Raw genomic sequence first — 72,089 nt, forward strand, 5'->3', positions numbered from 1 at the left:
AGGGGTCCAATTTTCAGAAAGGACTGTTGTATTCCTTTGAAAATCAGGTCCTTTTAAAGTATCTCAGGTTGAACATCAAGTACTGAGGCTCCTCAAATCATTAGTCTCTTTTGAAAATCTTGGTCTGTGATAAGTTGAAATTTGATTTCTAATATGCAAAGATGTTCATTAATATTTTGTTACTATTTTCCCAGCAGTAGAAATGCTTCAATAAATGGATAACTTAGTAACAGTTTGTCAATTTGATAAAAGAAAAAAAAATTTCACACACACACACACACACACACAAGGAAAAAAGTTTAAGCTAAGCTTTCCAGATACACTGGAAATGACACAGACTGTACTACCAACAGCATGTTGGCAAGCTAATACAGTGATCCATTATGAAAATAAGCACGATGTTGGCATATTCAGATCCTCAAAGAAATTTAAATGCAAAGCTCCCACTGAAATCCATGGGGGATAGACACCTAAATACATTTTAGGATGTGGCCCACGGTAGCGTAGCCAGGTTTTGTAAGTAAGGAGAACACAAGGATGGTGATGAGTCACCGGCAGCCATTTTTCACTGAAAAATAGGCTTAAAAACGCATCATGTTTAGACCTAAAGGCCACGGGGACGGCGCCACCTCTGCCTCTTGCTATTGCTGGACCATAAAGTGTCCATCAAAGAAATAGGTTCAGCGGGAGACAACAGTTAGAGCTCATCATATTCAAGAAGCAGAGAATTAGAAATTACATCACGGTCAGAGCCATTTCAATTATCACCAGTGAGATCTGCCTGCCAAGAGGCTTAACAGAGACAGATAAACTGGTTCCAAAAACATGTGAAACTACCGCACCCAAACTTTTTGCCCATTCCTAGAACTGATCTCAAATTACATGTTTTCAAAGGCTCTGAAATGTTTGTTTTTTATTTATATTTGGATAGTGCTTAGAGGCACCAACCGAGATCCGGGCCTCCATTGTGCACTGTACAAACAGTCTTTTCCCTGAAGAGCTTACACTCGAAGTAGTCAGGGGCCCAATTTTTCAAACGTACTGAGCTCTCAGGAATTCCCCTTTATGTTTATGGGAATTGATGGTCCTCCGCGTTTCTGGAAACCAGGCTGCTGATTTCAGTGGTTCAAGATGGATCTAAGAGCCTAACTTTAGGCAACCAGTGTGAGCTCCTAACTCTCTCTCCATCCCGTTTATATTGCCTCTTATGTTAAAGGGAGCCTAAGAGTCCTGCATCCAGCCAGGCAAGGATTCCCTAGGCACAGACATGGCAGAAGACAGCCATACGGCTGCCTCCTGAGGACCCCCTTACAGGTCCCAGCACTGGGACATTCTTGGGGGTCTGGCAGCACTGCACACACAGATAGGCCCCTGGAGCCATCTAAGTTTTATGCTGAGGGCCTTTCCAGCCCCCACAACAGCCCAGGGTTGTGAAGGTGTAAGGATGGCTTATGCCAGGTTAGCCCCTCCTTTCCCTGGGCTGCTAGTTCTGCAATCTGCCTCTTAGAGCTGCAGCAGAGTATCTCACGCCTTCCTGATTTGTGTCTAGACTGGACTTGGGATATTAGTGCAAACCGTTATTTGAAAGTGAATTTCAGTTCACATGTAGCTGTGATCCTTTTCTGTATGTTGTACATGAATATTGGAGTTTTCATGTTCTACTAGCACAAATACTTGTAAAAATGGGTTTTTTCACTAGCATGCTGTGAAGTATTAGCCAGTGAAATTTCAAATTGTGCAACTAACAAAAACCCATGTAAATGTCAATTTGCAAGTTTTCAGATTTTACACTCAGATATGGAATTCAGCAGCTGTACTGTTCTTGGTTAGTTACATAAGCTATCCAATCAGGAAACAGAAGCAGTACTATGTGATGAACATAACTAACCAATACATCGTATATTTCAAATTTGGATTCTTTGCAATTCTCAAATGAGCTCCAGACCAAGACTATTTCAGTGAAGAAATTCACAAATAATTTGAATTCACCAATACATCTGAGAATTTGGCACACATTTCTGGACATTTCATCAACAGAAAAAGAGGTAAATTTGTTAAATGATTAGTTTCAAATTATTCTCCCGGCTCCAGTCTTGGCCTGAAGTTATTTTACTGCAGCTATTTATACTGTACGCATTGCTACTTACAATTCACTTTGCTGGATATCATCATGTAAGTGAAACCAATTTGTTCAAATTACCTAGAAAACCAGCATCCAATCAAACATCCAAAATCCATGAACTGCTGACATCTCACTTGCCCTTCTAGTAAACAGTCACATCATGGAGGGTCGCTTAACTGAATTGGCTACTTGCTTTCTACCTCCCCTGTGGGCATTTTCACTTCCTCCTCAGAAAAGCTAAACAAGCTGCTTAGACTGAAATTTAATAATGAAAGGAGAAAACCTACCACAGAGAATACATGTCCTTGTTATGGTTTTCTTAGTACTGAGCAGTAACCAAATGCCTATAGTTTTAATGCTGACTGTAAGGGCTGGTCGACACTAGGAACTGACACTGGTATAGACACTTGTCTCAGGGGTGTGAAAAATCTACACTCCTGAGAGACGTTACTATACCAGCGTAGACAGTGCTAGGTTGATGGAAGAATTCTTCTGTCGACCGAGCTCCTGCCACTCAGGGTGACCCCCTTCCAGCAGGGTAGGTAGTGTCTATACTGAGGGCATGTCTACATATACAGCATTACAGCTGCAGCACATCTGGTGAAGGCACTCTAGGCCATTGGGAGAGAGCTCTGCCTTCCATCCTCATTATAAAACCACCTCTGCGAGCGGCGGGAGCCATGTCGATGGGAAAAGTTCTCCTGCAGACATAGTGCTGTCCACACTGGCGCTTCTGTCAGTGTAACTTACGTTGCTCAGGTGCAGGGCCGGCTCCAGACCCCAGCGCGCGCTTGGGGCGGCGTCCCGCGGGAGGGCGGCAGGCGGCTCCGGTGGACCTCCCACAGGCACGCCTGCGGGAGGTCCACCGGAGCCGCAGGACCAGCGGACCCTCCGCAGGCACGTCTGCGGGAGGTCCACCAGAGCCACGGGACCGGCGGACCTTCCACAGGCATGCCTGTGGGAGATCCACCGGAGCCGCCTGCCGCCCTCCCGCGGGACGCCGCCCCAAGCGCGCGCTTGGCGTGCTGGGGTCTGGAGCCGGCCCTGCACTTGAGCGACGTAAGTTACACTGACAGAAGCACCAGTGTGTGCTGCCCTGCTTGGGGTGGCGCAAATCCTAGAGCCGCCCCTGCTCAGGTGGGTGGTTTATTCACAGCCCTAGTGACATAAATTATGCTGCCATAAGCTGTAGTGTAGACATAGCCTGAATCATGATAGCAGTCCGGGTGCAGCACCACAACTGTAGCCTTCTAAGTGTAGACACCCCCTAAGTGTTAGCGCATACACACTTTAGATTTAAGGGTCTGATTTTCACTTACACTCAGGCCTGGTCTACACTAAGGGTGGGGGTTGAATTAGGGTACGCAAATTCAGCTACGTGAATAGCGTAGCTGAATTCGAAGTACCCTAATTCGAACAACTCACCCGTCCACACGCGGCGGGGTCGAACTCCGCGGCTCCCCCGTCGACTCCGCCAACTCCTTCTGCCGAGGTGGAGTACCGGAGTCGACCGCGGCGCTTCCGGAGTTCGAACTATTGCGTCTAGATCAGACGCGATAGTTCGAACTCCAAAAAGTCGAACTCTCCGCGTCGAACCGGCAGGTAAGTGTAGACGTACCCTCAGGCTCCTTTACACTCAGAGGAGTGTAATGGGGTCTTCAAGGATCATACATTGCCAGAGTGGTGTATACAGGCCTTAGTATAAGTGAGAATCAGGCCCTATTATCAATCACTTCAAACAATTCTCAAAAACTTGAAAGACAGTTAAAAAAAAAGAAAAGAAAAAAAGTGTGCCAATTTCTGCTTGTGACAGCTGGAAAGTAACTGATCAAGTTAGTAAACAAAACTGAGACAGAGCATTACAGACTTCTTGTTGAGTTGAAAAACAAGAGCAGAATGAGAACAATCAAGACTTTGAAATATCGAAACATGCTTTTGTACAACATGTATAACTCCAAGATATCTGTGTAAATGCCAAGGTCTGGCCTCCATACTTCCTATTCGATAGAGATCCCCCCCTTCAGTTATCAGTATGCTTCCTTGTTTGTACTTGTCAAGGGTTGCAGAAACATACAAATGTTGTGTTAAGTAAATATGGTGTCTCTTTGCCAACAGGAATATCCTGTTTAGGGGAGCTTTCTTTTACAAGGTGCCAACTATATAAACACTCTGTTGCCATATCAGGAGATTCTACAGATAATCAAAAGCTATTTCTAGCAAGACCATATTTTAATACCAAAAGGGATTCCTGGTTTTTAAACACATTTAGGGGGGCAAATTTTCTAAACCTACTTCTGATTTTTGTATTCACCCTATTAATGGCAGGGACAAATGATTTCTTATCTGTGAAGCACTGACAATATTCCATTTTCCAAAGGCAAACAGCATTTGTGTGCCACAAAAACGGGACACCTTGCAAGTGCAAATGAATGCAATGTCAAAATGAGCGGCTGCATTGAGAGCTCTGAGAATCCAGACTTCTCTTTATAGACATGGGTTGGTTTTACAGGAAAGCTGTTCAACTCATTCCCTAGAAAAAGCCATCTGGCCCTTACACACAGTCCCTATGTGAACGTGCTAACTGTCTAAATAGGCAAGTCAGGCACAGAGTGGGAGAAAGGCAGTATTATTGTGCCCAGTTTACAGATAGGGAACTGAGAGAGATTATGATTTGGATTCAGCAAGGTGCTTACACACATTTAACTGGTGAAGAACATTACCAGTCCCACTGAAATCAATGGATGAAATCCTGACCCCACTGAAGTCAATGGCAAAACTCCCATGGGCCCATAGGTGGCAGGTGAGTAGGGCTAGAAAGGCCTCAGCCCCTATCAATCTATCAGCCCTGCTTACCAATTGCCCTCTCCCCTGTGCCTGTCCATGGCTGCCACGTGTGGCTGTGGTAATGAGAGCCGATGGGCTGGACAGAGAGTTGGGCCCAGGCCAAGCCCATAGGGCAGTTGCCATGGCTGCCCAGGATGAGTGCTGGTCTGGTTGGGGTCATGCTGCAGGCTCTGGGCCCAGCCCTGCGGCTGAAAAAAGGAGCCACAGCTGCTCAGGGCGAGGCCAGGCGGGCTCGCCTCCCCTCTGCACCAGGCTGGGCTAGAGCCAGGCCCAGCCCTGTGGGACAGGAGCTGCTTGCTGCCCACCTGCCTTCTCCTTGAGGCTGTCTCCTGACCTATGCAGTCTTTGGCCTCTCTGCTCAGAATGCCATTTAGTGCCTTTGAAACGCCCCTTCATTGCTGGGGTTGGGCTGTAGAGCTTTGGAATAAACCTGCAAATATTTGTATAAGGCCTGGACATTTGCCCAGTAGGAAGGGAACTGAGACCACCGCACTCATCACACAAGCCTCCATAGGACAGTGGCAGGGGCTCTAACAATGCCATAGAGCGATTTGGCAGCCACCCGATAAGGCCATTATGTCATGGGGCACTCATTGCTCCACCCTGTAGCCCTGTCCCTGTACTCTGACCCCACCATCCTTTTGGAGTGTTGGTGGGAAGGGCCCTCTGCCCTCTACCTCGCGTGAGGCTGAGACAGTGGCCTGGAGCCCCTTGTCCTCCCAGGAGCGGTAGTAGGGGCTCCACTCCCCTCAAGAGCAGAAAGGGCCCCCTTTCTCCTGCAGCGATGCAACAGTAGGGGACCCCAGTACTTACACTAGTCAGTCCAGGGCAGGTTCGCTCTCCAACACCCCAAACAATATTTTCACCCGCCACCTGTGCATGGGCCAGGATTTCACCCACTGTGACTATGCATGTACTTTGCTGAAGAGGAGTAAAAATCACCAACAAGTTCACTCTCAGCAAGCAGGAGGCTCTGAGGCTTCTTCCTCCTTGTCTCTCTGGAGTTTGCTGTGCCTTACAACCATTGATTTAAACTAAACTTAAAATAATAATCAAGCTATCCTTGGTTAAGCAGAAAGGTCTCCTGAAAGGGAGTCTCCCGCTGCCCAAAGCTCCTGCCTGGCCAGTTATTTTGTGTGCTTAAGAAAGCAAATTGTTGGCCCTTCATGTGCAGAGAGATATGCAGGGAGTACATTGCATGCGGCTGTTAGTCCTCATGGGGGCACTACAAAACAATTCATCACCGGCTCGGCAAGCAGCACTTCGCCTGCTTAGCTCTTTAGTATAAACACATGGCTTAAGTCCCCTTTCCATTGCTCTCTTGGCCTGAGACCTTAAAGTGCAGGTTACACCCACTTTTTAAGTTCCCTTGCACTGCCTCAGGCCTGGTCTGCAACTAAAACTTAGGTCGACCTCGCTACATCGCTCAAGGCTGTGGAAAATTTTGCGCTACTCAGCAAGGTGGATAAACGACATCAATGGGGGAAAAAAACCCTTCTGTTGATGTAGCGAGTATCTACAGCACAGTGCTACAGTGCCAGAGCTGCCATGCTGCAGCCGCTGTAGTGTAGGCATATGCTTAGTGCAAAGAAGAGGCAGGTTCAGTATCTTTCAGATTGTGCTAATCAGTTGGGTCCATCCATCCTTTTCAGGATTCTGCCATTAGAGGAATTGTCAACGTGATTGTGAATAGATTTCCATGAGGGCGAATATGTTAGATCATGCATGGATGGTAAGCAATTTAAGGTGCTACCAAAGAGCATTCAAACACCCTGCTGACAAATATTCCTTCTAAACACAGGCAGATGTGAACACACAGGGCTCGCTAATCTGTTAATGTTTATTAAAGAGATTTGATGCAGTTCTATTTAAAATGGACCAGCAAATGGTACCTAACAATACCTTTCTGCACATTCAACCAGCAATATTGGATATTATTGTCCTTATGTAAATACTGGTGTAAAGCAGAGGGGCAAACTCCGACCAAACCAGCATTCCCAGCAAGCAGTTACTATTGGGGTAGTTCATGCTTATAACTCAACATGCTGCTTTTCACACCCAGCGGGACGGCAGAATGTTTGTTAGTTTAGCCCAGTGATACTCAGGAGCCATATTAGTGATCAACATTCCCCAAAGGAGCCACAGTCCTGGGAATTCAGTTTCATTTACTACAGTGCTAGATATTCACATTTAAACAGTATGACGGGGAACTAGAATTCTCAGAGCAAAATGACTGACCAAGTATTATCAATTATAACTGGTTAATAACATAGTAACAGCATCCTGATTGGTTAACAACTTAGATTGGTTAATAATTAAATCACACAGTGTTTTAATATCACGTGCCGCAAAGAGACGCAGGAGACACACTTGGGGTTTGCAAGCCTCAGGCTGAACATCACTGGTATGTTGAATCTTATACGAAGCCAAATTCTCCTCTCAGGGCCTTCAGAAAACAGTGGGAGTGGTGTGCTTGTCAGCCCCGATTCAGCAAGATATCGAAATACATGAGCAGTCCCTCTGGCTTCATGAAGCTTTGCATGAGCAAGTCTTTGGTCACACAGATGCATGCCAAAAAAATGGAAAAAAGGGTCATGATTTTCCAATGTGATTAATGATTTTGGCTGCTTCAGTATTTGGGTGCCCAGCTTAAGACACTTTAAAAGGGGCCTGATTTTCAGAGGACGGGCAGGTGCTCATTACTTTCTGAAAATCAAGTCCTTATAAGGCAAGTCAAGCTGGGTGCCCACACATCCTGAAAAGCCGTAGCATTGCTAGCTGCATGCACTGATATGGCCGTAGTTCTTCTTTCTCCAGTGTAAATAATGGACCACCACTGAAAAATAAGAGATCTGATTCGCCTCAGCACATAGGAGCATAAAACACTTTAGTATTGGTTTAAATTCACCCTGGGTGCTACACAGCAAGACACTATGAAGCGGTGCATAGTTCCTTGGAAAGCCATCTGCACTAGGGTGAATTTCACCCAAGAGTCTGTCTCTCATTCATAAAATTGAGATCTGTACAAACACAGGCCACAAGGTGTTGCCATACGCCACTGGTCCACCTAATTCAGTGGCTTGTCTCTGAGAGTGACCGGCTGCAGGACTGGCCCCCTTCACTGATGCAAACCAAACTGGAGTAGGCCGCAAAAAAGCACCATGGACCAATCTTAAAGTGAAGTTGGGTGGAATTTTCAAAAATACACCAGTGATTTAGGAGCACAAGTCCTATTGCCTTTTGGAGTGGAATTGTGCTTCTAAAAATCCCATCCATCATCTTTTCTTTTTTTCACAGAACAGCTTCACACCACGCAGACATTCATTATAAGCCTGATCCTGCATGATGGCTGTCAATGGGAGTTTTGCAATGGATTTCAGTGAGAGCAGGATCTAGCATAAGAAGCTTGCAAAATTGTATATTGAACATGGACCGAAACACCTGGGGCTTCGCCTTCTACTTCACCATACATGGAGTTTCACAAGGTCAATGGAGGTAAAAATCAGCGAGGGCTGAGCAATAAGAAGACGTAACAAATAGCCCACTTCATTTCAAAGAGCTTCACAAAGGAGATGGGGAGCATTTTACAGATGGGGTGAGGTGACTCACCCAGGGTCATGCAGCTGGCCCACAGAATGCCACTGAGCTCACAGCACTTCAGCAGGATCAGTTAAATCACATTTAAGGGCCCTTGTTAACCGCTTAGGGCTCAATCCCACTGCCCTGAAAACAGAGGGGCAAAAGTCAGGATTTCACCAGGAGAGTTTTGCTTTTGAATTGAATGGGAGCAGGAGCAGGAGCAGGCGCCTACGTTGGGTTTAAGTGATGAGTCAGTGTACAACTCTTTGCAATGGGGGGCGGGGACATGTGGTTCGAACCAACCACGTGCAAACATAGAGCCCACCCCAAGGTTCTGCTCATGTTTCTGGGCTTCGGGGGGAGTTTTGCCTGACTAAGCAGTTCAAGATTACATGGTCCCTGGTGGCTTTAAAGTCTATGAGATTAGAACTGTAAATAGCTACAGCACATATGGTGTCACACAGCCCACCAGAATACAGAATTATCCATTTAAAAATAGCCATGGATCTACCCTAGGGTCCTTGCACTTCCCTGTTTCACTGTTTGTGAACTTTTCAGTGTGTGCAAGTAGCAGCATGCAGAAGTAGGGAGAGCAATGCAGGCTCCTACAACCACTGAAGTCAATTGCAAAACTCCCATTGACCTCAGTAGCAGCAGAACAGGGCCACCAATCATGGGGGGAGCAGGAGGGGGGAGCATGTGGGTTGGAAATACTAACTAGACTAAAAATATTTTCTTTCTCAACTTAATGTGAAAGGAATTGTGGTGTCATGATACAGCTCAAGAAGAGATACCAGTAAATAGTTAATTGCAGGGTGCAAATTCCTTCCAAAAGGAGTGCTTGATTTTTTTTCCCTGCCAAGAACTTATGTATTTTACATAGATTTAATTACATGATATGAGAAAGGAGAGGAGAATTGCCCAGACACTATGGTGATGAGTGCCATAGAAATGCCTGTATATAAATAAATACACAGAGCAAAACCAGACGTTTTACATGGCGTATGAAAAGCAGCAATAATTGCAGCCTGGAGTTTTCGTCAGTGTCTGTCATCTTAGAGACACACAAAAGCTCAGCACAGCCTTGTCTGCACTGGGATTTTAACCACTGGTGGAGTGCAGTGTTGTCAACCTCGCATTCACAAATCATACATCAGCACACACCCCCCCCCCACACCGCCAGGTAATGAGATTGGCTTAAAAATAATATATTTTCACATAGGCGCTGACTTTTTAATGTGCCAGGGGTGCGCTCCCCACCCCTCTGCCCCAGGCCTGCCCCACTCCACCCCTTCCCCAACCCCCGCACCCTGCCTCTTCCCACCTCCGCTCTGCCCACTCCCCCCCTGAGCATGCCTCGCCCTTGTTCCTCCCTCTTCTCCCCCAGTGCCTCCTGCATGCTGTGGAACAGCTGATCCACGGCAGACGGGAGACGCTGGGAGGGCCGGGGATGTGCTGATCGGCGGGGCCGCCGGCCGACAGGAGGCACTGGGGGGAGGGGGAGGTGCTGATAGGGAGGCTGCCAGTGGGTTCTCAGCACCCATTGTTTTTTTCCATGGGTGCTCCAGGGCTGCAGCACCCATGGAGTCGGCACCTATGCATTTTCATCCTTTTTATCTGCCTTTATTTGCCATTAGGTGCACTTGCTAAATGTTTTCAAGCTTCTTGTTATGATCATGGAGGCTAAAAAAGTATTGTTATAGTACATGAAAGCTGCAAATTGGCAGCAAATGATGTGACTCCAGGAGCTGGGGATTTAAGAAAACACTAACTGTCATGAGACTCCTCATAAAATTGTGAGTTGGTTGACCCTGCAAAGTGGTAGTGCAGATGTGATTTACACCACTGCATCGTATCACTGTTTCACATTGTGCTGCACCTCTGTAAACTACACCTAATTAGGGATTTGCACAGTGCAGCTATACCAGAGGCTGAAACCCCAGTACAGTCAGGGACAGATTAGGGCATTCTTATTAGTGCAAACCAGTGTGGCTTACCCCAGGATAAACGTCTTGATTAGTCTAGACACAGTGAATGGGTGTAAGAGGGGGTATTTCTGTGTAATTTATCCTGGCATACTGATGTAGTTACACCTGTGCACATTTCCTTAACGTAGGCAAGTTCTTAGTTATGGTAAATACTTTGGGATGAATCTTACCTCTCCATACTGCAAGGAACAGCACTAAACAAATACGTGTTTAGTGTATGACTTCAAGTCAGCCAACGGCCGTGTATAGTCAGCATATTGCAGAGAAAAAGGCTGGAATGGAAACAAAGAAGCAAATACATTGAAAGATTCTATAACAGGGGTCGGCAGCCTTTCAGAAGTGCTGCGCTGAGTCTTCATCTATTCACTCTGATTTAAGGTTTCGCGTGCCAGTCATACATTTTAACATTTTTAGAAGGTCTCGTTCTAAAAGTCTACAATATATAACTAAACTATTGTTGTATGTAAAGTAAATAAGGTTTCTAAAATGTTTAAGAATTTTCATTTAAAATTAAATTAAAATGTAGAGCCCCCCGACCGGTGGCCAGGACCCGGGCAGTGTGAGTGCCACTGAAAATCAGCTTGCGTGTCGCCTTCGGCACCTGTGCCATAGGTTGCCTACCCCTGGTCTATAATCTCATTTCACTCAGACCTACTTATTTTTTTATTTATTTATTAAGAGGGATTAAAATCAGAACAACTGTAACTGTGTTAATTTCTCTCTACCATTTTTAATCAACTTCGACTGTGTACAGTCTTTGCTAAAGATGTCTTCTCAGCTTTTTCAATCCCTGTCTTTGAAAAAGTTCATGTTAAAGTCAATAGAATGCACCCACGGTCACTGATATCTCACTAAAGCTGAATGTGCTCTTTCAAATTACTTTTACAAGTAACTGTGTTGGATAATTGTTATTAATAGTCCTGTCCTGGAAAAGGAAGATGTCAGCCCTCATGTAACATCACTGCGTTCACCCTTGTAGACTTGACTTTTTAATGCCATTTGTTTCATTCACAAAGCCAAACAATGCACAAAACAGTAAATCATTAAAGTCCCTTTCTTGTTTTAGAGCAAATTTCTCTATCAAGTTATATAATTCACACCTCTGACAAACAGATTTTTTTTCACCTGTTTATGCTGCTATTCTTCTCAAGGAGTTGCATCCTTGGACAGTCACTATTTATTTTTAGTAACTAACTATAGCAGAAAATTAAATGTAAACTCTGGCATCTTGTGTTTAGTAAAGGGTAAAATGCTGGGGAAAGCCGGTCACAGAAAATGTCAGCTGTTCCCAGTGTTCTGAATAATTCTCCCTGACCTCTATCTTATCATACTCCGGTCACCTGCCCCTGCTCCTGCCTCCACCCTCAGGCACACACAGCTTCCAAATTTGAATCCTGAAGATTCAGAACTTAGTTTTTTCAAAACTCAACCTATTTTAGTGATGGTTTGGATTTGCTCCACATGGTTCATTTGCTCAGTCCCAAAACAGCATAACCTCTGAACCCATTTCAGAAAGGGGATTTACCTGGGACTACCATAATATAGTTTTCTAATTAAGTAATCAAATAGGCAGTTAAATATTCCTTAATCACGCCTTTAAAAGTTTATTTGGTCAAGTAGAATTAATTTTAGTGTCCACTGCAAATTCACATTGGTTTATCTCTTGCTCTTCAAAAACTGCAAGACATCAGGAAGAAAAGTGTTTTAGGAGAGTGATCAAAAGGAATAGGTGGTTTGGAAAGACTGGTTTTAAACTGGTAAATGCTCCTATTATCAATTTCCATTTCCACCTAAAAATAAATTAAAGCAAAAGCCCATCCTTAATTAAAATTTAGAGAAGGACTTTTTCTTTTGTAAAAATGTCTATTACTTGAGCAATTAAAAGGATCCGTGTGTGTGTGCACGCACGGGTGCGGAAATTAATGGTTCTAGTCAAGAATTCAGTATTCTACAGTGCCTGATGTACCTAAGTAAAGAGATATTAGGATTATGCAATATGATTTTCAAACACTTTTATCTATGAATTCTTTATTAATCACAATATGTACAGTCATAGTATTTTAAATAAATAGCAATTAGTATCAATTTCTTACAAAATAGCTTGGTAATCTAAAAATTCAAGATAAAGCATTTTAAAATGTCTTCTAAAAATTCATATTATGCCAAATCCTGCTGGCCTTATTCATGAAAGCAGGTCAGCCACATCAGGGGACAGCCACATCAGTAAAAACAACATACATATGTAAAAACTTTTGAGATTTGGACTCTATCTATCCAAAGCAACTTAAAAAAATCAGAGTTGAATCCTTCTAATCCTAGGTTTAAAACAGAAAAAAAAATAAAAATCATGGTCTAGAGAAGATTGATTGGGAACTTCTATTCCCTCATAACACAATAAACACAGTTTCAATGAAACTGAAAGGTGACAAATTCAAAATCTGATTTTTTTTATAAACATAGCACAAAATTAGCTTGTAGAACTCATTGCCACAAGATATCTCTGGAGCCAGGAGTTTAGCAGGGTTTCAAAGGAGATCAAATATTTATTGGACAAAAAGGACTATCCAGAGTTACAATAGTAAACATTATAAAATAAACAAGAGTTTTGGAAGGGATATACATCCTCAGACTTGAGAGCCTAAGTGAACCTTATTATTATTGGGGAGTTGGGAGGAAACTTTCCCTAGGGGGAGATTACCTGATAACTCCCTATTACTGCCTGGTTAGCTGTGCCAATAAAGTCAACTGGAGTCTTGCACCTTCCTCTGAAGCATCTCATACTTGCCACTATCAAAGGCACAATACTGGACTACATGGACTGCTGGGCTGATCTGTATTCCTATGTTCCTAAACAAAAGAGTTAAAAGGACGTCTAATTGTCTGAACCATAACAACCAATTAGACAGTTTCTTTGAATACAAAGCTTCTTTAGTAGGTTTTATATTACCTACATGGGAGCTTTGTCAAAGCAAATGTTAGTAAAAACTGTTTACCAAAGGAAAGGTAGTTAAATATCTTGTGCAGATGACAGCATTGTTATAGCAATCAATAAGGAAATACATGTGTGGAAAGGCAGCTGTAAATACCCGGGCAAGAACAATGACTGAGGATAACATTTTTGCTATCTAGGTGAGCAAACTTTTTCACATTCCACTTTTAAAAAATATATTTCTTAGCAGGTTCTTCCAGCTATTCTTTACTGAGCAGTGGAAACCTGCTATTAAAATATACAAATGAAGGAATTTAGATGGGCTGCTTAAGCTCAGTTCACTCCAGTGCAGGAAAATATGGGATTTTTTTTTTGGTAACTTTTGGTAGCCAGCAAGATTACTGACTCAATACGTTTGGAGAGTAAGTATGGCATAAAACCTTGACAGTTTAGAAACAAAACTCTGTTAGACTTCCTTAATCAACGCAAACATTCAGCACAGTAGTTTAGCAATTTATTAACATACAATATCAATTATACCAGACTATGAATATAAAGGTGATGAACTATATAAGCCTTGATGAGGTCATGGTTTTTTATATGATGCAAATTGAGAACCAGACATCAAACAAGAGAGATCTGCTAATCCCCTCACAAAGACCCAGACTGCATATCAGACTCCCATGTCAGGGTGGCTTTGACTAACAAAGTCTACAATATGGGGCTTATTGGTATTTCTACAAGCTCCAACACTGGAGGTAAAATCCTAGACCCATTTACGTCAACAGCAAAAGTCACTTTGATGTTAGGATTTTACCCTGGGTAGCTGTGGGTCTGATCTGAAGGCCAGGGAAGTCAATGGGAGTAATTTCAATGAGCTATAGTATTGTATTAGGACCTACTCATGGTAACACTGCGGACAATGGCAAAACTCCTGTTGACTGCCATTAAGTGATACATAATTAATTTCAAGTAGATAACATGTTTTGGTGGTACAGAGTTATAGATCAGACCATCTACCCCATCAGTAGCAAATTGTTGCAAGGGAGGTTTGCTTTGAAGAACTGCCTGATACCTGTTGCTATAATTGTTTAAAGATATTTAATCAGCCAATAAGGAGAAGCTGCATCATTTTTGTTGAGTAAGGCTGAAACCTTAATAGCACAGAACTTGAATTACAAGATTGAGCAAGCCATGGCTTGTACCACATAAACAAGCCTACTGTACCCAAAACAAAATTATGCAAAAATATTTCGAGTTGCAGATAGATAGCTGTGTTGATAAGGCATTTATAATCCCTTTCTGAATCTGATACAAGTTCCTAGGTGGAATGAGCTTGGCATTTTCACTTTAATTGATTAGTAACCATTCATATTGCCAAACTTCACTGCAGAGATTCACTTAAAAATTCCAGTCTCCACCATGGAGAAAGTCAGAGGAGGGTGCTAGGACAATTTGTACAGTGGAGGTGCTGAGAACCATTGAACCAAACTGTAAACACTGTAGATGATGGAAACTACTCCAAGCCAGGGGGTGCAGCAGCAGCACCCCTACTTGCAGCACCTATGAGTCAGAGTTTCAGAAATGAGGGCAGCATCACCTTAGGAAATCTAACTCATGTGCGAGACACCTGCTGTGGTCAGCTGCTAGTATCATTAGCCTTCTGGATCACTTACAACACACACACTCCAAACACAGAGGAGATGCTAGTAAAACAAGACTTTCTTTTTCTTTTGCAACAGCAAGCATGGTTCATACATAGGGTTTCTGTTATGAGGGTTCATATGCAAGCCTCTAAGGGTGAAATGCAGCCTAGAAGACGTTTATCTGAAGTATAGTGAGAACAAAAGCAGTGGAAACACCACCACGGGCATGCGTGCCCCAGAGAGTACCTCCGCAGCTGGTCTCTAGGGCTGTGCCTATAATAAACTTCACAGCTATAATTTGCCACCAGAGCTAATGACAATGGAAACTCAAGTCACCCCAGGGCACTGCAGAGGGGGAAATGTTCCCAGATGCAGCCAATCCACGCAGGTTCCCTGAGTTAAGGGTCAGGCTTCTGTCATTTGGTTTTATGGGAGTTTCACATACCCGAGGCTGTGCTCATTGTCTCAGAATGATGCTCGTAGTGCTTAGACTTTCCAGTCTTCTGTAGCAGAACATTCCAGCATGACAAGTTATGATTTTATAATGCACTCAAGGTCCCCAGTTATGCAAAAACAACTGCATTTATGCATAACAAGAAGGAGCAGCAAGGCACCTAACGAATACATTTGAGTTATTTGACTATTTTAGCCTCTTTATTTGCAATGCCTGATAAATGCATAAAAACCAAGTCCATGTTCTTGATCCATTGCGGCCAATGGAAGTTTTGTCCCTGACCCCAATGGAAGCAGGAGGGGCCCAAGGTCTAGGATACATTTATAGAAATACATGGTAACCATATTCAACGGAGCATTACATCACTAGGGGTGATTATCTACACTTCCTGTGACCTCACCTTCTTAAAGCGAAGGGGAAGAGATTCCCTGATCTACAGCAGCTTAATTGAAATCAATGTGCATCTCAGAGTTGACTTCAGTAGAAACAGGATTTGGTCCCCAGGGGAGTAGTAAATCCACTAAAAGAGAAACTCTTATTAAAGTAAAAATGTCTGATAGGGAAGAGATGGAAGCATTTGCATGAGATGACAAGTAATGAAATAATTGGAAGTAGACAAGTTTCCACTGTAAACTCCACAACAGACAGAAATAAAGGATTAATGAGCAATAATCCCATCTATTGCCTCGAGTATATTTGTATACAAATGACACTTCTGAAAACTTGGCACCTTCACGATAGACATGTGTCATCTTGGAAAGAGCTCATCTTCACACACCAAGCCCGCTTACAGGGGATGTTTAGGGCTATGGTGGATAAGGATTGAGAGGGGCTGTAGTTTGTATTTCACTCTGCACAGCCTTTTTGAACGTGGGGGCTTTCTCTAGGCATCTGCAAGAGTGGCCTTGAGTGAATGGGAGCTATTGGGTACTCAGCTCCCTTTGGAAATGAGGCCATTTTTAAGATGTCTTCTTTTAAGGTGCCTATACACATAAGTATCCTAAGCTGTAAACATTAGCATACGTACATCACTTTACTACCCCTTGCAGCTGAGGTAAACTGAATATGATTTTTCAAGCTACTGTATAACAAAATTGTTTGGTGTTTTTTGCTTGCCTTTTATAAGAGGCATTTATTATGGTCTATATTGTGCCTCAGGATGCCTTTGTATTGTCACAGCTAAACGCACCTCAAGGAGGCAAGACATAATGGAACAGGTGGCTGAGCTTGCTATTTTTAGCTATACCTGTCTATCAAAGTACAACTGGTAGAATTGCTTGTTTCAGTCTTTCCCAGGAGCCCTCCTAAAGAGTAAGGCATGGGCTTTACCCTTGCCGGTGAAGAATTGTGAGCTGGCCTGGCTCCATACGTATACGCAGTATCAGTTGGGATCTGTTTAAAAGTATTTTTAAAAATACTTCACTAAGCTGCTTCCATCTCTATTAGCTTTTGAATGAAAGTCAGAATATAAAAGAGAGGCAGCCTGTGGTAGGAAACAATTTTGGATGGAGGAGAGAGAGAATGAAGCCCTGTTTTCAGAACATTGTTTGAGCAACTATAAAGTTCAGGCCTGTGAAAGCATCAAAGAAAAAATAAATAAAGTGCACTTTAATAACCATGTGTCTCCAAATGTTCAGGCATCTTTATTTTTTATAAAGTGCTTACACATTGTTATGACAGTGCTCTTGAAGCTCAAAACAGGTATAAGATTTATCCAATGACCGTGTTTTTCTAGAGCTAAATTTTAATGGACTGAATGAGGATATACTTGATTCAGAAGATGAACAGGGTCGCTGATTCACAGTCAAAGTATCTGTACATACATGTTATCTACAGAGTAGCAAATATGCTTCGGCTACATTGGGAAGTGCATAGCACAAACCCAGGAAAGCTTGGCAGGGTCACACAATGGGTCAAACAGTTTCCCACTTTTGACATTTGATAATCCCTCCATAGCAGCATCAATATTTGAGGCAATGCAACATAAAGGTCAAAAACAATTACTACTTTAAGTATTTTAAACGTTAAAAATCCTGCTGATCAAAAAGTGACTCCTAACTTTATCAAATAGACAAAGCTAAATTTATTTGCAAATCAAAAAGGATACAATTTCCCTCTCTCTCCCACCCCCGCTTCATTCCCCGTTACCTGTATGCCAAACAAGTCAAGGCACCTTTCAACTGAACAAGAATGCATATAATCAGTAAGGCATGGACTTCATCACAAAGAAAGAACACATCAAAATGTGAAATCCAATAGCATTCTTGAGACAGATTTGAAAAAAAAAAATCAAGTAGGTATTACCACTTGTTTTGACAGAAACTGCAAAATATAAACTGACCTTATCAGTAATACTTATTTTCCATGTTCTACTTTATTCATTCTGATATATGTATAGGCAAAATAACTAGATGACATTTTTAAACCAGTGCAAGACAATTTGTTTCTTTTTACAATAAATCCTGGTTTTGGGCCTGATCTTGCCAACACTGATCACAAGTCAGTCTATGTATTTATACCACATCAACCACAAAGGGGGCCTTGAGCCATCATGGGCCCTTACACGCTACTGCAATAAAAATAATTACCTTATTCATGCAACTAGTTCCATTTACTTCAATAAAGTGAGAAAAGTACAAGAGTATGTTGAAGTGTTTTCAGGATCAAGCACTTTAGTTGTAACCACTGACTTTGTAGATCCTGAAGATTTGTTGAATATTAATGCATAACATTCACAGCTTGTTGAATTCAGTGCAGAAGAATCAATACGGCTTAACTGAGCTTCTTGTTAGCAACTTGGGCCATGCACACCTGTGTTCCCTGAACACTCACAATTGTCACGTCACTAGGAATTTTCAGTGCACATCACATTCTACTATTCCATGTAATGCCAAGAAATTACATACACAATGCCCCAAGTTTATTACTAGCATATAGCTGATTTTTTCAAGATATTACTCTAATTTCTCAGCAGTATGAAAAGATTAACAGTGTAAACATAGCTTATCTATGTGACTTTACAGAAACAGAAGCTGAAAACTCAAACTGTAAAAGTTTCAGATCGGGTAGTCATATGGGTGTTGCACTCGAGACACACAAACACTAAATTTGCTCAGTACAAAACCATGGAAAGACTTCCAGTTTCTGAGGATTAAGGGTTTTTTATTTTAATGCTTCTAAGTCTCAGACAGACATTTTAGTTGGTTACACTCTAACCATGAGTAATTCAGAAGACCTTAGTTTAAAACTGGAAAGTGTGCTTCTCTAGTGCAGAGGAGAGAGGTGAGCAAGGACTCACTATTCAGAACAACCAGTTTTCAGTGCATTTTTCCCAAAGACAAAGCTTTATAGCAGTACTGGAAATGTATGAGCCTAATGTTGTGGTCTTTGCCCTATGAGCTTTGTCTGAGTAAAGGACTGCGGTATTGAGCCATTCATGAGTATTTAAAAGCAAGGTTTCTTTAGACACAAATGCATAGAAGACAAAGTGGAAAAGCCATTCAGATAAAATATTATAGGTTTATTTAAAACTTATTTTCAACTTGAATATGCAAAATACGAACTCCAACAAAATGTTCATTTTTACTTTGTAGTTTACAAATATACAAAATAGACGTTTGTTTAAATTTATATTACATATTTATTATGTAAAGAACTATATAGAAAACATTTGTTCTGCTTAAGGCATTTTTGGAAATAAACCATTGTACAAATTATTGCACATTGAAACCACAGTGCATTACAGACTGTCTGCATAAAGTTTTTTTCTTAAGAAAAAATAAAAAAAATAAATCAGGTTTATTTACCTGACTTAGGTCAATTGTAGATCGGAAGACAAAAATATTTCCTTGTCAGATATGCAGCAGTTTGAGAACTTTGGCTTCCTGTTTTTGGTACCTTTAGAACCAACAGTCACTAAGCACCATGAAATAGGCTTTTAAACAATTCTGTACCTGAATTTCTTCCTCCTCTTTTAACATAGTAATGGCTTTTAGAAGGAAAAAAAAGACAAGATGACATTTACATCTCATATTGCATTGAAACAAGATTTAAGGGAATGTAATCTCCCTGTGTAATCTCCCCTCCCACCCAACAAGCAGTCTATTTAACCCTGATATCCTTGACTTCCAGTCACTCCTTGGCATTTTGTAGTCCAGAAATATTCAAGTTGGATTTAGAAATGGAATGATAGAAGATCCAGTCATTGACCCCAATGTTTTTCTTTAATTTATAATTAAAAAAAGAAGAGTTCCAACATTTGCATTTGATTATCTATTTATTTCCTGTCTTTGGAAGACTTCACCATGATTCCTTGTAGTGCTTTAGCTGGGCTCCAGCCTCTTGTGGAAGACAGTCTGTGCTGTAAATACTGAATCTCTTACGGCAGTATGGGAAAGATCCACTGCTTTTGATTAAAAGTGCCTCTTCATATGTAAGGCTAGGTGATCTGACCTGGAAAATGCTCTGTCACATCTCTGACACTGAAAAGGGCGGTGGCCGGTGTGTTTCCTGTAGTGACGGGTAAGTTCATCGGAGCGGGCAAATTTCCATCCACAGCCCTCCCAGTCACAGTGGTATGGTTTTTCGCCTTCAAAAATAATAATAATAAAATCACGTCAGTTAAGTCCATATTTGTCTGCAGTCGTGCACATACTTTAGTATGTTCCAGCCTTCTATTAATATCTTCACTCAAGAAGCTTGGTAACATACAGGAAAAGTAATGTTTTCATTAAAGAAAATAAGATCAATAAGGCTTTTTGTGGTAGTGATATATATATTATAGCTACAAAGATGCTAAAATCAGACAAAGGGCAAAACCCTCCTATTCTTTGCATGACCGTATGATTAAATGTCATATAAGAACCTTCCTTTTATTGAAACCTTAAGTACAACACTTATTATTTCCAGATTATTTCCATTTCTCTCGTATGCAGGAATTTAGAATACAAAGCTCAGATAATGGTATCAACACATATATGCATTTTGCTGATTGAGGATTGTTAAACAAGGATCAACCAGAAACAGCTCAGAAGTAATGGATTTAGATTAGAGTAGATTTCAGGAATAAAGAATCTGCTGTAAACTTCATTAGATCAACTTTATTAAAAAATTAGAGGGCTCAATCTCATGGCCTTTTAAGCAAAGCTCCTATTGACTTCAGTGGGAACTTTACTTAAAGATTATAGACTCATCACATTAGCATTCTGGAAAGTATCTATCCAATCTGAAAATACCAGAAAAACTGTTAGCCATTTCTCTGGAGAAATTCAAAACCCAGTCCTGCTCACACTGACATTAGCTGGGACATGATAAGTATCAGTTTCCACTCAACTCTGAGATGTCCCTTAGCTCTTTCCTACCGCTTCTGCTCACAGAATAAATTGATTCAAATTCCTACAACTTCATTCAGGGATCCTGAATAATTCAAATCTAAGTTATACCGTGCGTTTAGAGAATGTCAGAAGTAGTGACTATTATTTATCAGAAATACTTTCACCAACTTCATTACTGCAGTAAGCATTCTTCAATGGCAAAGTTAAATGATACCTGTGAGATCAAGCTTAAATATTTATTATTTTACTTGTATTCCAATGGTAGTTGAAGATCCTTAAACTAGATTTCTTGCAGTGATAATAAAGCAGAAGAATAACTTTTAAAAGTAGACTACACATTTTATCGTGTCATTAACACAGAATTATCAAAATGTTCTCGGAGTATCTTGCTTCACCTGCAAGCAACAGCATTATCTTCCCTTGATTTCAGAACTGCGGTAACTAGGGACATGCCAGTAACAGACTCCCTCCAGTTAGAAGAGCAAACCAGGACAAAAGAAAAAAGTTTTAAATCAGGAGCAAAGAAAGTAAAATCTAAGGAGATACCTGCAACATAGGTTCCTGTCATACAGCTGAGCCAATGCTATCTAGATCAACAAATTCAGCTTGACTTCCAACTACCTGCCAATTAACTAGCCACATAGCAATAGACATGCAAACAAACCTTGTGTCTGCAAAAACACCCTGCAATGTCTGAGTCATTTTGAGCCACGAAGTAACCTCCAATCCAGTAGGTAAAACCATAAATTGCATGTTTTTTTAACCTGAGTAAAAAGTGGGATTATTTTTCCCCACAAAAATTGCATCCTTTTATCTGATCAAAAAATGTGGAGATTCAGCATTTTTGGATCAGCTGGATTTAATTACCCGAGCAGACTACCCCTCCCTAAAGAGAGCCCAGAAAGGGGTCCGTCTCCTTCATACACTTTGGTAACACTTAAATAGCGTGCCATGCCAACAAAGCCTTACTGAACTTAGGACTTACCTGTGTGGGTCCTAAGATGTGCCTTGAGATGAGAGCTCTTGGTGTAGGTTTTGCCGCAACCCGCGTAGTCGCAGGTATGCGTGGCGGTCCTTTTCCTGGGCCACGACCTACGTCCCCTCTTTGGCTTGGTTTCTTCTGGCAGACAGCTCCCAGGTGGCATCAGCTCTAAAGGTGAAGAGGGCGCAGTCAGCATCATCACCCCTTGTACCAAGCGAGGCACATTTAAAGGCTCTCCTGAACTAGTTAGACACTTAGACTGACCTTGATACTGTAGTGCACTTGGCGGGAGCTGCTCTGGCAGGAAAGGAGGGTAGCCTGGGGCAGGGTGGTAGCCTGGGGGCAGTGAGAGGTGACTTAGGCCCTGGGAGGAAGGATGGCAGTCTCTGCTGTTCATCATCTCCTCTGGAGCCAAGGAGGGGTTAGTCCTGCTGGGCAGCGGCCTCCCCAGGGGGAACTCGTGCTGCTGGGCTCGCTGGCTAGCGCCAGGAGGAGGCTGGGCAATGGTGCAAGAAGGGGCTGCCTCCTGCTTGATTTTTTGGCACATCCTGGGGAGGGAGCCGTAAGGGGCCCCGGGGCTGTCCGTGCAGCCAGCAGCCGGGTTGCTCTTGCAGCTAACACTGATGTGGTTATATTCCCCCATGTTCACCGTGGCTTTCACAACAAATTTCCCATGCAGGCTGCCCAGAGGCGACTGCTGCTGCTGCTGCATGTAAACCGGGTCCAAATCCGGCCTCATCAGCTCGGCTACAAATCCACCGGACGGGGACACGTCGTTGATGTCGGCCAGGTTGAAGGGGGCGGCGGGGGCGGGCTCCCGGGCGGCGCCGTACAGGAGGCCGGGCTCCCCCCTCTGCAGCGGGTAGGTGAAGTGGCAGGCGCTGGCGGCGGGCGCCGAGGGGCAGGCGCTGGCCGGGGGCGAGGCGGCGGACACCACCACGGCCGCGGCGGCCGCCGGCTCCTGGTGGATGAGCGAGTTGGAGAGGATGAAGTCGAAGTCCAGCAGCTCGTTGAGCTCCTCCGCCTCCCTCCGGGCCATGAGCGCCGGGCTGGCCCCGCGGCTGCCGCTGCTCGCCTGGGTCTCCAGCTCGGCCGGCAGCTCGTAGGGCCGCCCCGTCAGCCCGGGCGGGAGCCGCTTGAGATGGGACAGCTCCTCCCTCCAGCGCTGCGGGCAGGAAGAGACACGGGCACCGGTCAGCCCCGGGCCGGCCAGGCGGGGACCCCCCCGGCATTGCACGGGGCCGGGCGCCGACCCGCGCTGCTGCTACGTGCGGTGTGTAACCACGGCCCCCCGCCCTAGTCCCAGCCCCTGAACTCCGCGCCAGGGGACGAGGCAGCTCCTGCGCCCGGCGCCCACGCCCAGGAGAGGCTGCCTGCTGCAGCCCGGCCAGCGCGGGGTGGGAGCGCCCCGGAGCGGTGCCCCCCCGAGGGCAGCCGAGTCCCATCTCCCCCCAGGGTTTCCAGCCGCACCAGGCACACGCCCCGTCCAGCGCGGCCACTGCCCCAAGGCAGCAGCGGGAAACTGACCAGCCAGAAAGGGGAACTGGAGCCCGCCTCAGCCTGCAGCTGGCACTGGCTGAGCGCAGCCCAGCTCAGCCCCGGTCCCTTTCGCCAGGCGGGGCCGGGCAGCTCCCCTGCGCTGCGATCCGCGCCCCGGGCACCGGCTTGCCCCCAGCCGCGGAGCACCGGGCAGGCTGTGCACGGGGGGGGGGAGGGATACTCACATTGCTGGCACCTGCCTGCCTCAGGGCTTTCTCCCTGCCCGCCGTGCCCGCCGCGAAGGTCGCGATGGAGGGGAGCAGCGTGCCGCTGAGAGCCATGTCAAATTCGCCGGGTGGCTGCCTGCAGACAACACGGGGAGAGAACCAGACAGCCCTGTCACTCAGCCGCTGCTCGGGGACCGGATCCACGCTGCTGTGCCACCGAGATCCATCAAGTGCAAAGGGAGCGGGGGGGGACACACACCACCCACCTCATTCACGTGCCAGGGGCTGCTCGGTCTGGGAGCCCGGCGGAGAGTCCAGCTTGGGGAGAGGCTCAAAGGGGGGGGGGGGTAAAAACGTTCCACCAAAAATATGAAAAAATTGCAAGACAAATATCCTTTAATTACAGCTCAGACGGGCCCGCTCCGGAGCAGGCGGCGGCTCGGGGCTAGCAGCGGTCCCGCCGCGGCGCAGCAGCAGCAGCAGCAGCGAGGCAGCAGGAGGGGGCGGCGCGAGACGGTTCCCGGGGATTCCCTGCTCGCGCCGCTGCCATGGGGGAGCCGCTGCTGCTGCGAGCTGGTGAGCGAGGGAGGGGGGTGTCCTCGCGGGCGGGGCTCGCGCCCAGAGCGCTGACACTGTCCGTTCGGAACTGTCACGCCGCGCGGCCGGGCCGCCCCACTTATAACTTCATCGCCCTCTGCCCCCCCCCCCCGCCCAACCAGCGTGGTCACCCGGGCTCCGCCCACCGTCGCCGCGGCAACCACCAAAACAAACTTTCTCGGCACACGTGGGGGAGGGAAGGGGGGAAGGGATGGGCCGTGACGCAAGCAAAGCAGCTGGCTGGCAGCGCGCGGCATTGACGTCACCGAGGAGGAGTCCGCGACGCAGCGGCGGCTCCCCCCCCCCCTCCCGCCCGCGGGCAGCGACCCAGCGCCTCGCGCACCTGTGCAGGGCGGGGCGGGGCGGGGCGGGGCTGGGGGGATGCGGGGGCGGGACGTGGGGGACAGAGGGGGCAGGGGCGGACGGAGAGAGGGGACGGGACAGGGGACAGGGATGGAGAGACGCAGGGACGGGACGGAGGGGGCAGGGCTGGGGGGGGATGCAGGGACGGGTGGGGCATGAGGGAGGGGACGGAGGGGGCAGGGACGGAGGAGGAGGAAGGGGACAGGGATGGAGAGACGCAGGGACGGGAGTAGAGACGCAGACGGATGGGGCATGAGGGGGCAGGGACGGAGGAGGAGGAGGAAGGGGGCAGGAACTGAGTGATGCAGGGAAGGGAGTGAAGGCTGCGGGGACGGGACGAAGGGGGCAGGGACGGATGGAGACAGGGGGCGGGACAGGGGACAGGGATGGAGAGACGCAGGGACGGGACGGAGGGGGCAGGGCTGGGGGGATGCAGGGACGGGTGGGGCATGGGGGAGGGGACGGAGGAGGAGGAAGGGGGCAGGAACTGAGTGATGCAGGGAAGGGAGTGAAGGCTGCGGGGATGGGACGGAGGGGACGAAGGGGGCAGGGATGGACGGAGACAGGGGACAGGGATGGAGAGACGCAGGGAAGGGAGTGAAGGGGGGAGAGGGGGAGGGTGACCAGCTCGCAAGCGTGAACTATCAGGCCACGTCGGTGGAGCTGGGGCGGGGGGAGACAGACAGACAGACAGACACGGGTGCACAGCCCCGTTGGGAGCCAGGGGCACCCTGGTCCGCCTGGCCCTGTGCCACCAGCCTGCCCCTTCCTGTGGGGGTGGGCCCAGGCTGTGCCACACAGCTCCCCTGCCCAGCGTCCCCTGGATCCACTCTGCCCAGCGCCCCCCTACAACTCTTCCACCACAAATGCACAGTGCTGTGCACACCCCTCGCCCAGCGCACCCCTGCCCACAGCCCCACCACAGCTGCCCAGCGCCCCACACAGAAACCCCCACTCGCTAGTGTCCCAATACACACAGATTTCCCCTCCCTTCCTTCCTCCCTCCCAGTGCCCTTCCCCACAGCCCCCCACCATAACTGCACAAGGCCCCACGCAGACCCGCAGTGCCCTGACACACACAGATCTCCCCCATAGCCCAGCACCCCCCAACAGGCCCCCACTGTCTAGCACCCCAAAGCACACAAACCTCCCTCACAGCTCAGCACCCCACACACACCTCCCAGATACTCACTCCACCACACCCTGCCTCCTTCCCTGGCCCCACTCACCAGCCCTGCTGGGAGGTCTCTGGCTCCTAGGGTGAGAGCGGCGAGGGGAGTCTCCAGGCTCTCCAAGTGCTGTGCCCGCCATGCTCCGCAAGCTCCGTGGCTCCCATTGGCTGGGAAAAGCACCAATGGGAGCTGCCGGAGCCGCGGAGCGGGACTTGCAGGTGCTGGCAACACGCAGAGCCCCCCCACCCTAAGAGCCAGAGGGACCTTCCAGGGGGTGAGGTGGGGAGTCCCGGCGGTGCTCACCTGGGGCGGCTCCCGTCCTGGGAAGCATACGGCAGGCTGGTCCCTCTGGCTCCTAGGGTCGCGGGTCGGGGTGGGGGAGGCGAAGGGCTCTCTGCCCACTCCCGGCGCCTGCAAGCCCCGCCCCTGCAGCACACAGCGCTCCTGCCGGCGGGCACTGGGAGCTGCCCCAGGAACTGGTGAGCAGCAGTGACGCGGCTGCAGTCTGGACAGTCCCCGATATCGGGACAAAGGGCGCCCCGACCGATGTAAGGTCGGGATGCGGGACAGGTCCCCTAAAATCTGGACGTCTGGTCACCCTAGGGAGGGGTGCAGGGAAGGGAGTGAAGGAAGGATGGAGAGAAGGGAAGGAGGGGCAGGGATGGAGGAATAGGAAGGGGGAAGGATGCAGGGAAGGGAAGGGAGTCAAGGATGTGGGGGGGAGACAAATCTGATTTATTTTCACCCCTTTTGAAAATGTTGTCTCCTGTTTTTCACTCTTGTTTTTTCAAGACCCAAAGGGAGAAATCCCCTCCCCCCTCCTACTCCATGGGAGGAGGGAAGGGGGGATTGAGCTTCTCTATGAATAGCTCCAGTGCCTGATTCTGCTTGAACTTAGTTTTCCTGAAAGTGGCACCATTTTTCTCAGTTTTACCGTCACCCCTGGGGTTCTGAATAACAGCAGTGAAACTGACCAAAGCTGCCAGTGCTTGGCAGCATTGTGAGGAGGAATAGAAGCTCTGGAACTGCCAGTTTGCAGACTCAGGAAGACACTGGTTTACATTTGGAAGGTTATCTTCAGATAATGAAAGCTGGGCATGTGCTTTTTTCAATCCCTGACAATGCATGGCAGAGAATACAATTAAAGAAAGAAAAACAGTTTTAGCCCTTTTTGCACGGTTACCTGCACCTATATAGGTCGCAACCTCATATTCCTTGCACAATCTACAAGTTTGGGTGCATAGGTAATGCCCTAATTGTATTACCGTTGCACCGTGATTTTGCTTGATTCTTTTTAACCAAGGTGAAGTATTCCTAGAAAATAGGTGAAACATTTGGATTTGTGACAGTAATGTAAATACTGTGATAAATTCAGTGCCCCTGGCTTCCCATGGTTCCGCAGTCATAGAAATGGCACTGGAATTTACTTTTATCTTCAGAATTCTTCTCCCCTCCCTCTGCAGATCACCATAAGAACTTCAGGAAGGGCATTTGAAATAACACATAAAAGTGATTCCATGCACAAGTATAGAGTGTTTTCTGTTTCTCTAGAATTTGGCAGTCTATGGTGCTTAATATGGGCATATATGTTTGATTACTATAGAAATTTTTCAGATCCTGTAAAAAAAAGTCTGTCTTCACAGAATCCTCTCATCATTGGTACAGAAAGTGAAACAGAAGTGCTGCAGTATTTTAGGGTTTCTGGATTTGTTTTTCTCCAGGAAACAATTTTGGTGCTTTTATTATGCCAGATAATTACAAAAAATGTACTATCTTAAAAATATTGGTGATTGGCAGCAGTAACCCTGGAAACGAAAATGGGTGAGATTTTCAAAAGAGAGTAAGTGATTTAGGAACGTAAGTCTCATTAACTTTTAATGGGACTGGCATTTCTAAGTCATGCAGTTTTCAATGTCTCACCCAACATGTAAAATAGGGCTTGAATTTTCTATGATTTAGTTGACCACTGGCATGTACTTTCAGTATTTTCAAAAAGCATATACCGAAAGGGTAAATTAGAACATGCTGTAGCATGGCTAGTGCTGAATTATCAGAGAAGTAGTTTCAAAACTTCCAATTTTTTATGCAGTATGTAGCTATTTATTTGTTCTAAAATCCATACTCTTACTGGCAGACTATTCTCAGACCTTGTAACCTTGTATGACTCTTACATAAACAAAGTTGTAGCTTCTAGTAGAGACTTAACTGATTTGCTCTGCTCTTTGTGTTATAGAGGAAAATCTTGTTCTCAGATGCCGATTCTTGAAATGATGAGGGTTTGTCGATCCCATAAATCACCTTCTTTCAAGGCTGGATCAGATATTCAAACAAGGTTAGGAACCTCCTTACTTGTACAGTCATAATTCCAAAACAGGTCGATCAAGAGGAGTCAAGTCCCTGCCCTGTATAATTTATAAACATGAAGCTGAGTAACCTTTGATGACTAAATTAAACTCTAAAATAATAATAAAAAGCTTAGCTTTAGTTTAGCAAACTGGTATTACAAGTTTCATGACATAAATGTTAATTATCAATATCTTTGGCACTAGAAAATGGATTTTCCTCTGCACAAAGTCCATTTCTTGGCAGAGGATACATTGGGAACTATCAGTATAAAAAGGATTAATGTGGAGACATGAAGAATAATAAAACATTAAGGTTGTTATCTAAATATTTCACATAAAGAGAAAGAGGTACATGTCTACCTATAATACGAGTTTTAGGATCAGCGGGCTCAGTTGTTTACAGACTCTGAATGATGCTTTGTTTTGACGCTCGTGAAAGCTTCCTTATTTATTTTCGTGGCCCAGGGTTGTCTCCCTGGTTTCCCTGTTTATATATTATATAATAAGCATGTTAATCAAGGGTGATCATGTTAGGTTCTTTTCATCCATGGTTTAAAACAATTAGAGAAACTCTTTCTTTCCCCCCCCTTAGCTTAGTCTGCAGAAAAATTCACAAGATGAAATAAGCTCTGTGTGGGTTTTTCCCATGTAGAGCAGTGAAATTGTCCTGTTTGTTTTTCTATTTCATATTTCTGTACATGTTATTTTATTTTTATTCCTAAACCATCCATAAGTTCCTATATTTAAATATAATTTGAAAGTCAGAGTCACTCTAGGCAAAAATTAGAATTAAATTCTTTATTAGAAGTACATCATTAAGCATAAAGAATGAGGAGTACTTGTGGCACCTTAGAGACTAACAAATTTATTTGGGCATAAGCTTTCGTGGGCTAAAACCCACTTCATCGGACGCATGCAGTGGAAAATACAGTAAGAAGATATATATACACAGAGAACATGAAAAAATAGGTGTTGCCGTACCAACTCTAATGAGACTAATCAATTAAGGTGGGCTATTAGCAGGAGAAAAGAAAACATTTGTAGTGATAATCAGGATGGCCCATGTGTCAAATATAGAACTGACCTGCTTCTGCTCCCTTTGAAGTACATGGCAAAACTCCATGGATTTCAGGAGCAGCAGGATTGGGCCCATGAATAGCACAGTTTGAAATAATGTAGATTCTTTTACCAATTTTAAATTTGTCCCCAAATGTAAATTTTGTAAACACTAAGAGTGGGAGTTCCAAAAGTACTCATCACTGGCCTAAATCTGCCATTGGCATCGATGGATAGGCCAATGCTGAATACTTTTGAAAATGCCACCCATAAAGACCAAGGACATCTTTTCCACAAATTAAACAAATCCAATTAAAAAGTGTTGTTGTTTTTTAAAGAATGTCAACCTGCAGTGTTTGCCACCTAATGAGAATTTGAAACGAAATTGGCTATAAACACAAGTGAAAATGATTTAATTGTCTAATGCAAAAGAGAAATGCAAAAATTAAACAAATAGTGTAATTAGTGACAGGTATGCAGAATGTTTACAGTTCTTTTGCTTCTAATAATCTAAGTTGTTAGTCATTACACAGGGAAAGAAATTTGTTTGCAACTTGATGTTTAAGCTGACACTGATTCTTTTCTTAATTCAATTTTATATGTCTCAGGCCATGTCAAGGTTCCTCCCCCACTCTGAACTTTAGGGTACAGATGTGGGGACCTGCATGGACACTTCTAAGCTTAATTACTAGCTTAAATCTGGTAACACTGTCACCATCCAGAAATTTCAGTGTCTGGATCACTTTCTGTCCCCCCAAAACCTTCCCCTCCCTGGGCAGCCTTGAGAGGCTTTTTCACCAAGTTCCTGGTGAACACTGATCCAACCCCTTGGATCTTAACACAAGGAGAATTTAACCACCCCCCCTCCCTTCCCCCACCAATTCCTGGTGAGTCCAGATCCAATCCCCTTGGATCTTAACACAAGGAAAAAATCAATCAGGTTCTTAAAAAGAAAGCTTTTAATTAAAGAAAGAAAGGTAAAAATTATCTCTGTAAAATCAGGATGGAAAATACTTTACAGGGTAATCAGATTCATATAGCTCAGAGGAACCCCCTCTAGCCTTAGGTTCAAAGTTACAGCAAACAGAGGTAAAATCCTCTAAGCAAAAAGGAACATTTACAAGTTGAGAAAACAAAAATAAGACTAACATGCCTTGCCTGGCTGTTACTTACAAGTTTGAAACATGAGAGACTGATTCAGAAAGATTTGGAGAGCCTGGATTGATGTCTGGTCCCTCTTATTCCCAAGAGCGAACAACCCCCAAACAAAGAGCACAAACAAAAGACTTCCCTCCACTAAGATTTGAAAGTATCTTGTCCCCTTATTGGTCCTCTGGTCAGGTATCATCCAGGTTTACTGAGCTTCTTAACCCTTTACAGGTAAAAGAGACATTAACCCTTAACTATCTGTTTATGACAGGCCATTTTAACATTTTCCTAAAACATTCCTTCCACTACTCAGCAAATCAGAGCACCACTGACTTTGGGATTGCTTAAATAAGACAGAAAATTGCACAGAATTTGTGTCTCTGTTGCCTCAGCAGATGTAATAATAGCATGGATTCACCAAGGGCAAATCATGCCTGACTAACCTAATTGCCTTCTATGACGGGATAACTGGCTCTGTGGATGAGGGGAAAGCAGTGGATGTGTTATACCTTGACTTTAGCAAAGCTTTTGATATGGTCTCCCACAGTATTCTTACCAGCAAGTTAAAGAAGTATGGGCTGGATGAATGGACTACAAGGTGCATAGAAAGCTGGCTAGATCGTAGTGATCAATGGCTCCATGTCTAGTTGGCAGTCGGTATCAAGCGGAGTACCCCAAGGGTCGGTCCTGGGACTGGTTTTGTTCAATATCTTCATTAATGATCTGGAGGAAGGCGTGGACTGCACTCTCAGCAAGTTTGCAGATGATACTAAACTGGGAGGAGTGGTAGATACGCTGGAGGGTAGGGACAGGATACAGAGGAACCTAGACAAATTAGAGGATTGGGCCAAAAGAAACCTGATGAAGTTCAACAAGGACATTTGCAGAGTCCTGCTCTTAGGATGGAAGAATCCCATGCACTGCTACAGACTAGGGACTGAATGGCTGGGCAGCAGTTCTGCAGAAAATGGCCTAGGGGTTATAGTGGACGAGAAACTGGATATGAGTCGATAGTTGTTGCCAAGAAGGCTAATGGCATTTTGGGCTGTATAAGTAGGGGCATTGCCAGCAGATCGAGGGACGTGATCATTCCCCTCAGTCACTTTATGGCTGTTGCTCTAAGTCATTTCAAGAGCAACATTGATAGACTTTGAAGTGAGAGTTTCTCACCGATCTTAGGCCTACACTACCCTAGATTCTAGGAAAATTACTTGTTGCTGACAATTGATAGCAGCAGCACATTCAGCAGTGGTTCAGCTGCACATGTTTTAACTGCAAGTGTAGATCAGGATAAAATACTTTTCAGAAAACAGTGGCCTTCGTTATGGTTAAAACAGTTGTCTGAAAAGATTTGAATACAGTTTCTCCTGCTCATCTCTTGCAGTTAAACCATGTGGAGCTGATTTGGTGCTGAACCCACTGTAGCAATGGGTAATTTTTCTAGTGTAAAGCCACCAGGCCTTAGCTTGCAGGAACGGACATAGCTCTGTAAAGGCAAAAAGGGAAAGGGCATGAGTGGAAATGAAAAAGTGCAGGCATTTGAAGAGGGATTTCACTGGAGAGAGGATGAGGCTTGGAGATGGTAGCACACATTTTAAAAAAATCCATATTGCTTGTGTTTCAGGCAAAGATTATGCATTTATTTACCTTTGAAATACATTTTTAACTGGATTTTCAAAACAGTTGCTCTCAGAAACCACTGTGTAACTTAAACCCCTTAATTTAATTGTCTAGTAATTGATAGAATTAGAAACCACAGATATTAAGAAAGATTACACCAGGGGTTATCAAGGTAATTCACTGGACCGCATTTCTGGCATCTTTTGGATGATGCTGCAGAATATTTGGGGCACGGGGCCATTGTTTTGTTAGACAGTGCCTAGAACAATGAGGCCCCGAACCCTGATTGGTACAAATCATAATAGAAAGAACTGGGTGGAAATTGCTGGAGGGCCCGATCTTGCTCTAATTGAAGTCAATGGAAAAAATCCCATTGATTTCAATGGTGTAGAATTGAACCCCAAAGGAGGCAGTTGGAGGAGGGATACAGCTGGGATAGGTTTACAGAAGGACAAGTGGCATTTGGGACTTCAGACACCTTGCAGAGCCAGAATGAAGTGACATACACAGAAGCAAAGACAGAGGGGAGGTTGGTGAAGCTGTTAACAGCTGGGAGTCCAGATATGTGAGCCACACTCAACAAAGTGAAGATGTGCAAGCACCGGGGCCAGAGTTTATTGTCTCCTGAATACTTTAAACAGGATCATTACATGCTGAAATAGATGAGTATTGCTAGAGTTATGAATGCAAAATTGTCCTGTTAGATTGCACCTGGGGAAATCTGGGTTTTGTTTTATCTGTTGGTTTTATGGTTACTGTATATTTTGTTCCTGTCCTCTTTATAAAGTGCTGCTGATTTTTTTATATTGTTCCTTATTCATTTGATGCCAGGGCCTTATTATATCCCGTTGTTGTTTTTAGGCTACTCTTGTGGAGTATTAAATATAATTAAAAGGCCACATTTTCAAAGGATCCTCCTCTATTCAGGCGTGTAGAAGTTTTCATGCAAATAGCAGCATGTGCATGTTTCAGGTAACAGCAGATGCATGCACAGGTGATAGATTCAGACTTGCAGTGCTCAGAAAGTGTGCATACAGATATTTGCATGGATTTAAATAGAGGCCACTTTTTGAAAACGTGTCAAAAATATCAATAAGTTAGGCCACCTTAAAACTAGGTTACATTTAAATAGCTACATAAGTGGGATCAGGAAGATCTACTTTGTCCTGACCTGTTACAATTGAAAAGTGCTGGGTCACTTTAATAATTTCAGACCCCTATAAAGAACCCCTTGTTATGGCAGGAGTCTTGTAGGTGATGTATGTGATGATGAATATGCCAGAAAAATTCCAAGATATCGTGTGTAATTGAGCAAAACCCCAGGTTTAATGGAATTGAAAACTACTTGTGTCACAGATCTAGGCAATTACTGTTCATAAAGGGGCACCCGCAACTTGAACATCATTTCAATCAGAAAATGCTGCATCTACTATTGTTACAATTAGCCACGGAGGTTGCTGTCACTGAAAGGGATTAATGAAAAAATAACATTTTCATCTCTTGTTTTCATTTGTTTGCTGTGTGCATTTGGCAGGTCTCTGTGTAATAGTCCTTGTGTGATGGTGCCTGCCCTTCCCTATGCTACTGAAGAATGTGCTGATCAGTACTGGGGTAGCAGAACTGAAACTGAAAAGGTAGCAGGCAGGACTATGCACAAAGAGAAAAGGGATGTAGACCTGCCCTTTGTACCCTGCAGGACCTGTGGTCACAGGCCCTTCCTGATTTGGGGGGAACCAAGGAATATAAAAAATAATCTCTTGAAAATTGAACCAATGTTGTCTGAGTGCTAGAGTTGGAATCTTGACACTGATTTTTCCTAATGATTGTAAGTTATTTACAGTCACCGGGCTGGCCTTTGAGGACTGACAAATCACAGCCAGAAGCTCTTTGATTTTTGGGAAGGCCCCGGATCGTTTTGCAGCTGGAGTGGGCAGCACCACTCAGGCTACTGTTGATACACTAGGACCATCACAAGTTCTTCTGCTGAGCATCCAGCGTGATGTTTGACCACAGAAAGGGGCAGACAAATAGGAGAGGCAACATGGTATGTAGTGGGCTCAGGGATGAGAACAAGGGACTAATCCTAGCGTTGACACTGGCTCCCACTGTGGCCCTGGTCAAGTCACATAGGCCAAAATTTCCATACTTGAGTGCCTATAGTTATGTACCTAAATCATTGACTTTAATAGGGTATTAGAGCAGTGGAAGCTACTCCAGCCATTGGTCTTTTCCCATTTTGCATACTGAGGAGGGAGAGTGCTTCCTTGTGTCCCCCCTTGCAAGGATTCCCAGCACCCATGAGTTACTCATGTGGGTATTGAACATAAGATTTTCTCCATGCAAAAATACATTTTGTTTTCAAACAATCCAAGGACTTAGTTGACACGGAGAATTTTTTTAGAAAAAGAGCAAAATAGCTTGACATTTCAAAAGAAATCACTGTATAATTTTCTTTATAGTTCAAACATTATTTTAAAGGAGTTGAACTCAGATGTTCCTGGGGTTTAACAATGACTTGTATACATAGCTCCCAGAATGGAACCTGTGCAAACAAAAAATAAACAATAATAGTGTCTTTTAAATTCACTGTATTTTTAAAGACACACAGAGGAGAATCAGCCAGGCTGATTCATTGTATTTTCCCTGTGCTGATGGAGGAATTAGAGACAATAACAGAGCTTGACAAAACCAGCTAAAGCCACTAAACCAACTGGAGGGTTAAATCTATCAATCAGCAGTAAATATGAAATATAGGGGGGTGGGATCAGGGCGATGCCCTGGGGAGAAGCCCAGAGAACTCCTCTTCCCCAAATGTCAGAAGAGGGAAGGTGCTGGGATTTTTATCAGAATGCCCTCCCTGAGTCCTATTTAGAGATTCAGGTTCTTTAACTGTTAGGTGTCTGAAACGTTTAAAACATTGCCCTCCTATAGCTGCTGGAAGGAAAAAGGAGCTGTCTCTTCTCCCCCTGCAATACCTGCTGTTTGCTGTGTGAGGGGGTTTCCAATATTCTTTCACTCTCCCAGACACCTTGGCTGTTGTGAAGAGGGTGGTGGAAAAGATGTCTCTTCCCCCCAGCCTCTCCTTTTCAGTCTTCCTCCCCTTTTCAGAACTCTCGTGCCTGCTTTTGAGGCCTCTCATAGCTTTCCCCAGCAGCAGCATGAAATCTAAATGTTACACTGTTGTCCACAATGTTCTGAATAGGAACTATGAGGCTGACCAATCTTGTTAATTTCCTTTTCCTGGCAAATTTGTGAGCAGCAGAAGCTGAGGCACTGGAGCTGCCTGCAGACTCAGGACAATATCATTTTACATTTAGGTCACAGATTGAAGGTTCTTTACATACACAAGAGTTAAAGATTTTTTTAAAATATAATCTTAAATTCTGCAGAAATTGTTACTTTAAGTCCTCACACTCAGCCTGGAAAACTTCCCACTCATCAGTCAGGAATGGCTGAGTGGGTTTTTCATGTTCTATTTGGATCAGGCCTGATGTTTTTATTTTTTAAATGACAGCAATGTTTTTAAGTAACACAATTTATATTGATTCGATATTTTGAGCAAACAAACAAACAAACAAAACATTATAGCTGTCCCAAGTTTGCATAGTGCAATACTTGAATTTACATGAAGAGAAAGTAGAGAGTAAGTAGTAAAGTTCTTCCAATTTTAAACCAGATGTATATTAAATTAAATCTGTGCTAATTAATCAGATGCATAAAGAGTATTTAAGACAACAGCTCAGCTCCTCTCACCCACCCTCTCCCCATCACCATTGTCAACTTTCTCTGCATGTGTTTTTATGGATAAACTGAACTGATCTGACTGGCTGAATCAAACAATAAGTTGTTCTAAACGAATCATGATGCTTCAGGTCAATAACTGTTTGGGAAACATCTGTTACTTTACTGCTTCAACATTCAGCTGAGAAAATTATTAGATATATATTCTGATAATTTGAACAGAAACAAAGTCATTGTAACAGAACATTGAGAGAGGATCAATGCCTTCTGTTTTGAAAATAAATATCACACGTCAACATTTTTTCCACAAATGCCTTGGCAGCGGGAGACCATTATCCTAAGATAACGTTCTCCAGCAGAGAGATGATCTCTTAATTAGAGCAATATGTAAACTACTTTAGGATGCTTGATATAAATCCTGCAAACTGATTCATTGATACTTTTACTAAGATGAATTTTGATATCATGGGATGAAATCCTGGCCCTATTGTAGTTTATAGAACGAGGAGTACTCGTGTCACCTTAGAGACTAACACATTTATTTGGGCATAAGCTTTCGTGGGCTAAAACCCACTTCATCAGATGCATGCAGTGGAAAATACAGTAGGAAAATATATACACAGAGAACATGAAAAAATGGGGGTTGCCATACCAACTCTAACAAGACTAATAAATTAAGGTGGGATATTAGCAGCAGGAGAAAAAAAACTTTTTGTAGTGATAATCAGGATGGCAAACAGTTGGCAAGAAGGTGTGAATAACACTAGGGGAAAAATTAGTATGGGGAAATTTTTTTGGAAAAGTTATTTTGTTGAAGAATTGCGACTTTTAGGTCTGTAATCGAGTGTCCAGGGAGGTTGAAGTGTTCTCCGACTGGTTTTTGAATGTTATAATTCTTGACGTCTGATTTGTGACCTTTTATTCTTTTATGTAGAGACTGTCTGGTTTGGCCAATGTATATGGCAGAGGGGCATTGCTGGCACATGATGGCATATATCACATTGGTAGATGTGCAGGTGAACGAGCCCCTGATGGTGTGGCTGATGTGATTAGGTCCTATGATGGTGTCCCCTGAATAGATATGTGGACTGAGTTGGCAACTGGCTTTGTTGCAAGGATAGGTTCCTGGGTTAGTATTGTTGTTGTGTGGTGTGTGCTTGCTTCAGGTTGGGGGGCTGTCTGTAAGCGAGGACTGTCCTGTCTCCCAAGGTCTGTGAGAGTGAGGGATCATCCTTCAGGATAGGTTGTAGATCCTTGATAATGCGCTGGAGAGGTTTTAGTTGGGGGCTGAAGGTGACGGCTAGTGGTGTTCTGTTATTTTCCTTGTTGGGCCTGTCCTGTGGTAGGTGACTTCAGGGTACTCTTCTGGCTCTGTCAATCCGTTTTTTCACTTCAGCAGGTGGGTATTGTAGTTTTAAGAATGCTCAATAGAGATCTTGTAGGCACAGGCACCAATTTTTTGTTGCTTGCACCTCCCAACCCCTGCCCCCAGCCCCGCCCCCATTGGACCCCTCCCCAAATTCCCACCCCAGCCCCGCCTCTTCCCCAAGCACGCCACATTCCTCCTCCTCCCCCCTCCCTCCCAGCGCTTGCCACGCGAAACAGCTGTTTCATGGCATAAACACTGGAAGGGAGTGGGGAGAAGCAGGACGTGGAGGCATGCTCTGGGGAGGAGGCGGAGCAGAGGCGAGCTGGGATGTGAGGATGGGGCAGGGAGCTGCTGGTGGGTGCAGAGCACCTATCAATTTTTCCTCATGGCTGCTCCAGCTCCAGAGCACCCACAGAGTCGGCGCCTATGCTTGTAGGTGTTTGTCTCTGTTTGAGGGATTGGAGCAAATGCGGTTGTATCTTAGAGCTTGGCTGTAGACAGTGGATTGTGTGGTGTGTCCTGGATGAAAGCTGGAGGCATGTAGGTAAGTATAGTGGTCAGTAGGTTTCCGGTATAGGGTGGAGTTTATGTGACCATCTCTTATTAGCACTGTAGTGTCCAGGAAGAGGATCTCTTGTGTGGATTGGTCTAGGCTGAGGTTGATGGTCGGATGGAAATAGTTGAAATCATGGTGGAATTCCTCAAGGGCTTCTTTTCTATGGGTCCAGATGATGAAGATATCATCAATGTAGCACAAGTAGAGTAGGGGCGTTAGGGGACGAGAGCTAAGGAAGCATTGCTCTAAGTTGGCCATAAAGATGTTGGCATACTGTGGGGCCATGCGGGTACCCATAGCAGTGCTGCTGACTTGAAGGTATATATTGTCCCCAAATGTGAACTAGTTGTGGGTGAGGACAAAGTCACGAAGTTCAGCTACCAGGTTTGCCATGACATTATCGGGGATACTGTTCCTGACAGCTTGTAGTCCATCTTTGTGTGGAATGTTAGTGTAGAGGGCTTCTACATCCATAGTGGCCAGGATGGTGTTTTCTGGAAGATCACCGATGGATTGTAGTTTCCTCAGGAAGTCAGTGGTGTCTCGAAGATAGCTGGGAGTGCTGGTAGCATAGGGCCTGAGGAGAGAGTCCAGACAATCCTGCTGTTAAGGTGCCAATGCTTGAGATGAAGGGGCGTCCAGGATTTCCAGGTTTATGGATCTTGGGTAGCAGATAGAATAACCCTGGTCGAGGTTCTAGGGGTGTGTCTGTGCAGATTTGTTCCTGTGCTTTCTCAGGGAGTTTCTTGAGCAAATGGTATAGTTTCTTTTGGTAATCATCAGTGGGATCAGAGGGTAATGGCTTGTAGAATGTGGTGTTGGAGAGCTGCCTAGCAGTCTCTTGTTCATATTCTGACCTATTCATGATGACGACAGCACCTCCTTTGTCAGCCTTTTGGATTATGTCAGAGTTGTTCCTGAGTCTGTGGATGGCATTGTGTTCTGTGTGGTATTTTTGCTATTGACTGTAATGGGGCCAAGATTTCTCCCATGATGTCTAGTAGACAGGACAGTTTAGAATGCAAATCCTGTTAACCAGAAATGCTCCCTGAAAAATCAGGCCTAAGATATCTTAAATTTGCACCCAGAATTCGTGCACACCTTTGACTATAATTTCTGTTAAATAAATTCACCTCACCACACTAGGATGTTGTGACAATAAATTCATTAACATTTGTGAAGCATTCAGATATTATAGTGATGAGTGTCATAGAAACACCCATGAGGAAATTAATAATTTTGTCTTCAGAGTGGCTTTGAACAGTGTGTAGTAAATAAGACACATTGAACAATGAGGAGAAAACAAAACATTGAATCACTGCTCATTAAGTGAACACTGTCCATCATATGCATTGAAAGAGGCAGGGGTTTGTGGAAACAATCAAATGTGATCATGTAATTAAAGACCGGAGCATGATACATATGCACAATGGGACCAAATTATGGTTGCACAGGATTGACTTTTGCAATGGAACATTGAGAAAGGATCGACTTTTGAATATAATTTTTTTAACATAGGTTTTTAAGTGTAATAAGAAGTGAGCTGTAGCTCACGAAAGCTCATGCTTAAATAAATTTGTTAGTCTTTAAGGTGCCACAAGTACTCCTGTTTTTTTTTTACACATATAGTGGGTTTGTATAGATCATAGAATCATAGAAGATTAGGGTTGGAAGAGACCTCAGGAGGTCATCTAGTCCAACCCCCTGCTCAAAGCAGGACCAACACCAACTAAATCATCCCAGGCAAGGCTTAGATATATACACATGAACTTTAAAACTTATTAATCTGTTAGTAAATTCTTTGAAAATAGTCTGATATAAGTTACCTTGCACATCACTGTAGCAAGGACCTATCCAACCAACACTTTTAAAAAATAGTGGGACACTCACATCAGTTAATAATTTCAGAAGCCAATCAGACTCCCATGAGCAAACAAACACTCATTGTCAGCTGAATCTGTGACTTTATCCTCAGACTGAATCCTGATTGCCAAAGAATGCCTCCATCCATAGATAAATTCTTCTGCATTATGTGACAATCTATTGTGTTGCACAATGTGTCAACTTGTCAATACGTCACAACATGTCACAAAATTGTCAGCTCTTGTATTTTGGTCAAGAAGTCTGTTTAGATGATTAAAATTTTACTAGGACTGAAAAACTTCAAAGTGTATTTATCATCAGAAAATGGCACCTTCTTACACCACAGATCTGCTCCTTGCGTGTATTCAGAGTTGTATCTGCTGACTTCTTTGACAAAAATAAGTTTGTACTACTTTTTTACTTCTGTTAGCATTGCAGAGCCAACATGCTATGGGAGACTGAGGGTATTCTTTTCAGTCTCATGCACCATCATTGGAATTGTTTAAGTTCCTGTCATGGAAAATTTATTGTTGGTGATGCACAATCCAGAAAGATACAACTAATAATTTGCAGTCTGGAAAACCTGATCTTAAACCTAAAAATGAGGACGCCCTACCCTCCACTGTAGACACAGCTATCTGTGCTGCTTTAGCACCGGTAGACATATCCTTAGTGAGAGACTAAAGAAGCTCAATCTATTTACTTAATTAACAAAGAGGTGACTTGATCACAGTCTCTAAATACCTACAAAAGGAGGTTTCTGATAGTGGAGGATTCTTTACTCTAGCAGACAAAGGGCTCGTCATATCCAATGGCTGGAACCATTCAGGCTAGAATAAGACACATTTTTAACATGAGGGTAATGAATCTTCAGAGCAAATTATTTAGGGGTGTGGTGGATTCTCCATTACTAAGTACTTAAAGCAAGATTGGGTGTCTTTCTAAAAGAGATGCTGTAACTGAACCAGGAGTTATGGGCTTGCAGGGACACTTGGTTCAAGTGTATAGCCAGTGTTATGCAGGAGGTCAGTCTTGAAGATCAGAATGGTCCCTTCTGGTCTTAAACTCTATGAATCTAAACTGTACGGTTCCAGGCTGAGCTTGCAGTGCTAGCAGATAGGAAACAGGTTTTTATACTTGTACACTGATCATATTTGATAGGGAAATCATTGAGAGACAACAAGCACAGTACCCTCATTACCACCTTAGAGCACCTCCCTTTAAATAAGGGTGGGTCCTGGTTAATCTGTGTAACCTCATCAATCAGGGAAATCTTTCTGTTTCAAACAATGGTTTTTCTTTGGACTTCATCTCAAATCTCCTTTTCTGAGTCTCTGTACCAGTTCTACTCAGCCTTTTCTGTGCCAATGTCATTTCAGTTTTCTTCTTCTCTGGCTGTCCCAGTTTCTTTTTTAATCATTCTTTTCTTTTTATGACTAAATATTTCTTTGGAGATAACTTTTCCTCTCTTATCTTTTCGCTCTCATTCTTTGTGCCTAAGCAGCCATCTTAATTGATCGATGGAGCTGGGACTCAAGCAGGGTCTCTGATAAACTGTCTCTCAGATGATTTAAGAGGGGATGCTGATAGGATTTGCCAATATCAGGGGGCCCTATCCCTCTTCCATTGTGAAATGATTGGCTAGTGGACAGCTCATCACAAGCAAGGTTAAGCAGAGCACCTGGTAATATCACAAAGCATCAAAAGCTGCAGCCACCATCAGTGTCTAGGGGCAATGTCTGAATGGTCTCAGAATCATAGATTATCAGGGTTGGAAGGGACCTCAGGAGGTATCTAGTCCAACCCCCTGCTCAAAGCAGGACCAATTCCCAACTAAATCATCTCAGCCAGGGCTTTGTCAAGCCTGACCTTAAAAACCTCTAAGGAAGGCAATTCCGCCACCTCCCCAGGTAACCCATTCCAGTGCTTCACCACCCTCCTAGTGAAATAGTGTTTCCTAATATCCAACCTAAACCTCCCCCACTGCAACTTGAGACCATTACTCCTTGTTCTGTCATCGGGTACCACTGAGAACAGTCTAGATCCATCCTCTTTGGATCCCCATTTCAGATAGTTGAAAGCAGCTATCAAATCCCCTCTCATTCTTCTCTTCTGCAGACTAAATAATCCCAGTTCCCTCAGCCTCTCCTCGTAAGTCATGTGCTCCAGCCCCCTAATCATTTTTGTTGCCCTCTGCTGGACTCTCTCCAAATTTTCCACATCCTTCTTGTAGTTTGGGGCCCAAAATTGGACACAATACACCAGATGAGGCCTCACCAATGCTGAATAGAGGGGAATGATCACGTCCCTTGATCTGCTGGCAATGCCCCTACTTATACTGCCCAAAATGCCATTAGCCTTCTTGTCAACAAGGGCATACTGCTGACTCATATCCAGCTTCTCGTCCACCGTAACCCCCAGTTCCTTTTCTGCAGAACTGCTTCCTAGCCATTCGGTCCCTAGTCTGTAGCAGTGCATGGGATTCTTCTGTCCTAAGTGCAGGACTCTGCACTTGTCCTTGTTGAACCTCATCAGATTTCTTTTGGCCCAATCCTCTAATTTGTCTAGGTCACTCTGGACCCTATCCCTACCCTCCAGCGTATCTACCACTCCTCCCAGTTTAGTGTCATCTGCAAACTTGCTGAGGGTGCAGTCCATGCCATCCTCTGCATCATTAATGAAGATATTGAACAAAACCAGCCCCAGAACTGACCCTTAGGGCCACTCCGCTTGATACCGGCTGCCAACTAGACATGGAGCCATTGATCACTGCCTGTTGAGCCCGATGATCTAACCTGATCAGGATAATTGGGACCAATCTGTTCTGTTTCAGCCTCCCAGCAAGGCACCTATGTCACCTGTTATGTCATATAATCTTAAGAGCCAGTCATGAATTCCAGCAGGCAAAGTTCCCACTGCATGCAATGAAAGTTTTAGCTCAGAACTGTAGGGTCACACCCATAAAAAACCCCTAAAATAAATAAAGACCCATGATCAGCCTGATCAGCCCCCTGCCAGTGCTGGATTGTTCCCAACAGCATATTCTCCAGTGCTTTGTTCTATCTAGCTTTAAATGACTCAAAAGATGGGATTTCCAGCTAGAGCTGGGCTAAAAAATGATTTGTTGATTTTTGTGATTTCAAACATGTAATTAAACACAAGTTTCAGGCTGGACCAAAACCAATTCATTTCTTTTTTTTTGCAAATTGAAAGGTCAAAAAAATGTTGTTTCAAGTCGAGTGAAACATTTTGTTCCAATGTCAAGTATTTAAATGGTTTTGAATCTTTTAAAAATAAAATTAAAGGAAATTTTGAAATGAATAGTTTCAAATAGAAAAATCAAAATATTTAGCTTTGAATTTGTTCAAATGAGCAGGTTTTGCTTTTTTTTCCCAGAATTTTTTTGAAATTTGTTTTTAAACAAAAAATTAGGTAAAATCAATATATATTCAAAAATGTTTTGATGTCACCAAATCTGCATTTTTCACTGAAAAAAAAAGTTTTGTGCAAAAAATTTCACCCAGCTCTATTTCCAGCACTTAGGAGACTTGCACAGTCTAGTAAAACTTACTGTAAGGAAACATTTTCAATCATTCATTCTAAAGTTTCCTTGACTCAGTTTCTCTTCATTTCTGCAATGACCCTCCCCTTTGCCATTATTTAACAAGAAAGGCTGCTCTGTATTCAGTTAGTGCCTTCATCTCCAACATAGCAGGTCATTTTTACAGGTGGGATGCTCAAAGTGTCTAAGGGAGTTAGGCACTCAATTCTTCCAAACTCCCTTAAAGCCTTTTTGAAGATCTTCCTCCAACACACAAAGATTCCACAAGGTTTGAGGCATCTGACTATGCTAACATGGCTCTTTTCTGCAGTACACAAATGTCCCGGGAGGATAATTAGAGCTGCTGCTCCCACCAAATCATAAGAAACTTGAAGGCCCAGTTTGGGTGATGTGTTTCCTTTGCTTTCCACAATAGCGAGCCCAGTTCCTTGACACCACTGCAAACAAGTCTAATGCAGCCATGCAGGGAGTTACAGCGAAGGAGATTCAGTGAGCAAAGAATGAAGGATTCTCTTGTGCCGCACCGCCCCCCCGCCCCACGCACACTAAAAAGAACAGGATGAGCTCGGGGAGTACTGACTGGGAGGAACATGTCGCTTCTGGCCAGACATGTGCCAATATCAGAGCCCTGCTGTGGCAAAAGCACCTGAAATTAGATCCTCAGTGGTTTATAAAGGTCAAATAAGAAATGTAAATGCTCAGTCCAGGCCTACAGAAATGTTTGCCAGCGTAGCAATGTCAATGAGGGGTGTGATTTTCTGGCACCATTTTCATACTGGCAAAAGCCCTAGTGTTGATGTTGTTACACCGGCTTACACGTTCTTTTACGGGACTATCTTATGTTGCTGGGGGAACCAGTAGGAGGGTTTGCTGGGATGGCTAGAACGGTATAGCTCATTGCTTAGAACAGTGGGATAGCTATACCAGCAAACCTGTCCTAGTGGAAATGCAGTTTATATTGGAATAAAAGTGTTTTGCTGATATAGCTTGTACTGGTTCCCTAGCAAAATATACCAGGAAACCTCTTCTGGTGCAGACCTAATCTAAACAAGATTTCTGGGACCCCATGTGTTAGATGTACCCTAAGAACAACCATACTGGGTCAGACCAATGGTCTATCTAGCCCAGTATCCTGTCTTCTGACAGTGGTGAATGCCAGGTGTGTCAGTGGGAATGAACAGAACAGGGCAATCATTGAGTGATCCATCCCCTGTCATCTACTCCCAGCTTCTGGCAGTCAGAAACTAGGGACATCCAGAGCAAGGGGTTGTATCCCTGACCATACTGGCTAATAACCATTGAGGGATCTACCAGTGTGAGATGGAATAAAATCTCCTGCTTGATAGGTAAGTAGTTATTTGGTGCATACAGTAGGAATGGCTTGTGCAGTGGGGTTCTGCTATATGACTAGGGCTCAGGGGCACTTTGGTAATATGAATAAGTATATATAATAATATGAATAACCTTTAGCAGACCTAAATGCAGCATATACAAGAGTGAAGTAAGTCAAGAGGTATGGCCAGCGTTATGTTGCACAAGACTAAACATTTATACAAGCATTAAACATCGTTTCATGAGACTTGGGGAAAAGAGACAACTTTGCAGTGTAGCACACAGCAGTCAAGTCACCAAGTTGACTTGTGACTCACAATCATCTCCATGTCAATAGACAGATGGAGTAAGCCCGGCACTATGACTTCACTGCAGCATCGAGCCGTAAGGAAGAGAGCGATCTTACTCAGACCCAACTCTTGGCAATAGCTGAGGAAAGACTGGAAAATGACCTAAAAAAAGAAGAGTACAAGCGTTTTCTTTTGCCACCCATGTCTGCCCTGCTGTGAAAGTCCCTCTGAACTTCATACCTCAGAGCCTCAGCTTGAAATCTTTCAGTGGGACTTTGACTGACATTGCTGGGAATTCTGTAAACGGACACAGCTCCATTTAAGTCAGTAGAGTTGCACTGATTTGCCTGGCATGTCTTCACTAGGAACGTTAAAGCTCTCCCAGCGCTATAAAAACCCCACCTCCACGAGGGGCGTAGCTCCCAGCGCTGGTGCACTGTCTACACTGGTGCTTTACAGCGCTGTAACTTGCTGCACTCAGGGGGGTGTTTTTTCATACCCCTGAGCGAGAAAGTTGCAGCGCTGTAAAGTGCCAGTGTGGACAAACCCTGCTGAGGACCTGGCCCATTACTTGGCATTGACTTCTACGGCACTATAATTTTTCTGCTGGGGAAAAAACAGAGAGGAGAAAGAGAAGAGCTGTTGCTTCTCTTTTGTGTCCCTCTCCCCAGTTCATTGGCTGTTGCTCCTCTCCATGGACCTCCCTCTGTCTGGAATGTGTGAAGCCATCAGTTTATCTTGTTTGCACAACAGCCTTTTCAGGGAAGTGACCAGTGTAAAAGTGCACATGGGTTTACTTATAGGTAAATTCATTGCTGCCTCCAATTGCCTGGAGTAGTATGGAAACAAAAGCATTGCTTCTGTCTAGACCCCACATAAGTACTTCTTAGCTCTTCATAGAATCATAGAATATCAGGGTTGGACGAGACCTCAGGAGGTCATCCAGTCCAACCACACTTATTGGTCACAAAGTGATGAATGTTTAAAATGAAAAAAAAGACTTTACTCCTTAATTTTCAAAGAATCCCACAGATTTTAATGATATAAATTCCACTGAAGTCCATGGTCCAGATCCTCAGCTGGTGGAAGGCACCATAGCTCCATTGACTCCAATGTGGTTTTGGTGGCTAAATCTTCACATGGCTGAAAATGTCAAAGCTGGCTTTGTGAGATAGCATGGTCTGGAAGAATGAGTACAGGAGTAGGAGTCAGGTGGGCCTGAGTATTAAACCTAGCTCCACCCCTGACTCGGTATGTGCCATTTGAAAACTACTCCTTCCTATCTCAGTGTGCTCATGGGGATATTAATACTAACCCATCTACACCACAGGGGGGATTCTAACTATAATTAGTTAATTTCTGTACTAGGGCTCTATAAATGCTGACAATTACCAATACCAGGATCTTCTCCGCTACAGTGTAACTACAGGTAAATTGGAGATACAATGCTTTGACCCAACTCCAAAGTTCAGGAATGGGCAAATCCTAGGTTTGTGTCTCACCTATTATAGGGAGAGGCAGGGGCGGCTCTAGACATTTCACCACCCCAAGCACGGCGGCACGCCACGGGGGGCGCTCTGCCGGTCACTGGTCCCGCAGCTCTGGTGGACCTCCCGTAGGCATGTCTGCGGATGCTCCACCGAAGCCGCGGGACCAGCAGACCCTCCGCAGGCATGCCTGCAGGAGGTCCACCGGAGCCGCCTGCTGCCCTCCCAGCGACCGGCAGAGCACCCCCCCACGGCATGCCGCCCCAAGCACACGCTTGGCGTGCTGGGGCCTGGAGCCATCCTTGGGGAAAGGAGCAAACTCGGAATGTTTGGACTTAGACTTTCCCAGAGTAGAGGAGTGTTTTGTCCTGGGGTTTTTGCTCACTTTAGTATCTAATTACAACCTTTTGAAAATCAGGTAAGACATTTAAATTACTCAGAAGTGCCCTCTTACAATGACTGTCGTTCATTTGGAATTTCCTGTCCACCAGAGAGCAATTGATGAAATGCAGGACCTATGCTTTTCATCTCCCAGAATTCTGTTTAGAAATATTTCCCTGTTGTTCTGGTTATCTTAATGGTATGCACATGAAATGTTCATGCCTGATCTCCAGTATCCCCAGCATAGTCAACTCTCTTTCTTTGGTTAGGATTTTCAAAGGCGCCCTAATCTATTGTTATCTACCTACAGCTTCCATGCTGTGCTCAGCCCTGTGATATCTCAGAACTTTTCATGTTTTTAAAAACTATTTTATAACTATAAGTTTCTTTTCTCCCCCTCATCCCATATTTTTTACATATGATGATGATGATGATGATGATGATGATTGGAAAGCTAAGTCAAATACAGGAGGAAGGATGGTTCATGGGATGCAGACATTAGACTGGGACTCAGGAGATCTGGAATCAGTTCCTGGCTCTGCTAAAAATTTCCTTTCTTTGTGTGCAGCTCCCCACCTGTAAAATGAGGCTAATAATCCTTCCTATGCCTGTCTGGTTTATTTAGGGCCAAACTATGGCTCACCTGGCATGGCTGCCCAGGGACTCTGGGGATGAAAGTCACCCCCTTACTCTTCGCTATGGGCTGCCTATTCTGTGGATAGCTGTAGCTGTACTTGGGGGTGGAGAAAAGCAACTTCCATGGAGCTGCTACGTCCCCCCGACCCTGAAGGGTCAGAATGGGAAAAATGCATGTTGCTACTCTTCCAAGCTGCACCCACAAAATAAGCTTCATCCAAGTGATTTGCCAGAATGAGAGACTGCTCGCAGTAGATTGTCCAGATGTTCAAAACATACTCAGCTTGCCACTTGGCTCCACTGAGCTTCCCCTCTCTGGGGCTGGAGTATGTCCCCGGGCCTTGGGATTCGGGACTGGGGGGGGGGAATACAAGTAGTGGTGTCTCCCAAACGCTCTCCCCTGTGGCCCCAAGGGAGGCATCTCTCACAATGACCTGGGCAGATCTGTGACCCTCCCTTTCTTTCCTACCCGGAGGTGTGGCATAGTGAACAGTGTTGATGTCTATGCTCGTCAGCAGGCAGCTGCGTTAACCCCTCTAGGCCGTTCACACCTCTCGGCACTATTGTTCCCGGCTCTCTGCACTGGTTATGTTTGGTCCACTGTTTGAGGTTTTCTTCCTAACCCGAAAACTCGTGGCTGTGCACCAATGGCTGAACTCCCCAGTCTTGACAAGCATTTGATGTCAGGACGTTAAGTTGGGGGGAGGGAGAGCTCAGTGGTTTGAGCATTGGCCTGCTAAACCCAGGGTGAGTTCAATTCTTAAGGGGGCCATTTAGGGATCTGGGGCAAAAATCTCTCAGGGAGATAGTACTTGGTCCTGCTAGTGAAGGCAGGGGACTGGACTCGATGACCTCTCAAGGTCCCTTCCAGCTCTATGAGATAGACAGGCGTATTAAGTGACTGGGTCCTTGCTGAATGCAGAGCTAACCAGCATGGAGTTAATGTGTTTAAATGCTCAGCATGATCCTATTTACTAGCTGTCTATGGAAGTTGTTTAGGGTTTGCCTCATACTATACAAAAACAGGTTAGGATTTTCAAAGATGTCTAAGGTGCCCAAATGCCATAAAAATCAATGGGAATGGGGCATATTAGTCCATTATGGGCTTATGAAAAACCCACCTGTACAATATTCTTCTGATATCACTGCACTCATCCAGTTACAGTGGAGCATTTAGCAGTTTGAAAACATTACTGTGTACAGTGTCATCAACGTAGTGAACCACCCTCTGAAAAGACTAAAATAAACACCCACATTATGCAGATAAGCGTTGCATTTGTAGATTCATACAGAAATTATGAGAGCAAACAGGGTTATGTGGAACTAGACAGAAAGAGAGTTAACTTCCTGGCTAAAGTTATGCAATCAGGGAAAAAGAAAAACCACCCTAACTAATGAAGCCTGGGGGACAAAATGTCCTAGAAGAAATTCTATGCAACACAAAAGAATGCAACATACTAACCAGGAAGAACAGCATAAATTCCAAAGTTCTTTAATGCCTACATGCAACAATTTTTCAATTAGTTGTAAGGATCTACATGTGAAATAGACATCGAATTCCAGTAGCAATTCAGACAGGACAGTAAGCATTTGTTTACCAAAAAAAAAAAAATCAACATTCTTATTTGAGATACAACCAAACTAAAACTATGGTCTGAAACGTTCTTTGGGAGCCCTTAGATCTAGAGCTAAACATCACTTTTGGCCCCTGTTATGTTACAAGTTGTATAAAATCCTGAATCTGAACATCTCAGAACAATTGGGACAATTTAGCTCTAGATTTGGATCAGAATTTTGTGATTCGGATTCATCTCTAATTATTACAGAAACAGGCTTAAAAATGAACTTTGCTGCAGTAAAGCGAATGGATTTATTGAGATAAGCAATGGTTGGAATTAAAAATCAAACATTTCCATCTATAGATCATTGCATTCAATATTGTAGCTCATCATTAAGATTATGTTTGCTGTGTTTAATTATAGGTCTCTGTAAATTCAGTCTTACCTTCAAGCACAAGGCATAAACTGCTGGTGTCCGACAACATTGTATCCCTCTCTGAAGAGAATTTCAAAGAAAAATTTGCATACGTTGCAAGCTTAATGAGACCACTCTGATTTCCACAGATCTGTCCCATGTCCTTTAAACCTACAATAGTTTACAGGACAATTAAACTGTCCTGTGTTTACTTCAAGAGTAATGATGGAGCATCACAATATGACAACACTGCAACTTTGTTTTATGCTGTTGTGTCGATGTGTGATGATATTGCTTCATGACATAATGACACAGCTTCATCATCCATAGTTACAATATTATGATGTAAAGTTCATGAGTACTGCTAAGGTTGCTATGGGATTATTTTGTACCACAGAACAAACACTGGTGGGAAATAGGGTGACCAGACAGCAAATGTGAAAAATCGGGACAGGGAGTGGGGGGTAATAGGAGCCTATGTAAGAAAAAGACCCAAAAATTGGGATTGTCCCTATAAAATCGGGACATCTGGTCATCCTAGTGGGAAACCTGCCTCCAAGAGCATATTTCATCATTGGACAGGGTACCAGAGAGGCTATGCAATAAATTTACTGCTACTACAGAATGCCCTTCCACTGCCCTTTGGACAAAAATCTCCACTCAAAAGCTCTGGAAACACTTTGGGCCTTTTCCCCCAAAATTAGATGTGTTCAGTTGTACCTGCAAAAAATTATATGTGGTTGAACACCTGACAGTACATGCAGATGGACAGCTAGATGCATAAATGGTTATTTCCATACACAAATATCTGATTTGCATATTCATGGCAGTAATTCCATGAACAACCTACTTGCACATTTGTGTGTGTGCATAATTGCATGTTCCTACTTTTGAAGATTGGGCCTTAAATTCTCTACCAGGCTGAGTGCAGAGGGTGGACCTTCTTAAAGACTTTCAAACATTTTCAACTAGTATAAATCAACATAACTCCTCTGACGTCAAAGTCATGCCAGTGCACTCCAGGTAAGAATATGGACCATGGATATGGGCCTGTGCAAAACCCTGATGGCTTGGTAAGATTTTGCAAACATCTGCTGTTTTCCCTGAACTTATCCGACCATCCTGAGACAATGATCAAGATGTGCTCACAAGCTTGCTGCTGAGAAATGGAGTGATGCCTAGAGAGTCTGCAGACCAAATAGGCAAAGGCCCAAAGAAAATTAGAATGCATGACATTAGGATTCTTATGGGAGTGAAAGGGAGCCTCAGGAAGGTTAAGTCGCATGAGCACCAGAAGTTTAAACAGCATCAGGGAGCAGCAGAAAGGCAGCTGGAGATGTTGGGACCCATCACCAGATTTGAAAGGCAGGTAGATAAAAGGGCAGCTGTGGAGGCTGCTGGTGGAGTTCGAACAGCTGAAGAAAGATGAGGGTTTGGTTTAGAGCATAGCTAGAAGGCAGCAGGAGGTTAAGGGGGTACAGATGAGACCTGCTAGCTAAGCAGGCTCATCGGTGAGGACATGCCAGAGAGATGACCTTTGTTACAGACTCACCATCCCCAGGTGCCCCCTCGTGGCACTTCTGCCTAATTTTCCCCACCACAATCTTCAACCTACTCTGGCCAAGCCATTTTAAAGCGTTCCACCCCTTCCAGCTATCGGTGTCACAAAGTCTTTACCCCAGTGTCCAGCTGGGCCCAGCCCTGCTTCCTAGTGTTTGTCGTCTTGCCTCAGCCTCTCTTGGGCTCCTTTGAGTTGCTCCCAGCTCCCTGTCGAGCAGGCCACTCCCAGGCCTTTCCACCTGGAGTCTTACAAAGGTCTCTGCCTGCCTGGTTCTCCTTCCTTCCAGCTCTCAGCAACCTTGATTTTCCCCACAGCCAGCCCTCAGTTTTCTTTTTCTTTCTTTTTCCTTTTTTGTGGCAAAGCAGGCTTGACTGCATAGCGTATGGCCACCACCAACTATAATTCCTAAATGCCTAGCAGTGTATAGTCTCTCGTTCTGCCCCATGTCTCTCAGGTCAGGTAATAGTGCCCCATGTCTAATACTCCCCCATTTCCCTGCTATTTTTACTAAATAATGTAGTATAACGTTTGTTACTTTATACCATTTACATTCTTCAAAGAACTTTCCCCTTTCTTCACCAAAGCCTTTACATGCCTCTAACAGGTGACTCGTTTCTTCTACCTTACAGTGCGCACATAGTTCATCTTTGCGTTTGTTTATTCAAAAAAGATTTTTTGTTTAAACCACAATGGCCAGTTAGTACTCGAAACTGAATCACTTCATTTTTTCCTATCCGGGCCATTGGGTATGTCATTTTCCTCAATGCTAGGGCACAATTCAAAGAAACCTCTTATTCCTCTTTTTTTCTTGATCCAAATTTTTTGCTGTTCCTCTTTTAATGTTTTCTGTAGTAGGCTTTTGAATTTCTGTTTACTCAAGGGTATTTCTATGTCAATCTTCCATTTCTTACACTGCTTTTAGCTGCTTCATCTGCCATTTAGTTCCCTGTTATCCTGATATACACTGGGATCGCGGCTTACACTACGTGTATCCTGATCTGTAATAAACGCTGCTATTAGCAGTATAATTTCATTGATTAAGTCACTTCTACATACTGCAGCCCTCAACTGCTGGACTTTCCTCCTATCAAGGCCCATACCCTGCACAGGAGCAGGGTTAATTGAATAGGGTTGATTGGCCCAAGGCCCTTAAAAGTGTAGATACCCTCTGTGATAGACCCAGGCCAGGTGGGTACAGCAAAATAGCAGAAGGCAGATATACTGGCCATTGGATTAACAGTTTTCTGTTCCCTGACTGACCAGAGCAGGGGCTGCTCCAGGCTAATGAGAACACCTGACTCTAATTAACCTGTAACGAGTCAGGTGAGGCCATTCAGTTAATGTGACCACCTGGACTCTAATTAAGGCCCCAATGATGCTATAAAAAGGGCTCACTCCAGTCAGGCAGGGGAGAGCCAGGGAGTCAGAGGAGAGGAAGTGCGGCTGAAGGGCTGGTTACTGAAGACACCCTCAAACCATCGTTAAAGGAGCCCTAAGGTAAGGGTGAAGAAGGGAGAAGCAGGAGAGCTGTGGGGAAGTGGCCCAGGGAAATGTAGCAACTCTGGCAGTGAAAGGTTGGCTGCCAACAGCTGCTGCCATTAGGGTCCCTGGGCCGGAACCCAGAGTAGAGGGCGGGCCCGGGTTCCCCCCAACCCACCACTACAGGAACAGCTCCTGGGAGGGTAAGTCAGGCTCCTGTCAGGACAGGAGGCTGAACAGAGACTATGGGAGTTCTCTCACCAACCTCCTTGCAGCCTATGATGAAAAGGGCTCAGTAGACTGTAACCCTGGCCCTAGAGAGAGAAGGGCTATGTGGAGGGTCACAGTGAGCCACTGAGGCTAGCGTAAACCGCCTAGAAGCGCGGGACCCACAGGAGCAAGGTCAGAGCTCTGCCACACCTCTTACAATCTTATTTTAGATTTCTTAAACAACTACAATAATAATCCACTTTTATTGACTGCACATGGAAAACAATAAACCAACATCAAATACTTAGCTTGTCTGAAACATTATTTTACCAATTTACTTCTTTCTTGGAGTAAATATGATTATTATTATGATTAGAATCATAGAATATTAGAGAAGGACCTAGAAGCCCCAACCCAATATCAAGGCTCCATTGTGCTGGGTGCTGTACAAACACACAGTTCCTGCCCTGAAGAGTAACAGATAAAGGGTGGAAAGGGATTAGAGAAGCACAAAGAGGTGAAGTGACTTGCCAAAGGTCACACAGCAGGTCAGTGTGAAATCTAGGCCTTCCAAGTCCAGGAGCAGTGCCCTTCCACTAGGCCACACTGAGTGTCCCAGGCATCTGCTCAAAAATGTCTCTGAACCACTGAGTAGACTCACTAGATGATTCTGAAATGGAGGAAGAAGGGGAAGAAGAATTTGAGATTTGAGAATTTGAGATTTGAGAATTATTTTGAAGAACACGATAGACAGAAGCTGAGCAAAATGCTAAATAATTTGCTTATCTTTAACCAGAAGTATGTCTCAGGTGATGGCTGAATGGAATTCTAGAACAAATGTCACAGAGGAAAGGATTTGCAATACAGAAGATATTTCAGGCCTTGAGAAGGGTAAAGAAAAAAACAGAAAGAAATAGCTCTTTGAAGAAGCTTCACCACCTGGGAAATTGCCATAAAAAGTCAAACATGAGAGTAATTGCCATTCCACAATGTTCAAGAACTCCAGTGCTGTAGAATTTATTCAGTCACTGCCTAAATTCTTGACTATTGGGGGTAATTCTTATTTTTCCAAGGCTGCCCTACCTACTGGGGCCCCCAAACCTATAATCAGAGCTACCTGGATGGACCTTTGTGCTCCCAGGAAGCTCCATGAATGGTGCTCCACCAGGGGACGAGGGATTACAGGTGCAGGGCTTCTCTGTCGATCATTGAGTTTTAAAAGGGCCAGAAAGGGGTAAAAATAAATTCTGCATGAAAACAATAAAAAACTTTTTTTCCCAAGATTCCTTTGTGAGACTGAGCATTTCTTGGCTATGGACTGACACATTTCTTCGACAAACCTAGCGAAGTTTTTGATTTAAATCAAAGCTAAAGGCCTCCAGATGGATAATAATTGTGAAAGAGAGTATGTTCCAAGCAATTAAGGGTTCTTTTGCAAATAAAAGATAAACATCAGTGGGTGTTTTAATGATTACAAAAATGTACAAAAGTTTTGGTTATACAAAACTAAGCTTTTTTCATACTAGAACACTTCAGTTCTGAACTATTGTATAACCCGCTTAGCTAATGTTTTCACTTATGTTAGTGGATGGCATAGAAAATTATTACAACTCTCTCAATGACCACATTTTGTCCTAGATTTCTCATCAGGTTTGCTCTAAACTATCTGTCAAAGTATTCATCACACACGCCCTGTCCCCCATCACCCAGGATTTGAGCACCTCCCAAGTAGTAACAGGTTTAGCTTTATAACATCCTAGTGAAATAGGGAAGTATTATTGTGATGTTCCCCTGGTGTTATCTGGACCAGTGATCTGCTAGGTCACTCCAAACCTCGACTCTGGGATCCAGCCTTACCCTGCTCTGCTGTGAGAACCCCACTCCTGGGCTGGCCTTTAGCATGTAAGCTGCCTGGATTGTACAACTGAATGACACCAGCCAATAGCTCCGGTCCCAGACCCAACCCTAGGAATCACCGTCTTGCAGTGTCCAGTTATACCCGCTGGACGCTGCAAACTTATATGAGTTTGTCAATTTAACAAAGAAATTGATATATACCAGGCTTGTTATCCCAAGGGGAGTCTCTGACATGCTTCAATCCAAACATACTGCTTCAGGTAGAACAAACAAACAGATTTTTTAACTACAAAAGATAGATTTTAAGTGATTATAAATCAAAGCACAAGAAGTCAGATTTGGTCAAATGAAATAAAAGGAAAACACATTCTAAGCTGATCTGAACACTTTCAGTGCCCTTACAAACTTAGATGCATCTCACCACAGGTGTCTGGCTGCTCTTCAGCCAGGAGATCCCCTTTGATCAGCTCTTCAGTCACTTGGTGGAGATGGAAGTGGAAGAGAGAGGAAGAGCATGGCAAACATCTCTCCCTTTTATCGTGTTCTTTCTTCCCTCTTAGCTTTGTTCCCCCACCCCCTTGAGAGTCAGGGGAGCACTACCTCATCGTAGTCCCAAACTGACCAAGGGAATGAGGGTGACTCACTCAAGAGTCCAACAGATCCTTTGTTGCATCCTAGGCCAGTGTCCATTGTTCCTATGAGGCTGGGCTGGGTTTGTCCCGTATATGCCCTGATGAGGTGTGAACTGCCTCTCTGTTCCTAGAGAGTTTTGCCTGGGCTTGTTTTAAGTCATGAGGCCGCATTTTCCACCCCATAGCTATATACATGAAATTACAACCCATAACATTACTACAACAACAATGTTCAGTGCATCATGAGCCTTCCGAAGACACTCGACATGACAAACTTTGCTTTGGATACCACACAGTTATATTATAAGGATGAACATGGGGGTGCAGAGTGTTTCCCTGAGGTACAGAGCATCACAATTATTTTTTCTTATTCTTTATGTATCAGAGGGGTAGCCGTGTTAGTCTGGTTCTGTAGAAGCAGCAAAGAATCCTGTGGCACCTTATAGATTAACAGACGTTTTGCAGCATGAGCTTTCATGGGTGAATACCCACTGCTTGCATCCGAAGAAGTTCTTTGCTGCTTCTTATTCTTTATAGAAGGGGAACTGAGGCACAGAGAAATTAAATGAGTTGCCCTGGGTTACACAGAAAATCTGTGGCAGAGCTGGAAATTGAACCCAGATAATCTGAGTCCTTCTTCAGTACCATAACCAGAAAGGTAGCCTACTTGCCTGTTCTCTTTCCATACAGCCCTCTCGATATTTCTCTCACATAAACTTTTCTCACCTACCACTCTTATTTGACTGCCTCTGCCTACTGTCCTATTATTCCCATTTCTCTTTCTCACACTGTGGCTGGCCCCTGTGATTAGGATAGCTCCAGTACCCCTGTGCCACAGCAAGGTTCCCAGTTAATTAATGGAGTGAGGCTGCACATGGGCTATAAAGGGCCAGAGTGCATTTCAGTGAGGACAGAGCAGGTCTCCTGTAGTTATCTCCAAGGAAGGAAATTCGGGCTGGATAAGAAGCTGTAGCTGAAAAGTTAAGTTTTTCTTTGGGAGAGGCAAGCCAGGCCTTGTAACTGTTCAAGAGGCAGCAGACCCTGTTACACTCTTATCCTTTTGTTCCTTTCGCTTCTTGCCCCCTTGTTTGTTGCTGTTTGAATTCTCTCTTACACTGGTCAAGCCAGACTGTGTCCCGCAAAGGAAGCTTCTTAGATGCCTGCAAAATTTTCCAATGTGGTTTCAGGACAGACTTTGGTCTCGTTGTAAGAGTAGTTGTTACTTTGTAAACTGCTTTTGGATTCACTTTTTGGAATCCAAACGTCACTGTTCTGCACATGTAATGCCGTGTTTTTGCTTTAACTTATTGCGGTTCAGATTCAGAAAATCACGTAAGCACCTGTTGTCTACCCCTATTCAGGAAAGCCCTTACGCAAGTGCTTAACGTTAAGTATGTTTGTAAGTTCTGCTGACGTCACTGGAACTTAAATATGTGCTTGGCGCTCAGATTACTTTGCCCAAACCCAAAGAAGAGCCCTGTGTAGCTCGACAGCTTGTCTGCTGGCGAAAACCAACCAAAGTTGGTCCAGTAAAAGATGTCACTTCACTAGCCTTGTCTCCTTATTCTTAAGCACACACTTAAGGGCTTTGCTGAATAGGGACGTTTTCCTGAATCAGGGTCTGTATTTTTAAGAGGGCCCTTAGGCCATATAGCTATAACTGCTATTTCTTCACAGATTCAGTCATAGTTTTTAAGGCCGAAAGGGACTGTTATCAACATCTAGTCAGACCTCCTGTCTAACACAGGCTATTGAACCTCAGTTCATCATTATTGGACTTGTAACAGTCGTTGGAGGCAAAGTGAACTTTATTGTTGCTATTATCTTATATAACAACCCCCCACAACAAAAATACTGAGATATATATTTTTATAACCATATTCCAGGCACATGGATCTTTTGTAAGATTATGTTTGGAGTCATGATGCCGATTGAGTTACATCCATTGTGCTATTTTTAATAATAGTAATAACTAGTTCTTGTGTACCCCTTTGACCACAAACAACATTACAAAGGTGAATAGGTGCCATTATCCAGTTTTTCTAGTAGAGGAAACTGAGGCACGGAGAGGTGATGTGATATGAACAAGGTTGCCCAACAGATGGGCCACAAAATTAGGGATTGGTCCCAGGTCTCCAGTTTAGTGCCTCCCTGTAAACGTGCTGTTGGTACTATAAATGGGTTCTTCTAAAAAGGGGGATGTGTTATACAGACTTACTGTCAGTGTAAACTTTGGAAGAGCTAATAGTTCCTTGTGCCCTGTAAGTTTTCAGTGTAGACCAACCCTGAGCAAGAAGATTAGACCTGAGAGAGGCTAGAAGGAGGCCACTTGAAGAACAGAGTTTAGCTACATATCAAAAGTTGTCAACTTTTGCAAATCTCAAATACAGGTTTGGGTTGGGATTTAAAGGGATTTAGGTGCCAAGCTTCCATGTGCAAAACTTCCTTAGGCTCATTGAAAATCCTTATCTTGCTGATCCACGTGTCTCTATTTTCAACAATTATGATGCATTAAAAGTTCTTATTTTGCAAATAAACTATCTCCAGCAAGGAGTGTAGCCTGAGACTAATACAGCCGTCACTCTGTGTAATAGGTCCCATTCCACAAACCCTTATTAGCATTGGGCCTCAGCCAATGTCCCCTGAAGTCAATAAAAATCACCCATTGCCTTCAAGTGGAAAGATTCCCATTGACTTCCGTAGGCTTTGGATCAGGCCCATGGGTCCAAATGGGACGACTCCCATTGGTACCACGCACATGAGCATGGGATTGCACAATCAGGCTCTCCTATTTCTGAAAGCATATAGACATTTTCTGCAGAACAGACTGCATCAGATGCTGGCAGAAGAGAGGCAAACTCATCGCCTTTCCCTGCTGCTGACCCCATCAGAGGAAAAACAAACTAGCATTAGGAGGGAGATGGCTGTAAACCAACAGCAAAGCCAAGTCCCACACTGGACTAGCTGAGACCAGCAAACACTGGCAACGCTAAAGTACAGCTAGCCAATACAAATCAGGCAAGAAGGGAAAGTGTCTTAGGCGTTTGTGCACAATGCAGAGTGGGCTAGAGTGGGACTAGGCCGAGCACACCCATGCAGGAAGGTCGGGGAGGAAGGATCTTTACCCCCATCCAGGATGGGTTATCCGCATCTTGAATATAGGTCCTGTGTGGAGCGCAGGTTCAGGGACCAAACCTGGGCAGAGGCGGAGGGGGCAGGGAGAAAGCAGAGTCATGGCTTCGCCTCTTTAGGCACCGCAGCTGGCTGGGTTTGTGGGAGGATGTAAACTGCACCGTTTGCAGGCCACAGTAAAGTCCTGGTGCAAGACGGTGTCTGGGGAGGAATCGTGGCTGTCTACGAGCACAATTTAGCCTTTTGATTGTTGCATTTTGCTGCCTATGCCGGCATATATCCATAGCATTTAGGGCTAGACCCTCAGCTGGTTAAAATAGCTCCAAACAGTTCAGTACAGAATCTGGCTCGTATTGATCTGTATATTAGTGCTTCAGGTCTCTTAGTTGTGGGAAAGGGTTTCTTTGTAGGTATTCCAAGGGTGTCGGGACTCTGGATCTGTCGGAAAACAAACAGATTTTTCATTTGAAACTGTGCCAATTTTTCTCTGGTGTTTCATGTTTAGAAAACCCCTGACCACCTTTGTTTTGCAAGCCCTGTAAACCAGCGGAACATGTGTACTGCCCTTCTTGAGCCTTTGCAGAACACTTGCTACTGACAGAGGCTTTGCTGCCTGCATTTTCGATTCTTGGCTGTGAATCACTAGCTGAACAATTGCTGACTGTTTGGCAAGAGGATTTGTGCTTTTTCCAGAAGCCAGTGACACATAGTCTTCTGTATATTGGTTAAAAAGTGGTGGTAATAGTGGGTGTGCTAGGATGACGGATGGGTAAACTTCAAAATGTTTGGTGATTTGGATGTTTATTTGAACCTTTTGGGCCTAAATACCTTTTTGGGCAAAGAACAACTTAGAAAGCAACATATGCCGATAGAAAGCCACAAGCACTATGTATGTGGGCCAGGAGAAAAAGGGACTGTAACTTTACTGTAGCATCCAGAGGCCTCAGCTGAGCTCGGCACCCCATTGTGCTGGGCTCTGCACAACCACAGAGCAGGAGACAGTCCCTGCCCTGAAGAACTCAATCTGAATAGACGAGACAGAGAGAGGTTGGGATGGGAAAGGTGAAATTACTTGCTTACGGTCAGGGGCGGCTCTAGGTATTTTGCAGCCCCAAGCATGGCAGGCAGGCTGCCTTCAGCGGCTTGCCTGCGGGAGGTCCCCGGTCCCGCGGATTTGGCGGCAGCCTGCGGGAGGTCCGCCGAAGCCACGGGACCAGTGGACCCTCCACAGGCATGCCGCCGAAGGCCGCCTGCCTGCCGTCTTCGCGGCGACTGGCAGAGCGCCCCCCGTGGCTTGCCACCCCAGGCACGCGCTTGGCGTGCTGGTGCCTGGAGCCGTCCCTGCTTACAATCATCCAGCAGATCAGTGGAAAGACTGTGACTAAACCCCAGCTCTCCAGAGCTGTCCAGCACTAGAACTGAGCTGCCTCCCAGATAACGCTTGTCAATTTCCTGCTTAAGTTAGGGCCTGCCTGAGCTATGACATTTCCCTGATTTAGTCCAGCTTGTCCTCCTTAGAGCTTTTGCCTAGATCCTCAGAGGTATATAGGCCCCTAACTCCCATTGAGACCAATGAGAATTACCTTTTGAGGATCTGGGCCTTGGTGAGCCCATAACACCAATTTAAGCTTGTATAAATTCATTGACGTCCGTGGAGTCGCAGTGGTGTATACCTACTGCCACAGAGTGGAGAATGCCGCCCATTATTCCTACCAAGTACAAAGAAATGCATTTTTCATCCAAGCACCACCATAGCTCCGACCTACATGAAATATGATTCTTTTACCATTTATCTTAAAATATTAACCCGACACAAAACTCTTCTGAAAAAGAAACATGAAAAGTATGGGCTGGATCTTCAGTCGGTAAAGTGTTGCTCCATTGAGATCTTTGAAAAATCATGGCGATCGGGGGAGGTCCCGGATGACTGGAAAAAAGCTAATGTAGTGCCCATCTTTAAAAAAGGGAAGAAGGAAGATCCAGGGAACTACAGTCCAGTCAGTCTCACCTCAGTCCATGGAAAAATCATGGAACAGGTCCTCAAGGAATCAATTCTGAACCACTTAAAGGAGGGGAAAGTGATCAGGAACAGTCAGCATAGATTCACCAAGGGCAAGTCATGCCTGACTAACCTAATTGCCTTCTATGATGAGATAACCGACTCTGTGGATGAGGGGAAAGCAGTGGATGTGCTATTTCTGGACTTTAGCAAAGCTTTTGATACAGTCTCCCACAGTATTCTTGCCAGCAAGTTAAAGAAGTATGGGCTGGACGAATGGACGGTAAGGTGGTTAGAAAACTGGCTAGATGGTCGGGCTCAACGGGTAGTGATCAATGGTTCCATGTCTAGTTGGCAGCCGGTATCAAGTGGGGTGCCCCAAGGGTCGGTGCTGGGGCTGGTTTTGTTCAATATCTTCATTAACGATCTGGAAGATGGTGTGGACTGCACCCTTAGCAAGTTTGCAGATGACACTAAACTGGGAGGAGTGGTTGATACGCTGGAGGGTAGGGCTAGAATACAGAGGGACCTAGACAAATTAGAGGATTGGGCCAAAAGAAATATGATGAGGTTCAACAAGGACAAGTGCAGAGTCCTGCACTTAGGACGGAAGAATCCCATGCACTGCTACAGACTAGGGACCGAATGGCTGGGCAGCAGTTCTGCAGAAAAGGACCTAGGGGTTACGGTGGATGAAAAGCTGAATATGAGTCAACAGTGGGCCCTTGTTGCCAAGAAGGCTAATGGCATTTTGGGTTGTATAAGTAGGGGCATTTCCAGCAGATTGAGGGATGTGATCATTCCCCTCTATTCAGCACTGGTGAGGCCTCATTTGGAGTACTGTGTCCAGTTTTGGGCCCCACACTACAAGAAGGATGTGGATAAATTGGAGAGAGTCCAGCGGAGGGCAACAAAAATGATTAGGGGGCTGGAGCACATGACTTATGAGGAGAGGCTGAGGGAACTGGGATTGTTTAGCCTGCAGAAGAGAAGAATGAGGGGGGATTTGATAGCTGCTTTCAACTACCTGAAAGGGGGTTCCAAAGAGGACGGATCTAGACTGTTCTCAGTGGTAGAAGATGACAGAACAAGGAGTAATGGTCTCAAGTTGCAGAGGGGGAGGTTTAGGTTGGACATTAGGAAAAACTTTTTCACTAGTAGGGTGGTGAAGCACTGGAATGGGTTACCTAGGGAGGTGGTGGAATCTCCTTCCTTAGAGGTTTTTAAGGTCAGGCTTGACAAAGCCCTGGCTGGGATGATTTAGTTGGGGATTGGTCCTGCTTTGAGCAGGGGGTTGGACTAGATGACCTCCTGAGGTCCCTTCCAACCCTGAGATTCTATGATTCTGATTCTATGATCACTGGCCCCACCCGAGGATCTGGACCTATCTCTGCATACATGTCATACATCATTTCTCCATAGACTGATAGTCTATAATTAACCTTTCTATTAAACTAAATGTACAGTATCAGAAACAAACCCAAAGTGCTGCACTTAGAAAGGAAAAACCCAATGCACAACTACAAAATGGGGAATCCTGGCGGGGTGCTAGTACTGCTGAAAAAGATCTGGAGGTTATAGTGGATCACAAACTGAATATGAGTCGACAAGGTGATGCAGTAGCAAAAAAGGCAATTGTCAGTCTAAGGTATATTTACAGAGGTGTTATACCTAAGTCATGGGAGGTAAGTGTCCTGCTCTATTTGGCATTTCTGAGGCCTCAGCTGGAGTCCTGTGTCCAGTTGTGGGTGCCACACTTTGGGAAAGACATGGATAAATTGGAGAGTCCAGAGGAAAGCAACAGAAATGATAGAAGGTTTACAAACCTTGACCAATAAGGAAAGGTTAAAAAACAGGCATATTCCAAATAATAATAAAAAGTTGCAAACTGAACAAAATAGTTTACTCAACCCAAAACTAAACAGTTAATTTTGTTTTTGAGCATTTTTCAATTTTTTTAAATAAAGTGAAAGGACATTTGAAAATAAAAAGTTGTTCTTGAATCGAAAAATTGAAACATTTTGTTTTTAAAATGTCAATGAAAATTTTTGATTATAATTTTTTTTAACCAAACCATTCAGTGAAAGTGACACAAAGTCACAAAATGTTTTGGTGTTGCTGAATCCACTTTGTGGGAGGGGGAGGGGTCGGGGGTGCTGATAAAGGTTTCAGTTGAAAATTTTTGCCTGGCTCCATTAAACCTTAACTTTAGACTCCTTCTTTTGGAATGCTTGTGCAATGTCTTTATGTTTATTATGTGAGCAACCTAGGATTTATGATGTCCTTAACTGTTCATGTCCTTGCTTTTAAGTTAAGTGCTTGGGTTTTGCAAATGGTGCTATAGGTAAACAGCACATTGTCACTTAACTACGATAAGCTTTTTAAAGTAACTTTGACTGGTGTTTGAAACACAGTTGTTTGGCCAGGAAGGTCAGCTAAAGTCTTTAGGCAAGTAGAATCTCTGTATGGGTATTCAGACACACGTACGTGTTCTTTCCCAGTCTCTCGCTCTCTTACACACATATTCCATCAAAAACTCGAAAGGTCTTCCTTCAGTAGAGACACTTGCCAAACCCATCAGCTCCGTTTCCCAAGAGAAGGGTGGGACGCTAATGTGAGAAGCAGCAGTGGATGGTGCTTCTCCTCCCTGGGACTGGTGTCTGATGACATGTCTACTAGAATGTGTCAGATGGTCAGAGAGAGATTGAAAGAGAGAGAAATATGGGTGGAGGAAGTGGAAAATGCAAGGCTTGGCCATGTTCGCATAGAGGAGGTTGGATTTAATTAAAACAAGTTGAAAAATAGCATTCTTGAGAGCTAAATTGTGGGGAAGCTGCTTTGTGAAAGTGAATTTTAAGGTGGCTTGGGTGCATCCCCATGGCATACTGTTCTGTGGAACCCGTAGGATCAGAAGCAACCAGGGAACCTTTACTCTCTGGGTGTGGGGGCTTGGGCTGGAGTAGACATCCATGTGCTTTGAGGATGAGCACAAGCAGCAGCCGCTCAGGCTCAGAGTCTGTATGCCTCCTAATTTAAGGCGCAGAGATCATAGAAGCATAGAAATGTAGGACTGGAAAGGATGGTGGTTTCTCACTCCCTTGGCCAGAGGATGAACACATCTCTCTCTCTTTCTATCCACTCCAGCCTCTTGGACTGGAATGCAGGAGAGCTGGCTCTGCCACTGATCTGCTGTGTGACCCAGGGCAAGTCACTTCCCCGCTCCGTGCCTTGGTTACCTTTCCTAGTTTTTGGCTTGTCTGTTTAGACTGCCAGCTCTTTGGGACAGGGACTGTCTCTTACTCTGTATCTCTGCAGTGTCTAGCACCTGCTCACACTTGGCTTTCCATGGTACCATCAGAAAATAATATGAGTAATACATAATAGAAGTAATAAATCTCCTACAATCTCTAACAGCTTTTTGTAACATTTTTACAACATTGCTTGTAATTGCTACAAGAGCATGCCAAGAGGTTTTGTATGAGGACATAAATCATGTAGTAGATGCAAAGGCCATTCTTTATACCCACAGCAGTGTGTTTTATTTAGGAACTGAGTCCTAGCAGAACACAGTGAGCACAATCCTCGAGTGTGCTTGAGCTGAGCTGAGCTCTTGCAGTCCTGGGGGAGTGGGTAGCACTAAACCAGTTATGTTGGCAAGTTCCTCTGCATTGGCAGAGACTTTAGATGCCCCTTTGGAGCAGCTGCAAAATGACCTTACAGGAGGCTGAGGCCAAGACCCCTGAAAATGTCCAGTTTGCAAGTCAATGTTACTGATACCCTGCTTAAGCCAACCATGGCCAGACAGTGCACTGCTATTGCACATTACCGATCGCTGTATAGACGTACCCTTTCTGTCAGAAGCTATGATGCGCATGGAAGTGTTAGCAGTGAGTGGCAGAGCCCATTTGCGGCCACGAGGCAAATGGCAGTCACGAGGAGGTTTTTCTTTAAAGACACTGGAGGCTAGACAGAGTCCGTTCTGCTGAGTGAGTTCTCTGCTCAAAACAAGTGCTAAATTGAGCGGAAATGCAACTGAATGACATTACAGAAGCTGAAAAAACAGCCCAATTAAAAGAAATTCTGAAAAAGTGAGTGCTTGCCAAGGGAGACGACAGATCAAAGGTTGGATCCAAAAGCCCATTGAAGTCAATGGGAAACTTTCCAGTGACTTCAATGATTTTTGGATCAAACCTCAATTTGGGAAATTGTTAGCCCCAAAGACAAGGCATCCATGTTCTGGGACCGAGTTCCTGATATGCCCAATCATATCTCACACGGCAGGCTGAACCACATGTAAAGGAGTCTAGTAATGTCTGTCTATACTAGCCTCAAACTGGGACAAACCAGCGGGCTTGGTTTCTTTTCATGGACTTGCCTTTAGAAGTGGGATTCTAATGGGTAGTACAACAAAATACAACAAAAAAAGTTCATTTCTACAGTTTAGAAAAATTGCTTTTACCAATGTCTCTCTTCTTTGGAAGACAAATCTGTAAAAAGGCAGTCATATGGGGGGAAGGATACATCTTTATCATGTCCCATTGGAGCCATATACAATATACTCAGCTTATACATTTTTCTAGCTGCCAGCCTGGCAAATTCAATTTAGGCCCTTAAAGCCAAGCTGGCTTCTTAGAGATTCTGCTTCTCAAATGATGCCCCCATCTAACCCCATTAACCATGAGGCTATTAGCCATGGGGTTGTACAGGTGTAAGTGAAGACATCATCTGAAGCCGGCCAGCTTGCCTGGTGTCCCTGAAGGAATTCTTTAGCCTGTAAACTCTTATTACTGATGATAATCCATGAGCAGGAAAGAACCCAGCTTGAACTGGCAGTTAGAAGAAAGCATCTTTTTACTAACAAAGTGAGCACCGGTGATCTGGAATCAGCGAGACACAAACATGGGACCCCAAGGTACCATTTCTATAAAGTCACTTGGGAATGGAGCGAGTGATTGCGAAAGGTGCTGCTTTAAGAGCCCTATAGATTGGGCTCACCTGTCTGCCACAGACAAGCTAATGCCCAGGGAGAACCAGTGCAATTTCCTCCACATTGCCCTTGCCACATGCCATGTTCCTGACTCAGAGGGACAATGTGAGGTGAGAGAGAATAGTTCAGTCTTACATTCCTTGGCTGGGATGGCTCATATGGGTGGCAATTAGTGCCAGTGACAGTGGTGATTTCGGAGAGCAATGCCAGGGCCTTCGTCAGGGATTCAAGAGGCCTAGGTTCATTTCCCCCGCAGACTCAGTGTGAGCTCTTGGGCAATTCAGTTGGGGCCAGATTTTTAAAGTATTTAAGCACCTAACTCTGCAGCTAGGTGGAAATCAATGCAAGGTGCCGAGAACCTTTGGAAATCTGTATCTTTGGGTGTCGGCCCTTAGCTGCTTTGGAAAATGTTACCCTGCATGGATCCTAATTCCCATTTTCAAAAGTGAAGTGCTTGAGTCCTGGAGACTTACTGTCCTGTGTGGTTGCTTAGCTAGGGTCAGCACAGTGCTCTAAATGGTTAATTGGAAATAGTACCCTTAATCTGTCTGTGCTTCAGTTCTCCAGGCATAACAGCACTTCTGTATCGCCCAGCGGTGCTGTGAGGATAAATACACTGAGGATACAGAATGGTGAGGAGCCATGTAAGTACCTCAGATAAATAGATTTCTGCAAGTTGGGAGAATTGTCCCTTAGGAAGTGGACTGAGCCCATCCACTCATATGTGTTGATAGCTTAAATTTGATGGCATTCCTCTTTATCAAAATAAAAACCCAACCCTAGGTAAAGTGCACATATGTTTTTGTTTTCTTTGACTTTAATGTATGCTTGGTATTAAAATATGTCATCGTCCCCCTCCCCCCTCTACTCACAACGATCGTTAATGCACAGTTTTAACAAGATGATGGAGAACGGTATTTCCCCCGCCAAGCCAAGCCAAAATAAGTTTATTTAAACACATGGCTAGATTTCAAGGGGGGCTTATGATCCACTTTAGTGGAAAGCTCACAGCTGGAGATGTAACAAAACAAGGGCTTAGTGGTGGCTTTCCCGCAGGCCCAGAGTGAGGGACTGCACGTTTTCCCAGTCGCAGACCAGTGGCCTGACGGTGACTTTGTGAACCTATCTACCTTTGAATAGAACAGACACGAGGGCTGAATTCTCACTAATCTAGTTCTCTTTCTCTCTTTCAAGCTTTATATCGTATTTATCTAAGGCTTAAATCTGGGGCCTGCTTTGAAGACTTTGGTGACTAGATTGGCCAGGGTGCATCTGCTGCTTCTCACCACTCGGGCAAAGCAAAGAAGTCACAAATCTGCACTAACTGGCCCCTTCAGCTGGCTGGATTGCATCAGATGGAGATCACCACGGATTTGGGCTCTTCGTGTATTAAATGAAATGCACTGATGATCATGAAAGCATGAACTTGAACACTTACAAAATAGTGAACCCAGTATTATATTTTGGGATTTATATGGCCATTTTGGCCCTTATTAACAGTCAGTTATTCTGAAGGCCCAGGCTGCACTAAAAAGTTAGGTTGACCCAGCTACATCACTCTGGGCTGTGAAAAATCCACACCCGTGAGTGGCGTAGTTAAGCCAACCTAGCCCCTGGAGTAGACAGCACTAGATCAGTGATTCTCAAACTTTTGTCCTGGTGACCCCTTTCACACAGCAAGCCTCAGAGTGCCACCCCCCTTACAAATTAAAAACACTTTTTTGAATATATAACACCATTATAAATGCTGGAGGCAAAGCAGGGTTTGGGGTGGAGGCTGACAGCTCATGACCCCCCCCATGTAAGAACCTTGTGACCCCCTGAGGGGTCCCAACCCCCAGTTTGAGAGCTCCTGTGCTAGATTGATGGAAGACCTAGACGAGAGGACAAGCCTTCACATCACTTGAGTGAGTGGCTACACAAGCGCTACAGCAGTGCAGCTGCAGTGTTTCAAGTGTAGACAAGGCCTGATATATACTGAGAACTGTGTTATTGCAGACAGTTGCTGAACTGGCTAAAGATAGGTATGGCAGATCCATCAGCTTACTTACTGCTTTGGGCCAGATCCACTACAGTGGAGCTATTCCTGTTCTCACAAGCTGAAGATGTTGTGTGTGTGTGTGTGTGTGTGTGTGTGTGTGTGTGTGTGTGTGTGTGTGTGTGTGTGTGTGTGTGTGTGTGCGCGCGCGCAACACTCAACCTTCCCAAAAGGAAAAGCATGAAGATTCCTGGTACAGCTTCCAGGCCACGGTAGCCAGAGCCTGGTTCTTCATTGTTGTGCCACCTGTATGAAGTGTGTGAAAGTGGCTGTACAACATTTGGACTCACTCTGCACAGGTGTAGAAGACAGTTTGCACAAGGTATCAGGAGCTGGGGTGTGTGTGTGATATCTGAGCAGACAGTGACTCCAAAATCCCATACGAACCTATGCTAGAATGCTAGAAATCCAGCCCTACTTGGGTGTCACAGATGGGGGTATGCTTCCCAGAGATGGGGGATAGTTATGTCGTTAAAAGGTGGGATTCAATCTGATTCACTTCAGCACATTAAAGGTTTGATCCGGGACAGTTGAGCCGAGTGGTAGTTTTACAGTGGATTCCAAGGTGAGTAGGATCAAACCCTTGCATAATAAGCTTGGTCTCACAATGGACTTGGTGCTCAAGCTGCCACTTTGTCCTTAAGTCGCTTCACTGCTGCTGGCTATGGCAGAAGACTCAGAGCTGAAGTCAAAACTTGAACAATTGTTATAGGTACAACATATAATTTTAAATATGGCAAAGCAATGGTACAAGCCTGTTCCTGCATCCCATCCTCGCGCAAACATCCTAAGTCAAGGAAAGTGTGGGCCCCTTACTGAATCAGGGAGGCAACCTAGTGACAGAGGATGTGGAAAAAGCTAATGTACTCAATGCTTTTTTTGCCTCTGTCTTCACAAACAAGGTCAGCTCCCAGACTGCTGCACTGGGCAGCACAGCATGGGGAGGAGGTGACCAGCCCTTTGTGGAGAAAGAAGTGGTTCAGGGCTATTTAGAAAAGCTGGATGAGCATAAGTCCATGGGGCCAGATGCGCTGCATCCGAGGGTGCGGATGTGATTGCAGAGCCATTGGCCATTATCTTTGAAAACTCATGGCGATCGGGGGAGATCCTGGATGACTGGAAAAAGGCTCATGTAGTGCCCATATTAAAAAAGGGAAGAAGGAGGATTCGGGAAACTACAGGCCAGTCAGCCTCACCTCAGTCCCTGGAAAAATCATGGAGCAGGTCCTCAAGGAATCAATTCTGAAGCACTTGGAGGAGAGGAAAGTGATCAGGAACAGCCAACATAGATTCACCAAGGGCAAGTCATGCCTGACTAACCTAATTGCCTTCTATAATGAGATAACTGGTTATGTGGATGAGGGGAAAGCAGTGGATGTGTTATTCCTTGACTTCAGCAAAGCTTTTGAAATGGTCTCCCACAGTATTCTTGCCAGCAAGTTAAAGAAGTATGGGCTGGATGAATGGACTATAAGGTGGATAGAAAGTTGGCTACATTGTCGGGCTCAACCAGTAGTGATCAATGGCTCCATGTCTAGTTGGCAGTCAGTATCAAGTGGAGTGCCCCAAGGGTTGGTTCTTGGGCTGGTTTTGTTCAATATCTTCATTAATGATCTGGAGGATGGCGTGGACTTCAGCCTCAGCAAGTTTGCAGATGACACTAAACTGGGAGGAGTGGTAGATACGCTGGGGGATAGGAATAGGGTCCAGAGTGATCTAGACAAATTGGAGGATTGGGCCAAAAGAAATCTGATGAGGTTCATCAAGGACAAGTGCAGAGTCCTGCACTTAGGATGGAAGAATCTCATGCACTGCTACAGACTAGGGACCGAGTGGCTAGGCAGCAGATTGCAGAAAAGGACCTAGGGGTTACAGTGGACGAGAAGCTGGATATGAGTCAACAGTGTGCCCTTGTTGACAAGAAGGCTAACGGCATTTTAGGCTGTATAAGTAGGGGCATCACCAGCATATCGAGGGACGTGATCATTCCCCTCTCTTTGGCATTGGTGAGGCCTCATCTGGAGTACTGTGTCCAGTTTTGGGCCCCACATTACAAGAAGGGTGTGGAAAAATTGGAAAGAGTCCAGCGGAGGGCAACAAAAATGATTAGGGGGCTGGAGCACATGACTTATGAGGAGAGGCTGAGGGAACTGGGATTGTTTAGAACTGAGGGGGGATTTGATAGCTGCTTGCAACTACCTGAAAGAGGGTTCCAAAGAGGATGGATCTAGACTGTTCTCATTGGTGGCAGATGATAGAACAAGGAAAAATGGTCTCAAGTTGCAGTGGGGGAGGTTTAGGTTGGAAATTATGAAAAGCTTTTTCAGTAGGAGGGTGGTGAAGCACTGGAATGGGTTACCTAGGGAGGTGGTGGAATCTCCTTCCTTAAAGGTTTTTAAGGTCAGGCTTGACAAAGCCCTGGCTGGGATGATTTAGTTGGAGACTGGTCCTGCTTTGAGCAGGGTGACCTCCTGAGGTCCCTTCCAACCCTGATATTCTATGATTCTATTCAAGCCAATGGGAGTTTTGTGGCAGTGAATTCTTCAGAATCACACCCTGTGCATCTAATTTACTCCCTGGGAATTCACAATAAAAATGACCTTAATAACTATGCAAGAGATATTTTCCTTTGTAGACTTGTTAAAACCAACATGGTTGATCTGAAATCTTTTTTAAAAAATCTATTTTCTTTACATCATGTATAAACTAGTTTGTTGTTAGAAGGCAGTACATGATTACTGGACAGCTGATATTGACCTGGAGGGGAAATAGATTTAAGGCAACAGTGCATTCATTTTTGAAACCTTCCTCTCCCAAAAAACTTTCAATGAAACAAATATGTTAGTCAAATTTTGGGCCTAAACCTCATTTCAAGGCTTTTAGCACACATTTAATTTGAGTTACATTTTATAGTAAAATGCATCCGACGAAGTGGGTATTCACCCACGAAAGCTCATGCTCCAAAACGTCTGTTAGTCTATAAGGTGTCACAGGACTCTTTGCTGATTTTATAGTAAGTTACATTTAGGAATAGTTTATAATGATTTAATAAATGATTAATATAAATTATAAGTATGAAACAGATGTGAGTAGTATGTATTATTGATTGTTATAAAGTCATTAGGAGAGAGTATTATAGTTGGTTATAACTATAAGCCATAGTAATAAACATATTGACCTGTTGGACTCTAACAATAGAGAATGATTGATTAACTATTGAATAAAAAGCTATTAATAATTTATTATCCTTTTATAAAACTCTTACTATAAAGTGTGACCAGGATGTATTGGTATTACAGGAGCTATGTGGCCCATAGGATCATGCAATGTTCATAAATCTTTGTAATACTGTTCAATTTGTATCAAGAGAAAGAAGGAGAACTGCTAGGAACTGAGAGAGGCTCAAAGCTACAGTCAGATCTGTATTCCAATTTCAAATGTTCCAAAGTTCAGGAGTTGTTGAGGTCCCCAGTTTTGGTTCAGCCCTTAATAAAGTTAGTGGCCATTTTCATAATCTGGGTTTCAATTTTTATCTGCTCTCCAGGTTTGGGAGAATTTGGACCTGAGGGTTTGTGTTAAATACATCTCTCATATGAATCCATATGAACATTTTGCTTAGCTCCTAAGGGCTCCTTTATCAAAACGATGTATGGGACATTCCCATTCTGACTGATCTGAACCAAATTAGTGATGCTATTGTGAATTTTTTCTTTTATACCAGTTAGATTTTCAACGAAAGGTTGAACGCATCAGTAGTCTGACAATTCATCACTCTGAATCTTTATGAGAGTCCAGGATGGATGGTTCACATGGGAACTGGAGTGCACCCAAAGCCACCATGTGTGGCCATTTTGGTTTAACAGACATTTCAGGCCTTATTTTCACACAGTCCAGGGTCCCGACTGGCTGATGTAAATCATTGTAGTTCTGTCAGAGTCAATGAAACAGCCATTTTACATCTGCAGAGGGCTGGGATCTACGTGTGCAACTGCACAGATAATTTGGGTCTCAAAAAAATCTATTGGAATTGGAAAAGGTCCAGAGACAAGCCACAAAAATGATTAGTTTATGGAACAGCTTCCATATGAGGAGAGATTAAAAAGACCGAGACTTTTCAGCTTGGAGGTGTGGAGAAAGTTAATTAGGAAGTGTTATTTACTCCTTCACATAACACAAGAACCAGGGAGCACCCAATGAAATTAATAGGCAGTCGGTTTAAAACAAACAAAAGGAAGTATTTCTTCACACAATGCACAGTCAACCTTTGGAACTCGTTGTTGGGGATGTCGTGAAGGCCAAAACTATAATGGGGCTCAAAAAAGAACTATATAAGTTCATGGAGGACAGGTCCATCGATGGCTATTAGCCAGGATGGGCAGGGATGCAACCCCACATTCTGGGTGTCCCTAGCCTCTATTACCAGAAGCTGGGTGTTAACGACAAGGGATGGATAACTTGATAATTGCCCTGTTCTGTTCATTCCCATTTGAAGCACCTGGCATTGGCTACTGTCAGCAGACAGGATACTGGGCTAGATGGACCATTGGTCTGACCCAGTATGGCCGTTCTTATGGGTCTGCATTTATAGTTATTGTGCCCTAAAGCCACTAACCAATTGTGGTAACTCTGTGGTCCAGGTAGGTGTACATTTGCAATTGCACACTGAAACTGACTTCAAATCTGTCCTTGTGTGCCATCGGCCAAGAAGAGCCCTGTACTAGAGGGGTGAAATCCTGGCTCCACAGAAATCAAAGGGAGTTTTGCCATTAACCTCAATGGAGACAGGATTTCACTCCAGGGGTTTATTCCTGGATTTTGGGTGTCAGAAGAAGATAAGTGGTTTCCCCAATTTGGCCCATTAATTCTGGGTTTGCATCTGTGGAGCATGTATGGCAGGAGAAGGCTGATTGCTTATCCATGGTTGCACTAGGTCAATCCTGAGCTTCAGAGAGCAGAAGGAAGGAGAAATTCACATTAAACTGGGTCACCTGTAAAACTAAAACTCACCCTTGCCAAATAAGGATCCAGACCCATATTCCTTGGCAATTCAAAAGTCCTGTTGACTTCAGAGGAAGTTCTGAATGTTCAGGATTGGGCCACAAGGACTTGCCTGTATTG

General features: G+C 44.4%; 1 protein-coding gene across 2 annotated transcripts; it reads right to left on the reverse strand.

Moving 5' to 3' along the window:
- Positions 1-19,090: 19,090 nt before the first annotated feature.
- On the reverse strand, positions 19,091-24,251 carry KLF4 (Kruppel like factor 4). Of its 2 annotated transcripts, XM_045022504.1 has the most exons (5): positions 23,850-24,250; positions 23,602-23,719; positions 22,142-23,042; positions 21,881-22,045; positions 19,092-20,150 (listed from the first exon to the last, which is right to left on the reverse strand). In XM_045022504.1, exons 1-5 carry the CDS (start codon positions 23,852-23,854, stop codon positions 19,975-19,977), a joined length of 1,365 nt encoding a protein of 454 aa, XP_044878439.1. In that variant the 5' UTR covers positions 23,855-24,250; the 3' UTR covers positions 19,092-19,974. The 2 variants fall into 2 exon arrangements, with proteins under 2 accessions (XP_044878438.1, XP_044878439.1); XM_045022503.1 differs by having other exon boundaries at positions 19,091-20,150; positions 21,881-23,042; positions 23,850-24,251.
- Positions 24,252-72,089: the final 47,838 nt, after the last annotated feature.

This window comes from Mauremys mutica, chromosome 6 (genome assembly GCF_020497125.1).
Source record: "Mauremys mutica isolate MM-2020 ecotype Southern chromosome 6, ASM2049712v1, whole genome shotgun sequence".
NCBI lineage: Eukaryota > Metazoa > Chordata > Testudines > Geoemydidae > Mauremys > Mauremys mutica.

Bases quoted from the DNA above. Each gene is read 5' to 3' on its own strand.
- KLF4 (XM_045022503.1), bottom strand. The intron at 23,043-23,601 runs GTGAGTATCCCT...TCCTGCCCGCAG, and splicing joins GGCAGGCAGGTGCCAGCAAT to CGCTGGAGGGAGGAGCTGTC. The intron at 20,151-21,880 runs GTAAGTCCTAAG...TTATTTTTGAAG, and splicing joins ACATCTTAGGACCCACACAG to GCGAAAAACCATACCACTGT.